The sequence below is a fragment of the Nicotiana tomentosiformis genome, chromosome 12 (assembly GCF_000390325.3).
Source record: "Nicotiana tomentosiformis chromosome 12, ASM39032v3, whole genome shotgun sequence".
In the NCBI taxonomy this organism is placed as follows: domain Eukaryota; kingdom Viridiplantae; phylum Streptophyta; class Magnoliopsida; order Solanales; family Solanaceae; genus Nicotiana; species Nicotiana tomentosiformis.
In genome coordinates, this window is record NC_090823.1 from 26,116,177 (window position 1) to 26,182,827 (window position 66,651).

General features: G+C 35.8%; 4 protein-coding genes across 4 annotated transcripts; 2 read left to right on the plus strand and 2 right to left on the minus strand.

The window, feature by feature from the left end:
- Positions 1-1,459: 1,459 nt before the first annotated feature.
- On the minus strand, positions 1,460-2,809 carry LOC138902380 (uncharacterized). The gene has a single exon (XM_070190240.1). The coding sequence runs from the start codon at positions 2,807-2,809 to the stop codon at positions 1,460-1,462; it is 1,350 nt and encodes a 449-aa protein (XP_070046341.1).
- A 5,190-nt stretch (positions 2,810-7,999) lies between these two features.
- LOC104100007 (BAG family molecular chaperone regulator 2-like) lies at positions 8,000-13,620 on the plus strand. Its single transcript, XM_009607162.4, has 4 exons — positions 8,000-8,330; positions 9,749-10,005; positions 12,410-12,556; positions 13,311-13,620. The coding sequence occupies exons 1-4, from the start codon at positions 8,015-8,017 to the stop codon at positions 13,449-13,451; spliced, it is 861 nt and encodes a 286-aa protein (XP_009605457.1). The 5' UTR covers positions 8,000-8,014; the 3' UTR covers positions 13,452-13,620.
- Positions 13,621-37,842: 24,222 nt separating this feature from the next.
- LOC104100008 (protein BREAST CANCER SUSCEPTIBILITY 1 homolog) lies at positions 37,843-44,498 on the plus strand. Its single transcript, XM_009607164.4, has 14 exons — positions 37,843-38,137; positions 38,246-38,299; positions 38,377-38,447; positions 39,255-39,368; positions 39,848-40,338; positions 40,738-40,848; positions 40,955-41,920; positions 42,038-42,138; positions 42,457-42,643; positions 42,722-42,816; positions 42,909-43,035; positions 43,124-43,289; positions 43,409-43,527; positions 43,986-44,498. The coding sequence occupies exons 1-14, from the start codon at positions 38,082-38,084 to the stop codon at positions 44,307-44,309; spliced, it is 2,982 nt and encodes a 993-aa protein (XP_009605459.1). The 5' UTR covers positions 37,843-38,081; the 3' UTR covers positions 44,310-44,498.
- A 162-nt stretch (positions 44,499-44,660) lies between these two features.
- Positions 44,661-46,705, minus strand: LOC104100009 (uncharacterized). The gene is made up of 2 exons (XM_009607165.4): positions 46,310-46,705; positions 44,661-45,837 (listed from the first exon to the last, which is right to left on the minus strand). Exons 1-2 carry the CDS (start codon positions 46,392-46,394, stop codon positions 44,957-44,959), a joined length of 966 nt encoding a protein of 321 aa, XP_009605460.1. The 5' UTR covers positions 46,395-46,705; the 3' UTR covers positions 44,661-44,956.
- Positions 46,706-66,651: the final 19,946 nt, after the last annotated feature.

Consider the following 66,651-nt stretch of genomic DNA (forward strand, 5'->3'; position numbering starts at 1 on the left):
CAAACAGATAGGTGGTTTATGAGTTCTTTGAGATTGCCTCAGTTGGACAGGTTCTGCATGGGTCTGTTCAGTGTAACAATATTGTGGTGAATTAGGTAATGAATAAAAGGGTACTGTAGGAGGTGATGGGGAAGATACATGTATAGGTGACATAGGATTGGATGTGCTATCAGGACTCTTTTGATCATTGAAATCTTCAGACAGTTGTGTAATATTTGTACTATCGGAGGGTTGTTCACATAGAGACTCAATGAAGGGAATTTGAATGAGGGACAGATGATTGAGGAGATTTGTTCATGTTGACTGCAAAAGGAAAGATGGACTCATTGAAGACTATATCTCTGGAGATATGAATCTTTCCGGTGGCTAGACTCAAGACTTGTACCCCTTTATGTTGAAAGGATAGCCAATAAATACATGCGGTGTTGTTCTGGGTTCAAACTTGTCCCTATGTGGTATTGGTACAGTAGGGTAGCATAAGCAACCAAAACTCTTTAGGTGGGAATACTTTGGCTTTCTTTTATATAATAGTTCATATGGAGTTTGGTTGTTAGTTGAAGTAGAAGGCAACCTGTTTATAATGTATATGGCATAAAGAACGCATTCACCACATTATCTTAAAGGCAATTTGGATTGGAAGAGAAGTGCTCTGGCTGTTTCAAGGAGATATTTGTATTTTCTTTCCACTGCACCATTCTGATGTGGTATGTAGGGACAGGTTCTTTGATGGATGATGCCTTTAGATTGAAACAACATACTTGATTATGTGTTAGTGAACTCTAATCCATTGTCTGACCTTATGGATTTGATAGTTACCCCAAATTGGTTTTCTACTAGATTTATGAATCCTTTGAGTGTTTGAAGGGCATTACTTTTGCTGGATAAAAGGTGAGTCCAAGTAGATCTACTAAAATTATCCATCATAGTTATAAAGTATTTGTATCTACCATGTGTAGGAACATGATATGGACCCTACAAATCAACATATAGAAGTTCAAAAATTCTGTTGGTTGTACTGGTTTTATGAGGGAATGGCAGTCTTTCTTGTCTAGCCATTAGGCAAATGGTGCAGTTGAAGGGTTGTTTGGGAGAGAAATTGACAGGAATAGTAGTAATGTTTCTCATTTTGGTAAAGGGGATATGTCCAAGTCTGTTATGCCATAATACATCCATATTGACTTTAGTACATAAATGAGAAAATATACTAGGAACCTTAGAAGATGGACTTGTAAAAGAAAGTTGTTCTTCAGTATTTTCACATGGATTATTTATAACTAGATAAGAGGAAACATACTTATTGACATGCAATGACCTATTTACAGTAGAATGAGAGGGACAATGTGTGTTACAAGTGCAACAAGTAGAAGTAGTGGACAAGGCATTAGTGGTCTTTACTGCAGGGCTTGCACTGTTGCTCCTCAGGCAGCTTGGGCACAAGATGTACAACCCATCTTTGACTCTACCAATCACCAAGAGGCCTCTTCATTGAAGGGGCCTGCAGTATGCAACAGTGTTTGACAAAAGCAACAAGACAATTAAAATGAGGGGCCAAAGAATGAAAAAAGATCAGATTGTATCTAAACGATGGGACAAACATCACTTTGTCTAGGGTGATCTTAGGAGTGAGCATCACACTACCAATTTTTGTCGCCTTTACCTTGTAGCCATTTGGAAGTACAACTAATAAAGGATGGGGTAAGGTTATTATCTTGGTTAATAGGGATTTGTTAAAGGTCATGTTATTTGATGCCCCTGAATCTATAATCCATGAGTCAGCTTTGTTTTTGAAACATTCACATGACAGTTTACCAAAATCAATAGAGGAAGTACAAGCTATAATACCTGCAAAGTTTGTTGCTCCTGATGCAGTATTAGTACTAGTTGTGCAGTCTCTTCCTCCTCCTGATTGAAACTGCTGTAGTAGACTCACCAACTGGTTGTATTCCTCTTGAGTGAGACTCACATTTTGAGTATTATCATGAGCAACATGTTTCTCAGTTTCAACATGTTGTGTATCAGTGGTTGCTACATATGTATTAGCCACTGTTCTATTTCTTCTATTAAACCTATTATTCTGGTTGTTGTTGGAATTGTGATTGTAGTTGCAACTTTGTCTGGGATTTTGATTGAAGTTGGAGGTCTGATTGTGATTTATATTTGGATTATGATTCTGACTAAAACTTTGAGGATATCCATGAAGCTTATAACATTTCTCTTTGGTGTGCCATGGTCTCTTACAATAATCACAAAAAGGTCTGTTCCTATTGTTGTGATTGTTATTGGGAGAATAATTTTTCTTGAATGAACCATGTCTATTTGTGCTAGAACTTAAAGCTGATGACTCTAGAGCCAAATGATTATTTGGCTTGATTTCTCTCTGTCTTTCCTCTTGAATTAGCAATGAAAAGGCTCGGGCAATTGAAGGAAGAGGATTCATCATGAGTATACTGTCTCGAACTATAGTGTCTGTCTCATTCAATCCCATGAGAAACTGTATCAACCTCCTATCCTGCTCGGCTTTGTGCATGCTTTCCTTAGCTCCACATGTACAATTACAAGTGCAATGAGATTTGACAATCAAAGTGTTGAGTTCCTCCCATAGCTTCTTCATTTTAGTATGGTAACCAGTGATATCAAGGCCTCCTTGGGATAGATCACTGATTTTTTTTTGGATCTGGTAGAGTTTTGTTCCGTTTGTTTGATCATATCGATATTCAAGTTCTCTCCACAATTCAAATGCATCTGTCACATATTCAGTACTATCTGCAATCTCCTTAGTTAAGGAGTTTAGAATCCATGAGGTGACCATGTCATCGCATCTTTCCCATAGTCAAAATTTCGATGAGTCTGGATCTGGTCTCTTGCATTCCCCGTTGATGAATCCCAGCTTATTTTTCACTGATAGGGCTCACATTACACCCCTTCTCCATGATCGATATCCAAAACCATCAAATGGAATAGGAACCAACGCTGCTCCGGGATTATCATATGGATGCATATACAAGGGACTAATGATATCAACACTTGACTGATTAGGCGGTTTAGCCATGGTCGATGTAGATTGATCATCATCTTCGACAATAGTCATCTCGTACAGTATGAAATTTCTAAGTGATTGAGAACTATAAAATAATAATTACAAATCTAGAAGCAATTTCCAAGTGATTACAAAAATAAAGAAGTTTGAAATTGATGAAAAATGAACTTGCATGTGTGCGATCTTATTGAGATCGAGATTGACGTAATTAGAACTAACCGATTCAGAGAGACGAGTCAAAACTTATGCTCCTTGCTCTGATACCATATTAAATTCGTCAGTGTAACAATAGCTTAAGCCTCAGCTAAGCTTTAATGGTGATGAGAACTGGACTTCTACGCCATGGGAGGTTACAATGAAGAGAATGAAGAAGGAGAGAGCGTGAAGCTTCTAGAATTTCATTTTTCTTCAAAATTAAAATGTGAGTGGAGAGTCCACTATATACAAACATGAAAATGTTAAGAAAAATGAAGTCCACTAACTAAAGCTATTACAACTGTCATTTAACTAATACGTTCCACTAACCGACAGCTAACACTAACAACTCTGCTCCAATAATTAAGCTAGTAACTAAGCTAAGCTAAGTGAATAATTAATTCTAACAAGGTAAAACATTATTTTCATCATGTTCCAACTTAGTTTGTTATGAAAAGTCAAAGTTCACACGAACGTATTTGAGAGTCCTTTTCATAACATTAGAGAAGTGCTTAGAGTAAGCAATATCTGAAATAAGAGAGATGGCTTTTTGAAATCTAATTTTCACTTTTAAATCTAACTTATCTTTTTGAAATGGCCCATTAGATGTTTTGTTCACAACAAAAGAATAGAAAAGAATAAGAGACTGTTATACAAATAGCTAGTCATATTCACTGTTTGCTTTTTCTAGCTAGTATACATAAGTTATACATTAATTATACATATTTACATACATATTATATATGAATTATATATATATATATAATACATTCGTCGGCTATTTTTAGTTTAAGAAATTAGGTGGACGCCTAATTGGGTTATTTCATCATGTCCTAAAGATGGTACTAATAATTTTTAAGGAGCGTCCTCTGCTTGACACCCATTTAACTTTCGTTCCTATTTTTAGAAGGTTGAGAAATATACATTATCCACCACAACTTCTCCTCCTCCTTCTTCTTTGTAACATTTTACAAAAAATTACAGACTCGTCGCTTATTTGTGGTTAGGTTGGATTGATTTGTTGAAAATACTTAAAAACTATTGTTGAGTGTTACTTGATTGTTGAAGGAAATAAAGTGGGTTTATTGTTTTTTGAAGTTTTGAATTGAATCTAACAACTGAGAATTCTTGTGATTAGTATCAGATGATTGGATATCAATTTTGGAGTTGATTTAGATCGATTCTGATCAATATTGAAGGAAAAATGTGTTGGTAAACAATTTATTATAAAAGGCACAATTCGTACTGGAGTCGTGCAGATCTATCAGACTTTTGATGATTCGCCATGACTTGCAACCAAATTCTAATTCGCAAGCTAATTTGGCAGAATATATTTAAATAAGGTCAAAACTTAAATAGTGACGCACTAAATAGCCAATTTGTGCAAATCGTCATTTGAAATCTAATTTGCCTATAAGATTTTTTTTTTTTTTCTTGTCGCCCGTAAATAGTTTTTCAGGAGAAGAATTATGTTCAAAAGACGGAACAACATATTGGTGACATGGGGTGTGTTTGGTATAACGAAAAATATTTTCTTGGAAAACAAGTAGTTATCTTATTTATTTTTCGGTGTTTGGTACGCAAATTAAGGAAAATAACTTTTCAAGAGTATTCATAAATAATTTAGATACAATAAACATGAAGTCATAAACTTTCGAACCAACCCACAAATTTCATAAACTTCCGAATCTCTACATTTTTGAAACCGCGAAATTTCGAACCCGTAAACTTTATAATTTCTAAACCCGTAAACTTCCAAACACATAAACCTCTGAAAATATATAAAAAAAATATTATTTTTTTTTCGGGGAGGGGGGAGGGCAGGGGTGTGCAAAAACGAAAAAACAGAAATTTAAAATTACAAAAAAAAGTAAAAAAAAAACTTTTTTTGTGCGGTGGGAGAGGGCAGTGGGGTGGGTGATGGGGTGGTGCAGAAAAATAAAAAAAAAATTACAAAAAAAAAGTAAAAAAAATAAAATAAAAATTGTGCGTGGTGGGGGGCAGTGGGGTGGGGTGGGTAGCGCAGAAAAATAAAAAAAACAGAAATTTGAAATTACAAAAAAAAAAAGTAAAAAAAAGTTTTTTTGCGCGGGGGAGGGGGTGGGTGGTGACGGAAAAAAAAACTAAAATTTGAAAGAAAAAAAAAAACCTTTTTGGAGAGAGGGGTGAAGTTAGGTGGGCAGGTGTGAGGGTGTGGGGTGAGGGTGGGAAAGGTTGAGAAGCAGTTTTAGAAAATGTTTTCCCTTCTCTTGATAAGGAAAATACTTTCCAAAACATTTAAACCAACCAATTTTTCGAAAAATATTTTCCTTCGTACCAAACACACCCTCATGATTTTTTCGAACAGTTAATAGTGGAATGGAAAATGCTGGGGAAAAAATATAATGGAATAGGAAAGATAAATTTGAGTAGTGGTCTTGTAATCTATGCACGTTTATTTGGTAAATAAACTTTCTGAATGTTATTTTGCATTAAAAATTTAATGGTAGAACTTTTACAAAGTTTTGCATCTTTGGCCCTAATCCATTCAGATAGAACAACAAAGTTAAATATAAGAGAAAAAGAAGGTAATGTGTCAATTGCACTTAATTCTTTGTGTTGGTCGTCATTGTTTGTTGAGGAGTACTGGTTGGTTGTGCAACAAATTTAAAAAGGAAAGCGTGAAAGATAATAAGAATAATAATAAAAAAAAGGGGACATCTTAATTAACCTTATCAATTGACAACTTGATTTAATAGTAAAATGACATGCTTATCTCCGAATAAAAGGATTTATGTCGATAAAGCAACTTAAGACAGTTAATACGATCAAACGTTTCTTTAACTTATAGGTAATGACGTCGAACATCTAACTAATCGTTAAACTAATCAATTAGTTTTGCTAACTATTCGGCTGTGTTTAATTCTATTTGTCTTTAACCAAGTACAGAAGACAAAAAGAAAAGCTTAAAAACAGAAGTAATTCTATCTTTATCTCCTCTTTATTTATTTTTTCCTTTTTTGGAAGAGCAAACATCATTTTCTTTGCCTTTAAGCATAATCTCTTGTTTTTGTTAATGTTAATCAACTAATGGCTTATGCTCACCTCCCAATCACGTATATTTTAAATTGCAAACAAAATAAGAAACTTCTAAATTCTAATGAAGGATTACTCCACACAAAGTAAACTTGATAGTCATAATTTCACCTAATCAAGATAAGCCTATCAAAACCAATCTCATAAAAAGGGCACAATCTATTTTCAAGTACATTATTTGTACCCAATAATAAAAAGACAAGTGGCCCATTGATATCAAATCTTCTTCAAAAGTAAACAAACATTATGTTATATGGGTCGTTTGGTTGAAAAAAAGTTAAACTATGAATAATTATTTTAAAATTAGTTATTTTAATTTTTTATAAAAATAAAAAAATATTATAATCTCGAAATAACTAATCACAAAATTAATTATATCATAATTTTTTTCCAAACAAATATGAAATGAACTCTTCTTAAATTTAATGTCGCTATTAATTATTTCTTATAACTCTTGCCAAGCCCTGCGTCATCTTTTGATACTTAGATTGTCGGCAATCTTTTGCTTAGCTGTTATATTGGCTTATTCTTATCAATACATTTGGTTATCTACTATTGGTCAACCTCCTTTTCTCCATTCATTTCTTTCATAATTGCTAGAGAACTTAATAATAGAGTGACTTGTCACTTTCACGTATTATTATTATTATTATTATTATTATTATGTAACTTAATTATGATTTTTTTGTCTACATATTATTACGTTTAGAGGATCATTCGTTGGACTTTGACACGTTTAATGCTTTTAATTAAGGAGTCAACTTTAAAAAAACAATTATACAAGAAGTGTGGGATGATATATAGAGAACGCCATAGTTAAAAACTTCTTGTAATCATACTTGTATGGGAAACTATTATTGATTGATAGCAAATACATTCTCACAAATGAAACACTGAAATTTTTCAGAGAGACATTCACATTTATATAGTTTATTTTTGTGGTTTCCTTCCGCCAAAAAATAAAATGGCAAATAGAAAAGGGCGAAGATTATATATAGATGTTATTTAAGTAGTTAAATAGTTGATTCGTGGTATAGTTAATTGATCAGAAAAATAAAATAAGAGCATATTGGAATCTCTTCTATCGTTGTACATAATTATTATTTTTTTAATCTAAATGCTATTGATCGAAAACAAAGCCAAAAACGAAATACTCATCTTTAAAATATAAAAAAAAGTAGTAGTATATAACTTCAGTGATCCATAAATTAAGATAATCTTATCCAGAGTTATATATAGTAACTTAAATTATTCCGATTAAGTTACTGCATTTTATTGTATAGAAAGAACGTCAAGTTTCATTGAACACATATTTGGCCCCAAAAGAAAAAAGAATAACAAATAGCCATTGCATCTAAAGAAAAAAATAAAAGAAATATAAATTTGAAATAAAATATACAGTGTATGTTAAGAAGCAACAAGAAAAATACAAATTTGTAACAAGTAAATTCTTACAGTTGGAAAATTTCCCACTTAGAAAGCTAATTTTTCGTTTAAGTGTACACTAAATAAAATGTGTCCAAGTTTAGGATAATCCCAAGTACTCTGCCTATATTGGATCTTCTATTACAACTTGAACATATCCCAAAAAAAAAAAAAACATTCAGTAATTCGTATAATTGGTGGGTGTGGGGTTTCTTTTTGGAGGGGTGGGGGCCACAGAGTGATATTATAACTGCTATGCCCTTTTTATAAAACAGTTGGCGCATGTCGGTGGACAGTGGGGGGATAGTTAGTCTTTACAACTTCCCCGTAATATTTTCTCCGGTAACAGTTGCCGGCGAAGGTAAGAAAATGATGAAGAGAAAACTGAAATTCAACGGCAGAAAAGCCGATAGGACGACGTCGACCGCCGCTGCCGCCGTCAAAGAGGAGGTAATAGAGTGGGAGATGAGGCCCGGAGGCATGTTAGTCCAGAGACGGAGTGATAATTCCGACGTTCCAATAACACTGAATTTACGGATTCGTGTGGCTTATGCTGCTGCTCGGTACGAGATCTCCGTCAATCCTCACGCCACTTTTGGTAAGTCTGCGTTTCACTATATAATTTCACACTATTAGATTAATTTTGACCTGTAATATTCCATGGTTGATATAACAATCTAAAAAATAACTTCTTGAACTCAATTCCATTGTACTTATGGTGTAAAATTTACACTATTAATGTATATATAATTTAGAAGCACAAGTTACATTTGACCGGTCGGTCAAACTTAATTACAAACACTAGCCAAATATACAAAAGTTATATATAAAATATGTATTATATTTATATTATATCTTAATATACAAAAAATATATATTTTGCTGACTATTATTTTTTGGAGCATTTATAATATGTAATTTACCCAATTTAAAAACCAAAGATTAATTCGGGCTGCTTTCAACTAATCAGTTTAATAGTATCCCTCGAGACTCCGATAATTTTTTTTCTTAATAATATAGTTCACATCTTAAAATTAAAATTCTATATTCAAAAATCGCTCGAAAATGTAGAAATATTTTGGAAAATAATAGGTTTCTATAGGAAGCTAATGAGTCCTGAGATTATCTACGATTTTTTTTGGCATACTAGGTTTTTCATCGATTATACTTTATTTTTTGCATTATAATAGTTAATTATAATTAGCTTACCGAGAAAAATATCATAGCAATTCCTGTCCAGTGTCCGGCTAGAGATAATACAAGTAACTTAGCGAATGATAAAAAAACTAAGAAGCATAGTATGTTATGTTTTATTTTTTAAATGAAATTGTTGCAACATATTAGCCATGTCTGGGCTTGTTTAGTTTCTAAAAAATATTAGGAAAATACAATGAAATATAAATGGCAATGGCAAATAAAAAAATTCTTATTTGTCGAATTTTTACTTTGTGCTAAATATAATGGTGATTTCCGTGTAGTTTGATTTTCTTCTTGCCCTTTTTTTCTAATTTGCAGTAACTTTATAATCTTTTACAACGCATTACTATAAACAACTTCTTCTAGACATATAGCCTGTCTAGCTAAGTTTCTTTTTGGCCAAAAATACTTTTTATTTTATTTTATAGTTAAGATATTTGGCCAAGTTCTTAGAAGGACAAAAAGTGTTTTTGAGTAGAAGTATAAGTAGTTTTTGAGAATCAGAAAAAAGTAGATTCTTCCTAAAAAGACTTTTAAGAAAAATACACTTAGAAACACTTTTTTAAAGTTTAGTCAAACACTAATTGCTGTTAAATAGTATTTTTTAAATTAATTAACCAAATAAAACTGTTTCTCGCCGAAAGTACTTTTTTAAAAAATACTTATTTTTAATAAGTTGATTTTATATGTTTGGCCAAATAGGCTACAAGCTGCAAAATGCTCTACTATGCTTAATCTTGTGTGTTGATTTATTCTTAGTTCACCATGCTAAAATTAGGTCGTTATAGTGTTGTAAAACCAGTTGGTTGATATTGGCAGGGGAATTAAAGAAGTTATTAACAGAAGAAACAGGATTACAACCTGGAGAACAAAGACTAATAATGAGAGGGAAAGAAAGAGAAAATGGAGAATATTTAGACATGTGTGGAGTCAAAGATCGATCAAAAGTCATCCTAATCGAGGATCCAGAAAGCAAAGAGAAAAGATTCATGCAGATGAGAAAGAACGCCAAAATCCAAGCCGCACATCGCTTGATTAACGATGTGTCAGCGGAGATTGATAAACTGGCTGAGCAGGTAATTAGCACTTCTATTTAAATACTACTCCAATAAAATAATGATCTAAAAAGGTTTGAAGAGAGATAAATAGTAGTAATAATTTGAGGAATAATAAAAGTCATATAACTATGTTTTTTCACACAAAAATCATAAAAGTTTTACTAGCTCACACAAAAATCATAGTGAGTGAAAAATATAATTTTTCAGTAGTATTTTCTTGTTTTATGATTTTTTATTTTCTTATTTCAGTCTAATAAATAGTAATTCAATTAAAATAGGGATGAGTCAACCAGAATTGGCTCACCCAACCCAATACTCATATATAAAAATTAAAATAATACTAAAAGTGAATAGTAAATCCTTCAAAACATGATATTTCTATCTTTTATTTTTCTTTAATAAAAACCGATAGCATTTTTATTTCAAGTGCTCTCTAATTATATCTTTTATTTCCTTGTTTTGTTTGTCAGAATCTCATGCATTCCGAACTAAGTTTCTTATGGGGGAAGAATTCACTTTTAGCATTATTTTAACTTACGTATATGGGTATTAGGTCAAGCTGGGTTGGGTCATTCCTATTTTAAGGGAAAAATATAAAATTAATCGGTTGGTCGAAACTAATTGCATTTGATAGCCAATATATATAATGTGTGTGTGTGTGTGTGTGTGTGTGTGTGTGTGTGTGTGTGTGTGTATATTATTGGCTATTATTTTTGGGAACGGATAAAAATATACTCATATTTCTCCTATTTTAATTGGATAATTATTTATTAGATTGAAAATAAAAAATATAAAATATAAAATAAGAAAATACTACCGGAAAATTTATTTTTCGACCACTATGATTTTTGTATAAGTTAGTGAAAGTTTTATAATTTTTGTGTGAGAAAATAAATTTATATGACTTTGATGAAAAAAAAGTCATAGTTATATGATTTTTGTGTGAGAAAACAAAGTTATATGACTTTAGTGAAAAAAAGTATAGTTATATGACCATTTGTGAAATTACCCCTTGTTTTGCACCCTAGGGAGTAATTTGTAGAGTTTATTTTCTATACATTGACAATTTGAGGAATTTTCCATCAAGTAAATTAATAGGTAATTAATTATTGATAATCATACATAATAATAAAGGTTAGGAACCAGAAAAATGAAAATAAAAAGTAATCTACCGCAATAGCTAACACTAAACTGAATATTGATAGTGTAAAATATGCATTAAACTATATTTTGTTTAATTAGAGACTACTTATATAATTACAATGACAGATTATATAATTAGAGACTACTTAAAATTTCTGAAGTAAAATACGACCTAATCTTATTTGCTGAAATAGTTGGAAAAAATGACTTTAAAGTCAATCAACAGCTGTGAATTACTTAGAATATTATGATGCATAATGTGAGGTTGAAATTATATAAGGTAGTGTTTTTTTTATTTTAATTTATTAAAAATTTGGAATATTTCTCGATTTGTGCGTGGCATCCTTCTGCTCGGACCATGTTGCTAACTTGTTTGGATGGTCGTTACTTGTTACATGATATACTATATCGTATTATTACTTTAAATATAATGTTTGTTTTGATTGTTACTTAAATTTATTGTATCGTATCGTTAAATCCGTCGTTACGTAACGACAAAAAGTGTTACTTTATGGAACAACCGATTTGGTATGGTCACTTCGTTTTCTTATTTATTTCTCTCATCTTTCCCCTTTTTATTATTAAAAAAATCCTCTTTTATCTTTTACCCTACCGTTTTATATAATAATACTACCTCTTGCGTTACTTTTTATTTATAATTTATAATATTGCAAGTTTATTTTTCATATTGTTGGTGCATAACATCATGAAAACGACGGGAAACAATACAATCTAGCCAAACATTATATATATCAAAACGATACAGTACAATATAATACAATACAATACAATACAATATTATACGATTATTATGAAAGGATACATGACAACCATCCAAACAAGCTGTTAATCTTCTCTCTGTCGTCTCAATTTTAACCCCGAAGGAACTATATATATAAGGTAGTTGAAGCCTTGAAGGGGCAATTAGTATCATAATTGTACATAACTGGAGGAGTGGTGGGACACAAATGCACTGATTGTTTCTTTGTGTCCTCAACCGTACAAGAATCCTGAATTCTTTACCAAAATAAAACTAAAACTAAAATTTGTGAATTTAATCTTAGTGAACTAATCTTGGTTGTCAGTTTGGGAACGAACATTACATAATCTTGGTCAAAGCATAAAGAGTTTGAAGACTGACCTTTTGAAATAAATTTAGTATCTTACCGGAATTGGTTTTCATAATATTCATGATTATGCACGTTGAGAGTTTATGCTCTAAATTTATGCAAATGGTCACTAATTAGTGTGCCTTTTATTTTGATAATAATATTTATAGATATCTGCAATTGAAAAGTCAAATGGAAATGGGAAGAAAGTAGCAGAATTACAGATCACTACTTTGATTGAGATGTTAATGAGACAAGCTGTCAAGTTGGATAACATCTCTGTAGAAGGAGATGCATCTGCCCAAAAGAATTTGCAGGTACCTATTCTCATTTTTTTTTCCGAGTCTCATATTCTTCTGAACTTATTTTTATTTATTTCATAAGCTCCTTGTTAAAAGTTCAATGTACTAATAATATCTCATATATTATTAGTACATATATAAAAATATCTATATAAGAACCCAATTGATAAGATGTCCCTTACATATAACCAGATAATGTTAGTTCAAAAGGGTCACCAAGAGATGTGATGGTATAAATTGGACGAGCTTCCTCTCCCACTTAAATAGAGGGTTTAGATCGAGTCTTTAGAATTGATAAATTTCTGATTGGAAGCACTTCGTTTAATAAGTTTTATGTGATGCGATTCTCAATTAATCAGAAAAAGTGAGTCCCGTACCGGATAGGTAAATCGGTAAAAGAAGTCCAAATGTAATTTTAAAAGAAAAGGTCACTCATAGTAAAGTTGATGTAATGTGACAAGGAGGTCACGGGTTCATGCCGTGAAAACAATCTCTTGAAATATAGGGTAAGACTGCGTACAATAGATCCTTGTGGTCCGGTCATTTTCCGGACCGCGCATAGCAGAAGTTTAATACACCAGACAATTACTAAAAAAAAAAATTGTTAGTCTAGAGTTCATGTATTCTACAATGTACATTGTATAATTGAATATTATACTTTTCTTGCGACCTTAATTTTTACCTCACCCCTATGAATTCTGTAATATAAAAAATTTTGTACTACTTTCGTTTATAGAGCTGTTGGTAAGTTAATGACTTATGGTTGCAGGGACAAAGAGTGCAAAAATGTGTGGAAACCCTTGATGTGCTAAAAATAGCCAATGCAAAAATAAAGCCAGTTATAGTCACCACTAAATGGGAAACTTTTGATCCTTCTCCTGCCACGACAAATTGGGAATTATTTGATTGATTTCTTTTAAAAATCTCTTTCACTTTTTATCTTTTACTTTTCCAGTTTTTTTCTCTGTAATTTACTAAGGAGATTTAACAGTTGTTCAAGTCGTGCTTGTAGCTTCTCTTCTACTGATTCACCAATAAATGTTTCTGCAGTATTTGTAAATGGGAAATATAATTCCAAATCCTAGCTCACACAGTGAGAAATCTAGCTATTTCGTGAGCAGAGGCGGCTCAAGGATATGCGGTTTAATATGGGGTCTAAATTTTTAAAAGATAGTTATAACATACGTTTTATTTGAAATATATTTTTCTAACTTTTTGAAATACAAAGTTGTTAATAATTATTTTTATAATCGATTTTCTCTAATTATCTTTATTCAATTGATAATATAGCCAGCTCATTTATTTTTTTCTCGAGATATTGTTGATATTAGATAATATTTTATAGAGCAATAGAATTATAGAATTATTGGAAACTTAAAAGTACTGTTGAACAGTGGAGCTAATGAAATCTTGTAAAAAGAAAGTGAGTAATGAAATATTGGAGAAAGAAGGTGAGTAAGAATATTAAAGAGAAAGACAGAAAATATATAGGGGTTTCTGAAATATAAAGAGATTGGAGAAAAAGAAGATTAACTTGGACATATTAAAAAAGTGAGTGTGAATTTTTGTATGCATTATCTAATGAAGGAGTAAACCTTAAACGTTGCGAAAACTATTCATCTATCCATTTTTAAATATGTCAAATTATTACTTTATTTGCATATCTAAAGAGCTTTATTTCCTTTTTATATTAAAAACTCTAATTTTGTATTAAAAATACTAAATATTTATTTTTTAAATATTTATAAACCTATTCTTTTTAAAAAATGCACCCCCAAATTTGGGGGCCTAAGGCACATACCTTACCCCTCATCACGTTAGAGCCGGCCCGGATCGTGAGAATAAGATGGAAGAAAAATAAAAGTTGGTAGGAAGGGTTTCAGGTAAGAAGAGAGAAGGAACTACATGAAAAATATTTGTAATGAAATAATTCGTCACTAATTAGAGCGAATAAGATGAAAGCTCAGGTAATAAGGGAAGGAGTTACAAGTTGGAAAATAAATCGAATCACCAATAATGTGAAAGCTCGGGTAATCAACCGAGTGAACTAGTAATGACTCGTTTGACCATAGATTTTGGTTTCATTACATTTTTTGTTTATGATATATGATCATGTTTTGAAAAGAAAAAAAAAATTCAAATTCCCAAAAATTAGTTTAGGGCAATTTTTGGGTGAAATATTTTCTTCAACTCACAAAACTTTAACTTTTCTTCAAATAAAATGCATGTCCAAACACAATTTCAACTTTCAAAAATTATTTTTCAACACAATTTCATTTTATTTTTAAGTTTCAATTAAATTTATGTCCAAACGCTAGCTAAGATTTTCCCAATTACAGGTTCCTTCACACTCTAAGTTGGGTGTAAAAATAGCACGGGCTAGCCAGTTTTCGGAGTGGTAATTCAAAAATAGTCATCGTTTGCAAAGTCATTAAAAAATAGTCACTATTTTGCTGCAACACGGACCGGTCCAGCATAATATACTGGAGATTAGTGCACCTGTGTATGAACTTCCAGCATATTATGCTGGAACTCCAACACGCGAAAAGTTCTAGCATAATATACTGGAGATTGGAGCACTTGTGTATGAACTTCCAACATATTATGTTGGACCGATATATTATACTGGAACTTCAATATATTATGTTGGAGTTCAAGTATAATATGCTGGAGTTCCAGTCTATTGTGCATGAATATTTTTCGAATTTTGAACAGTATTTTCGTTCAAATTTATCTTTACATGAAAAGTGACTAAATTTCTATTACTTTTGAAATTATAGCTATTTTTCAATTACTACTTATAAATCTGACTATTTTTAAATTTCTCCCAAGTTGGGGTGGGTGTTGAGCAAGACAAGGCCCAGCACAATCAGCCCAACGGCAGCTCAGGGCGTCCATGTTCACTTCTCAAGCCAATTTATTTTTTGTTCTTTTTCGGGTAAGCTTAGGCTTTTGCAAGTGAAGTGTCACAACTCACATGGTTGCTTAAGTCGGGTTAATTACGTCAGAAAAGTGTGTACGTTTATTATATATGAATTTTCATAAACTATTACAGTTTAGAGCCAAATTACCATCTGCAACTATATTTTGTTTAATTATCATTTATAGTTACTGTTTAATTGTTAACAACTTATATTATTTATATTTAGATGTGCAATGAATACAGCGTGTGTCAATTGTATTTGTTACGCAAATGAATACAACCTGTATGAACTGTATTTGTTTGTGTAATCCTATTCATCAGCGCGGTGAATACAACTAAGGCGAAACACATGGGTGTATACAAATAATACAACCTGTACCGACTGTATTCGTTCGTGCAACGAATACAATCAAGGCGAAATAAAGAAATATAGAAAAATAAAATTCACAGGTATTATACATGGATTTGCTATAAAATTCAAATATAGCTACGAATGATAATTTTTTTAAAGTATAGTTTTATAACACGTTACCAGCACGTGTCTCTTACAAACTGAGATAATGTGCTTCAGCCGGATTCTATCTTCTTCCTAAGGGCTTGTTTGGTATGAGGGATAAGGAATAATTAATACCGAGATTAAATTTAAGAAAAGTTTATCTCATGTTTGATTGGGAGAAAATTACAGTATAATTAATCCCGTAATTAGTTATCCCAAAATTGTAGTATTTTTTTATCTCCATGAAAAGGTGAAATAACTAATCTCAAGATAATTTAATCTTGGGATAATTAATCCTCTAATAACTTCTTTCCAACCAAACGACCCATAAAGTTAACCTTCTGTCCAGTGCAGGTACACTTTCATTTGCTTATAACGTTTTACGGACCTTCTCAAGTTTCTAACCAACAATTTAATTTGAATATATTACTACACGCATGACTTGCTCTGAGAATTATAATAATATTAACTTTGCTATGAAATTGAAAGACTGCGTGCAATATTGCTCCTGAACATTATCATACAAATATGATAGATAATTACATAGATTATGGTGTCACATCATGTTCTGCTTCCTGTTTGCATTAAGGTAACTTTTAGTTTAGAATTATTTGAACTTTCAAATTAGTAACTTTAATGTGCACGCTTACATCTGCTAAAAGAAAAAATAATAATTACATCTTACTTTGATTAATCACTAGGGTAATACTTACATATTCTTCATCTTTTAGTTATAGTATGCTAACATAAAGATGCAGTACCTATTTAATAGTGACTTAAATGTCTATCTAAACTAATTGATGTATTTGTCTCGAACGGTTAGAATATCTCTTTATGTTTTAGTCATTCATAATTGTTTACATGCCTTTATGACTTGTAAAAAAGATAATCATATAAATTAATTCGATTACTTATGATAGTTTTTACTATGTCGAATAGATCAAAAATTAAATTTATGCCTACACAAAATTATGTTGCATTCCTTAAAATAAATGAAACAACTTGCGATATATATTATATAATAGTAAGACAGTGGGTTCAAGTCTCATCTCTCCATGAGGGTGAGACATCGGGTTCAAGTCCTGGTCCACCATAATGATAAGACATTCGTTTTGAATCCCAATATATGATATTGATGGCACAATGATGGTTGAGGCAAAAACAATGTCCTGTTAATGAAAAATCATGAAGCCCGCCCTACTAGATCAACTCCAATTCCCGAAGCGGATGTGATAGCAATAGATTAAAAGTCTTAAAGAAGATAAAATAATTACCGTGATAATATAAATATATGTGGGCGTGTCAAGGGACGAAATAATAATCATCATGGTGGTGGTCGTTATAAATAAAAGAACAATACGGGTTCTTAGAATAATCCTTCAAAAGGCAAAGGTAATATTTGACACCAATGTGGTATGAAAAATTATTAAACACGAATTTGTCATACGCCTGAACATTTTATCAAACTTTATCAAGCCTCTATAAAAGGAAAACAAAATAAAGTTGAGACTCACTTGGCCTTTCAGTTGAGGCGGGCCGTATGAATAATTATGATAAAGTTGAAGTAAACCTTGCCTATAAAGATGATATTTTTGAAGGTCTTGCAAATATTACTCATTTAGAAGCTGGAAACTTCTTTGAACATCATAACTTAAGACTTATTGTCGTGCCCCGTTTTCTCGCGAAATGGGATTTCGACATGTGACAACTCTTTTAAATGGGTATTAAAAGAGAAGAGTCGCCACTGAACGATGTTAAGGTGCGTTAGGGCACCTATTTGTAAATAACTCTGTTTTAACTAGTCCGTATCACTAGAGATCGGGTAAGAGCTCAAATTATCTTGAAGAGAAGTGGTTAGGTACTCTTCGAGATCCACTACTATGGTTCCCAGCCGAATTTTATGCTATGTGAAATTATTGAATTATAATTATCCTATGTGATCATATAAATTAAAGGAAGATAGGGAGTCTAAATACAACTACAATGTGAAACAACCATAAACGAAATTACACATATGAAGGAAGTAGATTATACATTAATAAGTAATTGGTACAATCCCTCGATGATTACAAAGTACAACCTAAATTGTTATAAGTCCAAATAAACAAGGGTCCAAGTAGTAAACGTATATGGGGGGTCCTATATTTTTTACCCTAAAGGATCACCTCGCGCAACATAAATAATACTTCTCAACTCCCTCAAAGATAGGGGTTGCTCATATTATTCAGCGGGTACAGACTATCATCTTCTGCTACCCAATTACTATCTTAAAGTTGTTTACCTAAAGCGTTCTAGTTCAATTCTAAACCGCGTCGTATGCGTGCATTACCCGTCCCATGCCTATAGTATATGAGACTTTGGACCTACTACTTGGGTGATTCTAGACTTTACTTAGGATGCTCAAAATGACAAAACTAGGCATACATTCAAAATAAGTAGGACTGCACACAGTTAATAGTTAAGGGCTCAAGTTGGCCTCCACACGTAGGTACAAATGCACGTAAATAGTCATGAGTTTATACAAACGAGGTTCCAGATTATGCAGTAAGCAGTTGTAGGCAAGGCAGATTTGGAGTCAAAATACATTAAAATTGTTCAAGGCCTATATCTATGGTTTCTATGTGATTGAATGACTTAATAAAATCCCATAGATAGTACTTCTAAGCAAATTATCTTGACAAAGCTGCTGATTATAATCTTTATTAAAGGCCTATAGGCATAATCTCTAAGCGATTTGCGCATGGGCAGTGAGACTATTGAAGGCGCAAAAGTATTTATCTTTGATCCTATATGCATAATTTCTAGGCGAGTAGTAATACTCTATAGGCATGTTCTCTAAATAGATGGTATTTGGGCAATAATTAAGAACACATGCTCGTTTTACTTATTCCTATATGCATGTTTTCTAGGCGGGCAATATGATAAGAATAACAACAACGACAATTCGATTAATTAATTTAAGGTCCTATAGACATGGTATCTAGATGAGTCACGTTACTGGAAGAAATAGCAATTCTTGACTACTCAACGAGATCCTATAGGCATGCTATCTAACAACACATAGCAGCTGAGCATGTTGAGCAAATATCCAATGGCATTTAGATCCTATAGCCACTCTATCTAACAACGTATAGAAATAGGGCATGTTGAGCAAGTGAAACAGTTAGATCCTATAGGCATGCTTTCTAATAGTGTATAGAAATAGAGCATGTCGAGCAAGTGAAGCACTTTGATCCTATATGCACGTTTTTTACCCTTTCATATGAAAATTAAAGTATCCCAGCCCCCTATCACTACTTCCCCATTATTTGTTATTATAGATTATTACAAGCCCAAATAGAATAATAAAATAATTAAAGACTTAATAGGGCAATCACAAGCCCAAATACAACAACTACAGGTCCTGTACAATTACAAAATAACCAGCAATGCCTTCCGGGCCTTTGCCAGCCTTACTCTTCGCATATCCAACATGCCCAACACCCTAGGCTCACAAGGATGACTAAAGCATGTCTAACCAATGCTCATGTCCAACAACACACAAGACCCAATAAACCAGTCCTAAACATGAAGACAATTATCTTGTTAACAATCAGCAGGAGTACAAACAGCCCACACAAACAAATTGCTCAAACAATTTCAGATGCAAGCATGTACACATTGGATGCTTGGTGTTATAGATAATAGAGAAATTGGGATTTTAAACAAAACGATACCCCAAGAGATGATAGAGGCATATGAAATAAGAACATAACTACTTTTGCAAAAAAACTTCTCAAAGAGATTTCAACAAACATGAATTCAAGACGGGCATGGCTCATAACTAATCTCGATTCAATAGAAGCATATACTTAGAAGACAAGAAGATCTAAGGTAAGACATGATTGAAACTAATCCTACAGCCAAACAGAGACCCCTAACACAAAAGTCCACAACAAACTAATCTGATAAACTCAGTTTAATGGGTGTGACAAAGCAATCAGCAAGTACCATCTTGTTCTAGAGTGGCTAGAGATTCTATAGGTTGATCACACATGCCAAGCTCAATTATATACATCCAAGATTTCCCTAAGGCATTAATCTTAAGCAAACCTAACACTAACAGGCAGAGTTATATAGAAAGCATCATGACATGCAACAAATACATTATTGGGTTCACAAATAGCAGAGGAAACATAAGTCATGTTTACCCAATGTTCAAACAGTGTTAGCATGTAGAATTCACATGATCATGGATTAACTCTAAGAAAGTAGTAGGTTGTACATGAAGGATTTTAACAAAAATAAGTACATATTGGGCATGAATTAGTCTCTTACAAGAATCCAAAGCATACATGGAGATAGACTCATAACAAATAACATAAGAACTCAGATACATATAAACATAATAGACTGAGCATGCTTAAGACAGTGAAAAGTCATTCAAGATGAACACACATAATGAGCATATATTGAAGTTTCGAATTTAGGCAAGTTTTGATACTAGAAAATGCATAACTGCAAAATAGCTTCAAGGAAAATAGGATTGCAAATGAAGATAACACAATATCGAAATCATATTGGTTCACAAAATTTCAAACAACACGGACATACAAAGCACTGAACACAAGCAAAATAAGATAGAATTGCAAGAGTCAAGGTACTCACTAGTTTGCAGATTAACAAGGAGGTAAAGGAGAAAATTAAGTACCAATAGTAGTTCAGCTAGCAGTGGTAGAGAAAGAATAGCAGGACTCCCAAAATCTCATTGCGTCAGAGTTTCCAAGGGTTTCAAGTGAACCTCGGGCAGTGCTCTCACTGAGAAAAGAGCAATAATTGAATTTTGGTGGCCTTGACTTTCAGTCGGCCAATGTCTTAAGCTTAGAATAGTAGAATAAGTGAGAGTGAGAGAGTAATAGTAGTAGTTCATGCCTGTTTTAGGGGGATTGGGGAAGGGTTTATATAATAGCAAAATTAAATGAACAAATAAGGAAACGAAGTCAATCAAACATAATAAAGTAAATAAGAGGATGCAAAATTGATTTAGAATCGATTAGGAGAAAAATCAGGCAAACTCTAATTCAAGATGGAGAACCAAAATAGTTAAAGGTCTCACTAAAACTGACCCATATAACCTGGCAGTGAATGTATCAAGTCAATAATATGGTGATAATACAGAATCAGAGTCGAACGAACGTGTATTGATTAACTTCCATAAATAACTCAATACCAAACACACTGTAACATCGAGGAGATGGTAAGAATCACTGTGTGTGCAAAAAAGGAAAGGAAATATGGAAGATTTCCATGTAATCTCAGACTGGGGCTGGGATTCGAGTGAGGCAGCTAGGGTTTCTTTCATAGAAGAGAGGAATGTTCGAGAGGATCTGGGGGCGGTTGTTGGTAGAAAATGGGGTAGGGTTTTCGGCTTGGGGTTAATTAAAAAGGGGGAGATGATTTATGGGTCATTGATCTCTAAGATCAACGACCAAGATTAAAAGGGGCTGGGGTGGGTCATTTGAAGCGGGTTGCGAGCGGATTGTCGTTTGGTTTGGGATGGGACATTATTGGGCTAAGGTGGGGGTGTCTGAGCTGCTTATTTGATCCGAACAAATGACTTGGTTTGGGCTTCTTTTAAAAATAAAGAAATTAAGGAAAATAAAATTAACAAAAAATAGCTAAATAAGTGTACAAAATATTATTTAAAAAATGGTGTAGTTTAAAATAATAGATGAAGGTTGTAAAAATATAAAATATTATTTTGACTCTGAATAAAATAATAAAATGCAACTAATTGCAAAGTATAGGCTATTATTGCAAAAATATGTAAATAGTACAAAAAATGCAAATATAATTATATAAAAATGAAGTAAAATATAATAAAACATGCATGTGTGCATAAATAATAAATTTGGGTGATTAAATTACCCGAAAATAATTTAAACGAATAATTAATAAATATTTGAATAATTTAAATACAAGAAAAATTAATTTTAAAGCTTTAAAATTATAAAAAATACTTATATGACTCTTATAAATTGGGCAATAGTGCAAAGTGATATTTTGAAGTATATGGAATACTTTTATAAAATATGAGGGCAAAATTGGATATAAACACTTTTTACTGGAAAAAATTATAAGAATAGTTATTCTTTTTACTTTATGAAGTTCATATTTTGAATAAAACTTTTTATGTTGTTAGTATTTACTTTCTTGAGTATAGTTTCTTTTGTTCTTAAATTTTTCAATATTACTTATGATGTATTTTTTTTTTTTATGAAAAGATTCTCAGTCTTCAGTAGGCCGTATGAATAATAACGAAGACATGTATCTTCTGGATAGTGCTATGACGCATACCATATTAAAAGATAAGAGATATTTCTCTTGTTTGATTGTGAAAGAAGCCAATACCATAGCAATATCTGGTAGTACAAAATTAATTGAGGGATCTAGAAGAGCAGTTGTATTACTACCCGGAGGAACTATATTGGTTGTTAGTGATGCATTATATTATAGTAGGTCTCAAAGAAACTTGTTAAATTTCAAAAATATTTGCCAAAATGGCTATCATATTGAGACCACCAATGAAGAAAAAGTTGCATACTTTTATATTACTATAATAAAACCGGAAAAGAAGTATGTGCTTGAAAACTTCCCCGCATTTTCCTCCGGATTACACTACACCAGTATTAGTCTAGTCGAATCACATACCATAGTAAACAAGGGGTTACTAATGATTTTATTATTTGGCATGACCAGTTGGGCCATCCCGGTTATAATATGATGCACAAAATAATTGAGAATTCACATGGATATTCATTGAAGACCAAGAAAATTCTTCAAACTAAAGAATTCTCTTGTGCTACATGTTCTCAAGGCAAACTGATTATTAGATCATCAATAATTAAAATTGGAGTTGATCTCCAATATTTATAGAACGTATACAAGGTGGTATATGTGGGATCATACACCCTCTATGTGGACCATTTAGATATTATATGATTTTGATATATGCATATACAAGATAGTCACATGTGTGCTTGTTATCAACTCGCAATTTGGCATTTGCGAGGTTACTGGATCAATTAATAAGATTAAGAGCATAGTTTTCAGATTATGCAATTAAGACACTCCGTCTTAATAATGCTGGTGAATTTACGTTCCAGGCCTTTTATGATTATTGTATATTGATATTTGGCCAAAATTCTATACTTTTAGTATTACTCGCCCTATATTTTATTGGTTTAGTAATTAATTGTGCGACAATTGAGCTAAATTATATTGTTTTGTATCAGAAGATAGAGTCAAATGAAAGTTGTACGAAAAGAGGACGAAAATACAAGAAAAGAGCACAAAGTCACCAAGTACCCAAGCCTAGCTACAAGCCAAGCATAGCGAGCTCTATAGCCAGCTCTACTATGCTACAGGCTAAGCATAGCCAACTTGACCGCGCTACATGCCAGGAGTAGCCAGCTCTGTAGCCAGGTTGCCCACTCTATAAGCCTGTCCTCGTGAGGTCTATAGTTCGGTGATTAAAAGTTGCGGATTAAAAGACTTCAACCCAGATTTGGACTCGAGGACTTCGGCCCTAACAGATAAATACTCCCTAAATGAGTTGAGAAAGCGTAGGACGTTATTTTGGAGAACAAAAAGGCTACAGAGAACTATGGAGCAAGACATAAATGATTTTCCCCCCTGTTTATCACTTTACTTTGTAGTTTAAGGTATTTGAACATCATGATGATTGTTGATACATTTATGAGTAGCTAAACTATCTCATCTAGGGTTTGATGGAACCTATTGAAGGATGATTTTTCACTACATTTAATATAAATTTGTCGTTGATCTTTATCTACATGTTCAACAATATTTTGGTTGTTATTGATTAAAGAACTCCCAATTAACTGTATCTATTTAGTGTGTATTGCTCGAGAGAGATTACGAATTTAGTTAGTTATTGAACAACACCACTCCTAACGTATTTGAGAGATCAATACGAAGAGTTTAAAAGCGGGATTAGAGATAATGAAACCTTGGTGTAATCGTAATGAGCGGTGAATTAGCACTAACTAGCGTAGTTCAGGAGAATACGTCCAGTAAATTGTGATAGTTTCAAGAGAGAGAGAGAGAGAGAGAGAGAGAGAGAGAGAGAGAGAGAGAGAGAGAGAGAGAGAGAGAGAGAGAGAGAGAGAGAGAGAGAGAGAGAGAGAGCTACGACACCTAAAGTACTCACGATTGGTAGAGAATACTTAGGCAAATTTATAGGAAACATAGCGATGGAGATTCCGACAATAAGGGAAATCATAACCCTTGACTTTTTCAAATCTTGTCTACAACATTTGCTTTGTTAGTTATAAATTACTGCATTTTAATTACTGTGCTCTTAGTTAGTAAACACTCAAATCGTTATTTAATATTTCTTAAGGTTGATTGATTAAATTCGTGCGAAACTAGTGATTGTGATTAGTAGGTTAATTCCCTGTGGAATTCGACTCCGAACTTATAAATCAGATTATATTTGTAACGACCACTAGACCTCTTATGAGGAATAGTTGGGTGTGATCATATATCAACTGGGATAACAATTGAGCATCCAGTTGCTCATGTTCATATTCAAAATGGTCTAAAGGAATCATTGATCAAACTCATCTAATTAATTTGCTAAACCAATGCTTATGAGAACAAAACTTTCCATCTCGGCATGGGGTCATGCTATTTTGCATGCATCAGCTCTTCTGTGGATCAAGCCCACAAGTTATCATAAAGTATCCCCATTACAATTAGATTTTGGCCAGGAGCCAAATATTTCTCATGTTAGAATATTTAGATGTGCGATATATGTTCCAATTACTCTACCACAACGCACAATTATGGGTCCCCAAAGAAGATTGGGGATATATGTTGGGTAAGGATCTTATTGTATTATAAAATATTTGGAACCTATGACCGAATATTTATTTACGGCAAGATTTGATGATTGTCATTTTGATGAATCAATATAACCAACATTAGGGGAGAAAATAAGCAATTGGAAAAAGAGATAGATTAGAATGCATTATCACTATGCCATTTAGATTCCCGAACAAATCAATGTGAACACGAGGTTCAAAAGATAATTTATTTATAAAATATTTCAAACCAACTGCCGGATGCATTCACTGACCTACCAAGGGTGACTAAATCACATATTCTAATTGCTAATGCTCCTATTCGAATTGATATCTTGGCTGGACAATATATAAATGCAAATGAGTCTAGGTCACGCTAAAAATATGGTAGACCATTCGGTTCCAAAGATAAAAATCCCCGAAAAAGAAAAATAGCAAATAATCTAGGGAATCATAACATGGAGGTATTTGCACAAAAAGAGACGTGGGATATAACAAATGATAAGACCTCAGAGGAGATCCAAGTACCTGAAAATATTAAGAATAAAAAGATCTTAATAAGTTATGTCTCTACGGGAAAAAAGAAGAACCAAAATAATATTATTGTCAACAACGTTTTTATTTATAATGTTGCTGTGAAATAATTCAACAAGATGAGGATCTTGAACCAAGATCTGTCAATAAATGTATACAAAAAAATGATTGGTCAAAATGGAAAAATGCTATACATGCAGAATTAACTTTACTTGAAAAACGTGAAGTATTCGAATGTATAGTTCGAACACTTGAAGGAATAAAGTTAGTGGGATACAAATAGGTTTTTGTGCGAAAATGAAAAAATAAAGTTGTTAGATATAAACTACGACTTGTGGCATATGGATATTTGCAAAGGTCTGGCATTGATTATCTAGAGACATATTCTCCTATGGTGGATTCTTCACCTTCAGGTATTTTATAAATCTCGCAGTTCTTGAAAAACTTGATATGCGTCTGATGGATATTGTCACAACCTATTTGTATGGCACATTAGACAACAAAATTTATATGAAAATTCCTGAAGGGTTTAAAGTGCCTGAAGCTTATAAATTTTTTCGGGAAACTTGTTCATTAAAGCTTAAAAATCCTTATACGGATTGAAAAAATCAGCGCGACTGTGGTATAATCGCTTAAGTGAGTACTTGTTAAAATAAGGATATAAGAATAATTCAATTTTTCCTTGTGTCTTTATAAGAAGGTATGGATCTGAATTTGTTATAATTGTTGTGTATGTTGATGATCTAAATATCATTGGAACTCCTGAGGAGCTTCCAAAAGGACTAGACTATTTAAAGAAAGAGTTTGAAATGAAAGATTTTTGAAAGACAAATTTTTTCTTGGTCTACAAATTGAGCATATAAAAAATAAAAATTTTGTCCATCAATCAACATATGCCGAAAAGATCCTAAAGCATTTTTATATGGATACAACACATCTATTGAGTACCCCCGATGGTTGTTAGATCATTTAATATAAATAAAAATTTATTCCGACCTCATGAAAATGATGAAGAGCTTATTGGTGATGAAACTCCATATCTTAGTGCAATTGAGGCACTAATGTATCTTGAAAAAAAATACTCGACCAAATATAACTTTTGAAATAAGTTTATTAGCAAGAATTAGTTCCTTTCCAACAACAAGACACTGGAATGGTGTTAAGCATATTTTAAGATACCTCTGAGGGACTATTGATATGTGATTATTTTTTTCTTATGAATTCTATTCACAAATAATTAATTAGGCAGATGCAAGTTATTTGTCTGACCCACATAAAGACCGATATCAAACAGGATCTCTATTTATTTGTGGAGGTACAACTATATCATGGCATTCAACAAAACAAACTTTAGATGCTACATCTTCCATTCATGCAGAGATTATAGCTATTCATAAAGCTAGTTGAGAATGTGTATGGTTGAGTTAAGTAACTCAACACATTCAACAACTGTGTGGTCTTTCTTTAAAGATGAAGATTCCAACGATATTATATAAAGATAATGTTGATTGCATAGCTCAACTAAAATGAGGATATATCAAAGGAGACAGAACAAAACACATTTCACCAAAATTCTTTTTCACGCATGCTCTTCAATAAAATGGTGAGGTAGATGTTCAACAAATCCGTTCAAGTGATAATCTAGCAGATTTATTAACTAAGTCATTGCCAACATCAACAGTTGAGAAGCTGAGACATAAGACGTCACGACCCAAAATCCAAACCGTCGTGATGACACCTAACCCAATTCCTAGGTAAGCCAATATCGATAGAACATAATATAATGATAATGATAAGAGACTAAAATAAAATAACTGATTTTTTATACAACTCCTCAAGGACTAGTAGTACAAGTCATGAGCTACTAAGACTTAGATTTTAAAAACTAAATGAAATAAATATAACATATGTTTGAAATATACATCAAGATAATTCAAATATAAAGCTACCAAGGACAAGTAATAGCCATAACTAGAGCATGTACATCTTCAATGCCAGCCCTCGCTATACACATCAACATCAATATCAAGATCTACACGCAAGGTGCAGAAGTGAAGTATGAGTACAACCGATCCCATGTACTCAATAAGTATCCTAACTAACCTCGGCGAGATAAAAGAAGCAAGAACGATAAATGATACTCACTAACACCTGCGTAGTTCAAAATATCAACAGGTATAGAAAAGATATATGATCAAATCAGGAAACCTCAGGTAAAACCACTTTGATGCTCACAATTCTTTATTTTAAAGTGTTCTGCTCAGTCAACAATCCAGCATATAAGGAAGATATATAAGTAAAATCAGGTAGATAGTCAAGGAAATTGCAAGTAAAGATAAAATATAATAACCAAATATTAGTCTGTTGTGGCGCACAACCCGATCTAATAACAGTGACCAACTATCCCATAGCTCACATAAGCCAGAAACTCGTCGGTTTCTCACAATCCGCATGTACATTATCAAGAAAGAAACATGAGGTGTGACCCTAGTAAATGAATCCTTATCCACATGCAAGCACAACCAATTCAACGTGCTACCAGCCCGGTGTGGTCACATGCATCTAGTCCAATCATATCACACGCGAGCAAATAAACAAGAATACATGTATCTGATGAATGAATAACAAATCCCATGCTACTCGATTAGTAGAAATGACATACTAAAGTGTAGGCATGTACAAATTGTGCTATCATAGCTCAAATCGGCAATTTCATCACAGAATAACATTTATCAAGCTTATTCAATGATTAAACCACTATGTAGCCACATATATGGCTCAAATAGTTCACATAATGTTACAAATATGAGAAACATCATAACTTAAACACAACCAAAGCTTGGATAAATACCCCTTGTTTAAGCACATGGGTATAAACCCCACGCATACTCGCACCCATAGCACGTAGCTATCACAAATAATTCAAGCAACTAGTGCTTTAACCAAGTTTAGATAAGATACTTACTTCAAACAAGCCAAAATAATACCAAGCAAGTCAAATAATACTCTAAAAATGCCATTCCACGCGTATCAACCTCCGATGGACTCAAAGCTAGCCAAAATAAACTAAAAAACATCAAATAATGCCCAAGGAAACAATCTCAAACGATAAAGGTCGAATATTTAATCAATAACTTAAAGTCAACCAAAAAGTTAAATCCGGGCTGGCACCTTGTAACCTGACAAAACATACAAATTCTGACAAACTCACTCAATTACGAGTCTAACCATACTAATTTCATTCAATTCCGACTCTGAATCGGTGTTCAAAACGCAAAAATTTACTTTAGGAAAGTTTAGACAAAAACCCTCAATTCCTCTTTTGAAATCATCAATTAAATACCAAAAACAAAGATGGAATCACGAAATATCATTAAAACCAAGTATAATATACTTACCCCAATCCATGTGGTAAAAATTGAATCCAAAATCGCTAGAATACGAGGTCCTCAACTCAAAATAAGACCAAAGGAGCAAACCCTCGATATTTATGCTTCTGCCCAGAACTCCCGCATTTGCGGACAAAATGCCGCACTTGCGGCCTCGCATTTGCGAGCTAAAATGTCGCATCTGCGACTACAACTTAAAGAACCAAGACCGCACATACGGAACTCTTTCCGCACCTGTGACTCCGCAGAAGCGTATGCACCACCGCCGAAGCAGACACCCAGCTCACGCCCATTCTTGTAGAAGCGATCCATACCCCTCAGAAGTGCTTATGCATCTGTGCTTATTCCTCCCCATAAGCGGAACTCACAAAGACACCTCTTATTCGCAGAAGCGAGAATTCCATCGCATAAGCGCGTCCGCACCTGCGGCCAAATATGCGCAAGTGAGAAGTACCATCACCAGAACTACCAACATGACCGAAATAATCTGAAACTCGTCCGAAACACACCCTAGCCCCCTCTTGACCCCGTCCAAACATGAAAATAAGTCACATAACATAACACATACCTACTCGCATCCTCAAATTACACATAAGAACAACAAAACCACGAATCACACCACAAATCAAACTTAGTGAACTTTTGAACTTTCAACTTCCAAAACTCGTGTCGAACCATATCAAATCAACCCGGGATGACCTCAAATTTTGCGCACAAGTCCCAAATGACATAACAAAGCTATTCCATCCTCGAACCCACAATCTAAACCCGATATTAACAAAGTCAACTCTCGGTCAAACTTATAAACTATCCAAACCTTCAAATTTCCAACTTTCGCCAAATAGTGCTGAAACTTTCTAGAAACATCCAAATGCAAATCCGGGCATATGCCCAAGTTCAAAATCACTATCTGAACTTAACGGAACCATCAAAACTTCGATACGAGGCCAAATACTCAAAAGTCAAACTTGGTCAAATTTCTAACTTAAAGCTTCTTAGTTGAGAGTCATTCTTCCAAATCAATTTTGAATCACCTGAAAACCAAAATCGACAATTCACACAAGTCATAATACATCATACGAAGCTACTCAAGACTTCAAATAACTGAACGGAATGCAAATGCTCAAAATGACCAGTCGAATAGTTACATTCTCCCACACTTAAACATACGTTTGTCCTCGAATGTGCTAAGAGTCATTTCAAGGCCATCAATTTACTGTGTAATCTTGCCATGCACATACCCGAGGGTGATACCACGTCAGCCTAATCCGTATAAGTTCGTCAACTTAACCTAACCGAAGACTCTTCCTTCAACCTTAGCCCATAATCCTTGGAACCCAATCTCCAACATTCGGAATTACTTACAAGATCCAAATCTCGCATCTACATATTGTATAAGTATGAACAAGTTGTATCAAGCCATAGCCATAACCCAAGATGTAATCACATGATATACCACATAACTCGCATACTCGTAGCAATAATTTTCGATCATAATAGCTGCTAAAAAATAGACCTGGTACCGGTAACAAACCTCATATCAATTAAAACCCTGTTATAAACCTTCGTACACTGACAATGATGAATAAAACACGTAGAAACTCATAACCACTCATCAACTCAACAAGTCAAGGAGCTCTCCCTCTTTCAACAAGAACCATAGCCAGTTTCTAAGCTGATCAATGACCTTATCCTTCCAAATATATCGCAATCAAATTCGATAGTACACATATTAGGTCTAATGACCTCATCTTATCAAATACAACCACTCTACTGACATGTCACACCAATACTATCTCAAGCCACAAGCTTTGCAAATCCGTGCACCAATAAGCAACAATTCAAATGCACCCAAGAATGGAAAATGACTCAAATGAAAGAACCGTCCCACAGGTTCAACAGATACTACCACAAAGAACCCATTACATATAATAGAACCAAGACAAATGGATCTAACACAAAGGATCATATCCCAACATAACCCCACTGTAATGCGTGACCCATCCAAATACCGGTCCATATGAAATACCTCAAGCAACAATGCTCAAAATCAACAACCACACACAATTCGACATCAAGTACACGAAGTACATGACCATAACCATGGAGAAGCGAATAACACAATATACCACAGCCTGAAAAGACCGTAACGAAGGTGCAATCAACCTTTCAACACCCCAAACAGAAACGCATCTAGTGTGCAAATAACTAATAGATCACAACCCCTCATAGCATAGAAAAGTAACACATAGAACACATAAGAACACGAACAAGATCTACTCTAACCAAATGACACACCCTTCAACACTAACAATGCTGAATTAACAAATCCGACCCGGTGTAGAATACACATCCTCATTTGGCTTACCAATGGGGCCTTAAATCAACTCCGGTCATCCACAGATAGGTAAATAACTCTCCAAAAGTCCTCAATGGACAAACCATATCATATACTATTAGATATCTGACTTTGGCCATACCTTCATAGTCCGCAACCAAGGAACAATCTACCTCTGAGACTCTCAGTCTCTAAACCACAAGAGTACAAAAGAATCACCAGATTTGATCCCATCTCCACCACTCAAGTGACTGACACATCCTTCATACATAATCATTCTACGAGAAATATTTCCACAATTCTTCCGTTCCATATAGCAAAATCCGAACATCAGTAGTCGATCAATCAAGCGAGTACCGCAATACCAATGAAACATCTTTAAGTGAAAACACAAGGATGCGCAGTATTCTCAGGTGATACCATATAGTGCCAACATTCTTCTAAATATCTGGAATTGTCAATGCCGTTTATAACTCATGACCTCCCTTTTGAAACCGAATCGTATACTTGCACATGCAAATCTCAACCTCACATGACACACTAACTCTATCAGGTCATCATGTGAAAATACGCGAACCTCATTAACAACTCTGAATCACAAGCAAAATACATACTCAAATAGCTAGAAACCTTCCACTTGATCCCATTTAGGAGAAAATCGCAATGCACAACAAAATCCTCATGTTATAAAAAATATCCATCCCAAGTCATGGTAGAAATTATCGAGAACTCTACGAAATCCATTTGCACATAACCAAGCCATCAAAATTGAATCTCTCTAACTTAACCAAGTCACACAGGTCGCCAAACCCAAGAGTATTACCACAAAACACATGAAAAGCCTCGACACATCGTAAGAACCAAAAGAACCGAGCATACCATTACTATATTGATCCAACCTACTACCAAGCCGTCTTATTTCCTCCAAGTTTCTTCTAAATTGCCTTTAAGTTAGCACTTCTCTTTGCTAGCACACTACGACCCTTAACTCAATGCTCACCACGAGAGATCCTAGCATAAAACCATATCACCCTAAGTCCAATAAGCCATTGTATTCCCATTTAAACACTCAAAATACCGCACCTGAGATACCCACTAATAAGAGACCTTACGTGAATCTAAAACCATTTCCTTTACCTCCCTGATACTGAAATGAATCCATAATGATATAAAAAAATCACGAGTCTCGACACCATCCAATGTAAATCTCAGATTCTAGCCATATACAATACCGAAAAATTCTCAATTGCCACATAAGAAGCTTGAACCCATTAGAACTTCTCGAGAGTCATCCACCCTATTCAAATCTCAAATGTACCGCCCAAGTGAGCCGAATGACATGTGCTCCATTAGAACACCAACACCCCAAGAAGTAAACCCACCTTAATGCAACCGAGTGAATCCTTTTTCTTAGTACATTACATCCATCACGAACAACAACCCTAGACAAATTTCCAAGATTTTCATATATCCATAAGGTGTAATACATCAAGCATCCAGAAATTCCTTACTCAAGTCATCCTTAAAACCAACCTCTACAAGTCATAACCGATCCACAAGTATGCCTCAGACCGAAACCAATATAACGCATAACCATGCAATCAAATCACCGATGGTAGACCCCCCCTCCCCACTTGGCTCAAAGACATAGAACAAAATATTCGATAACTTACAATACCCACACTCTATTATTGCCACAATCCCGCAGTGTGATTCAACTAAATCCTTCACAAGATCATGCAACACAAATCATATAATACCTCAAATCATCTGCTAATCTCGCACATCCTCGTGACGGTCAAGTCGACTTTATCAACCGATCCAAACTCAAACTGCAACACATATAACCCAATGATAAAAGAAACTCTCCACACAATATCAAAAAGATCACACATCCGTTAACCACCCCCGCAGGAGATAACCCACATGCTTAGCCTCAAAGTGGCATCTCTCTATACATTTTCATGTCCATGACCACTATGCAAACACTGCATCTTCTCGAGTTTGAACTCGTCAACAAGACATGAGAATCCACTTTGTTCCGCAAATGAACAATATGAAAGAATCCCTCAAAACACTCATAACTCAAGGCTGTATAACACATCCACAAGAATCGAGCATTCACAATCCTTTCACATCCCATGCAAAATCTTCTTGTCATATCAAAAACCATCTGAACATATCTTGCAGTCATAACATAATTATCATATAGTCATCCAACCACTCATTGAGCCACCAGTCCCGCTCATGGGGACACAACCGAACATATAAGTCCAAAAACACACGCTCACACAACTGGAACCAAAGAGCCCAAGCTACGGTCAAAATCCGGTCTCAAGTCCCCCAGACTGACCCGCCATCAAAACACAAAAAAACACATCTTGCACCTCCTCCATGGAAATCATAAGTCGTCAGTGCGCAACTGATATGGAGCGCTCACATATGCATCCGAGTGAGTGGAAGGAATACAAAGCGATACACGCTTCAGGCTGAATCAATGTCGCAAGATAAGGAATGAAATATGGGAAGTTTATACTAGATGCCTTGTAGCCTCTCGAAGATAGGTATGGATGCCATCGTACCGATCCGCAAGACTCTACCAGACACTTGCTCATGACTCGTATAACCTATGAATCTAGAGATTTGATACCAACTTGCCACAACCCAAAATCCAATATGTCGTGATGGCACCTAACCCAACCCGCTAGGTAAGCCAAATATCAATAGAAAATAACATAATGATAATGATAAAAGTCAAAAATGAAATAACTAGATTTTTATACAACTCCCCAATGGCTGGTAGTACAAGTCATAAGCCACTAAGACTTAGATTTACAAAACTGAAATGAAATAAATACAACATATGTTTGAAATGTACATGAACATAATTCGAATCTAAAGCTACCAAGGACAAGTGATAGCCATAACTAGAATGCAGGTACATCTTCAATGTCATCCCTCACCATACACAACAACATCAATACCAAGATCTGCACGCAACGTGCAGAAGTGTAGTATGAGTACAACCGACCCCATGTACTCAATAAATTTCCTAAATAACCTCGGTGAGGTAAAAAAAGCAAGAACTATAAATAATACTCACTATAACCTGTGCAGTTCAAATTTCAACAAGTATAGAACAAATATATGATCAAATCAGGAAATCTCGGGTAAAACCACTTTGATACTCACAATTCTTTATTTTAAAGTGTTCTGCTCAATCAACAATTCAGCATATAAGAAAGATATGCAAGTAAAATCAGGTAGACAGTTAATGAAATTGCAAGTAAAGATGAAATACAATAACCAAATATTAGTCTGTTGTGGCGTGCAACCCGATCCAATAACAATGACCAGCTATCCAGAGTTTACATCAACTAGAAACCCATTGGTTTCTCACAATCCGCGTGTACACCATCAAGAGAGAAATATGATAGGGTGACCATAGTGGGACGGATCCTTAGATACACGCAAGCACGACCAATTCAACGTGCTATCAGCCCGGCGTAGTCACAAGTTCAATATAATAATCTGCTCGGCGTGGTCACAGGCTCATTGTGATGGATCCACCCGGCGTGATCATATGCTATATCACAATCCGCCCGACGTGGTCACGACATAACAACACAATCCACCCGACATGGTCACAGGCATAACAATACAATCCGCTCGGTATGGTCATATATATAACAACACAATTCGCCCGTTATGGTCATGGTCACATGCATAACAATACAATCTGCCCGGCGCGGTCACATACATCCGGTCCAATCAAATCACACAGGAGCAAAGAAATAAGAATACATGTATGTGATGAATGGATAACAAATCTCATACTCCTGGAGTGGTAGAAATGACATGCAAAAGTGTAGGTATGTGCAAATTGTGTTATCATAGCACAAATCAACAATTTCATCATAGAATAGCATTTAACAAGTTCATTCGGGGATTAAACCTCTATGTATCCTCAAACATGGCTCAAATAGTTCACACAATGTTACAAATATGAGAAACATCATATCGTAAATCTTAATAGTCAATTCTAGGATTATCATAGCCTAAACACAACCGGGCATGGATAAATACCCCTCGATGTAAGCACATGGGTTCAAACCACACGCATGCGTGCACCCATAAAATGTAGGCATCACAAATAATCCAGGCAACTAGTGCCTCGATCAAGTTTAGATAAGATACTTACTTCAAACAAGCCAAAACAATACCGAACAAGCCAAAAAATACTCTAAAAATATCATCCCGCGTGTATCAACCTTTGAGCGGCTCGAAATTAGTCAAAAGTAACTCAAAAATATCAAATAATGCAAACGGAAACAATCCCAAATGATAAAGATCGAATCTTTAATCAATAACTCAAAATCAAATAAAAAGTCAAACATCTGACAAAACTTACAAAATCCGACAACCCACTCAATTACGAGTCAAACCATATTAATTTCACTCAATTCCGACTCTGAAACAATGTTCAAAACGCAAAAATTCACTTTAGGAAAGTTTAGACAAAAACCCTCAATTTCTCTTTTGAAATCATCAATTAAATGGCGAAAACGAAGATGGTATCACGAAATATAATCAAAACCAAGTATAAAACACTTACCCCAATCCATGTGGTGAAAGTTACTTCCAAAATAGCTAGAATCCGAGGTTCTCAACTCAAAATATGACCAAATGAACAAACCCTTGATATTTATGCTTATGCTCAGAACTTCAGCATTTGCGGACAAAATGCTGCACTTGCGGCCTCTCATTTGCGAGATAAAATGTTGCATCTGCGACTACAACTTAAAGAACCAAGACCGCACCTACGACTTCGCAGAAGCGTATACACCACCGCCAAAGTGGACACCCAACTCACGCACATTCTCGTAGAAGCGATCTAGTCCCCGCAGAAGTGCTTACGCATCTGTGCTTATTCCTCTGCATAAGAGGAACTCACCAAGACACATCTTATTCGCAGAAGCGAGAATTCCACCGCATAAACGCGTCCGCACCTGCAGCCAAATATGCACAGGTGCGAAGAACCAGCACCAAAATTGCCAACATGGCCGAAATAATCTGAAACTCGTCTGAAACACACTCGAGCCCCCGTCCAAACATGACAACAAGTCACATAACATAACACAGACCTACTCGCATCCTCAAATCACACATAACAACATCAAAACCACGAATCACACCTCCAATCAAACTTAATGAACTTTCAACTTCCAAAACTCGTGTCGAACCATATCAAATCAACTCGGAATGACCTCAAATTTTGCGCACAAGTCCCAAATGACATAACGAAGCTATTCCATCCCCGAAACAACAATCTGAACCTGATATTAACAAAGTCAACTCTCGATCAAACTTATAAACTATCCAAACCTTCAAATTTTCAACTTTCGCCAAATAGTGCCGAAACCTTCTAGAAACATCCAAAATGCAAATCCGGGCATATGCCCAAGTCCAAAATCACTATCCAGACCTAACGAAACCATCAAAACTTTGATCCGAGGTCAAATACTCAAAAGTCAAACTTGGTCAACTTTCCAACTTAAAGCTTCATAGTTGAGAGTCATTCTTCCAAATCAAATCCGAATCACCTGAAAACCAAAACCGACAGTTCACACGAGTCATAATACATCATATAGAGCTACTCAAGATTTCAAATAACTGAACGGAATGTAAAAGCTCAAAGCGACAGGTCTGGTAGTTACATAAGATTGGAATGCATTTGTCTCCGAGATATCAAATAAAGTTTTCATTATGGGGAGTATAATGCGCGCAATACACTTTTTCTCTCAACCAATATTTTGTCCCAATTGGGTTTTCTTGGTAAGGTTTTTAATGAGGCAACACTCAATGCGTATTACAAGAGGTGTGCACTCTTTTTCCTTCACTAGACTTTTTTCCACCAAGTTTTTTATAATAAGGTTTTAACGAGACACATTATATATGGACATCTAAGGGAGAATGTTATAGATCAATGTATATGAATGTCACTTTCAATGTATGTAGATGCTTTGTTTGTAATTGTCTTTGGCAAATTCAATATCAAATGAATGAGTTTATTAATACATGTAATTTGAAAAGAGATTGTAACCTATAGGTAGAATGTTATTCTCCTGTGAAAGATCGACAAGAAACACCTCCCCTCCTTCTCTCTCATCTCTTGTCTACTCTAGTTTAATATTGTTCTATTTTCCTTTTATTTTATAACCCAACTTACATTTTTTCTGAAACATAATTTTTCCTACTCTTGCATCGGTACGATGGAGACTTGTTATTTCATACAAACACTTGCAGTTTTTTTTAATAATATTATATTTGAATTCTATTAATTTATTCACTGAATTGTTAGTTCTGCACTACTCAAGATCGTATTACTTCGTTACTGATTTTTCTTTGTTGGCTTATTCACTATCATCATTAATAAATTAAGGAAGAGGGAGGAAAATTATGCATTTATCATTTATGCTACACAACAAAATAGAAAGCGACAGAAATTATAAAGAACAAGCGACAAATTTGAGATCATATTGTAAGACCAGGCCATAATTATTTTACCACAAAATATCTTTGTAGACATTCTTATTAAAAGAATTGTTTATTTTTTAAATACAATTTTTTTATATATTATAAACTCGATGAGAACACTAAAAAATACAAATATATAGCGTACAACAGGAATTTTCACTTTCCTTCCTCGTAAATGAATAAACAATGGGTAAATGTTAAATGGGCGGTTTAATGGGTCGGATGATCCGAATCCATCTACTCAAATCAGGGCGAAAAATCATAATTCTGTGGCGGGACAGAATAAGCGCGCTCTCAGTAAAAATTCAAAAAATTCGCATTTATTCACACTTCATTGTTTAGCTTCTCTCACAAGTCACAATTTTCTTAGCCCAACCCCCATAAATCATCCATAGCCAAACACAACTCTCGTTTCACAACTACGAAGAACTTCACTAATTATCAGGGCAATAAAAAATGGCAGATATTTCACATCTTGAAAAAATGGGAAGAGAGCTCAAGTGTCCCATCTGGTACAGTTAACTCAGGAACTATTAGGGTTCTTTCTTTTTAATTTTTTCTGGGCATTTTATTAATATTTTATAATCTTAATATTTCCTTTTCGTTTTGCTTGTTCGCAGCTTGAGTCTGTTGAATTCGGCTGTTTCACTTACATGCAATCATGTATTTTGCAAGTATGTAATGTGTATAAAAAATGTTTATATATGCAAATATGCTGTTTTCTAGTCGAAATTGAATTTTTTTTTGGCAGTTTATGTATTCAGACTACTATGAAATCAGGGTCCAATTGTCCAGTGTGCAAAGTTCCTTTTCATCGCAGAGGTTTGTGCCCTTTTGTTATTCTTATACCAAGTTTTATATGTTGCGTTTGTATTTGTTAAAGCATAGGCGGATCTAGGATTTGAACTGAGTGGTTCAGGATCGTAGGACATTGACCTCAAGTGTTAATAATCGAGTTCAAAATTTAATATTTATACATATTTTTGTGAATTCCTTAACACATACATTGTGTCTAGGCCGAAACTATTGGTTTCAGTTGAACCTGTAGCTTACACTGTGGATCCTGCCCTGTGCTAAAGTATTTCCCTTAGGATCAATAATAGAGCTAATAAAATGGTTTGTGGAATTATGGTTTTAATTACTCATATAAACATGATGCTCAAACATTGAAGTCTTTGAATTTTGCTTCAGTCGTTATTGCGGCGACTGTATATGCAATTGGCCTAAAAGTTATACCAGGAATAATTTGATGGCATCGCTAACTTAAGTTTAATGACATGATGAGTGGCTAAAATATGTTTTACCACTTCAAATTATATCAATGTTAAGGTGCTAGCCATGAGGCTCCATCAAGTGCTGCTACTTTTATCCTAAAAACATTTTAATTTAGTGCATAATGTGTGAGTAACAAGCCAGTTTCCCTGTTTTGCATATTCTTTCATGATTCCCCTGTGCTCTTGGAGTCATTATGGCTCTACTTGTTAGAACTAACATGTTTAGTTACACAAAACTTAAGTCAGTTAAAATTCGCTTTAACAAAGTAATGTTCTCATTGCTGCTTTTATTATGTAGGTTATTAATAACTCTGTTATTTCTCTTTATGTAACTTCTAATTTATTGGTGTTATAGAAATCCGACCTGCTCTGCACATGGATAATTTGGTGAACATCTATAAGAACATGGAAGTTGCTTCAGGAGTCAATATATTTGTTACTCAAACCAATTCTACATCCATATTACCAGGTAATATTCCATCAATTCTGCTTTTGCATTGCATGTACAAATGCACCTACCGTTATCATAGCATTTGTTTAACAAGGACTTTTTGGGATGGATAGTTTGGGGCGCTAATGCATGCTTGGACAAATGTCTTACATGTGTTAAACTTGCATGTTTTTGTTTTATCTACCTTGTTTCCAATCAAAACAAGTGACCTTTAATATGTTTAGTTGGTTTTTATCAAGTTAGGTTTAATATTGTTAACACTCAACCTCACCAAAGAAATCATATTTATAAATTTCCTGTAGAGCATTATATGGTATGGATGCCAGTAACTCTTGTTTGCATCTGATATTCATTCTTTAGTCCTGAACGTAATCCAAATAATCCATTTTGATGTGTATTATGGTTCTGAAGAAATTACTTTGATTCGACCAATTTAGAAGTATTTATTATCATTTCAGTAAATAATTTAGGTTTGAGCATCTTTATCTCATATGCAGGTGAAGAAAACCAATCTAATGGCAAACAATCTTGTGGATTCCAAGATGAAGGTAAAATTATAACAGAGGTTCCAGCTACAGATAATCAGAAAAGAAAAAGAGGGAAAGGATCAAAAAAATCTTCAGAGTGCAACAAAAAGAATTCTGGATCAAATCTTATTAGACCCTCCTTTCCAACAAAGAAGAGAGTGCAGGTGCCACAATATCCACCTTCAGAGACTCCGCCACCTACAAAGTTGGTTGGTGGGAATGGTAAATCCGTCACCAATGAAGCTCAGAAACCTTTGCTGATTGAGAAAGACAGGTCCATTCTAAACAAAAAAGGAGAACCAATACTATCTCCATTCTTCTGGCTGAGAGAAGAAGAGGATGTAGAAAGGTCAAGTCAGCAAACAGATGGAGACATTATCATGGATACACCTCCACTTATTCCATGCTTCAGTGATATAAAGGACATGGATGATGAGGTCCACTGTGAAATATCTCCAAAAGTAAGTAACATGATATCCAATTTATACCAAGAAACAACTGCTTCAGCTCCAGAATAAAGTGTACCCTTAAATAGAAAATTGATAAGATTGGATTGTTTGGTCTGATCTAAATGCCAGATAAGCTTTAACATTACACTCTGATTTATCCCGTTGGATGAGAGAGAGGAATGCTTCCTAGTCTACTTTTTTTTTAGGTATTTCTTTTTTCAGCTTCCTTACAGTACATAAAAATGTATATAGAAACCTCAAGTTTTTGGATATCCTCCTTTCTTACCCTTCAACTTAGCTTTTGTGTTTTGTGATCCGGAGTCGAGCTTAATGATGATCTTGTTCATGTTCACACTTTCTGTGTATTTATTGAAGAAGTTTCATTAGTTTTCCCACTTTCTTGCTATGCAGAGTGGAACTCATAATGCAGCAAATGGAGTAGATCTTTTTGACAGTGAGATGTTCGACTGGACACAGAGAGCTTGCTCTCCTGAACTTTGTTCGAGCCCCTACAAGACGAAGGTATTTCTTTGTGGTACATTAATGCCAAGGGAGTCAGAACTGTTTTCCTCTTTCTCATTCTCTAAACTTGTTTAGTTTCTAATTTATTTCTCTTTTGCTGGTTTAGATTAAAGATACTGAGTGTGCTGCAGCTCATGAGAAGACTCGAGCACCCTCACTAAAAAGGCATAGTGTGGAATCAGCAACTCAGGACAGAACAGCTGTGGTAAATGAAGAGGGTACTGATAAAGAACAACTGAAGTCGCACTCTTTATTTCCTCTTGAAAATGAAATCACTGGTACCAAAGGTGTCGTTTGCAAGTCTAGCAAGAATAAGGCACTTAGATGCAATAAGAAGAAACAAGGCAAGAAAATAATTGGTGAAGTATCAGAAGTCCATAATAACTTACAAAAAGCAGCTGAACAAACTATGAAGAACAATCAGGAAGATGCCTATGCACTTAACTCAAAGAAGAAAGATTTGAAAAACAAGAAAAAGGGTAGTTCCGCTACAAATGTCATAGGGTCAACAATAGAAGACAGTTCCACTTCATGTCGTGCTAAAAGACTCCGCAAGAGCAGTCAGTCCAAGTCCTTTGATTTGTCTACTCTTGGGGATCAGGAAAAACACAGTGAAGGAAGCTTTGAGACACTTGACTTGAAGACATGTCATAAATGGAACCAGGGATCTATGGGTGAACAAAATAAAATTCGTTCTAGACCAAAGAGCAGACAGAGAACTGCTAAAGATAACATTACACAAACCCAAGATGAAGTTTTGCATTTGGAATCAGCAAATAGATTGCTTCCCATGGATAATGATGGGGAAGCTACTCCTTCTGGTACACTAATGAAGAAACGTGAGCTTGAGTGTGATGACAAGCTTCATGGTAAGAAAAAGGTGAAGTTTTCTGAAGATGAGCAGCTTGCTGACAAGGAAAATATTACACTTGAAAAGATTCAGAAGAGAGTGCATAAATCATTGGAAACAGAGAAATCTGTTTTGGACGTGAATGGATTGGTTTTGCGGAAGTGTGAGGCAAGCCGCAACAAGATCCAGTGTGCTTTCTGCCGTTCAGCAGAGGAATCTGAGGTATAAGTCATTGATTGTGTTTCTCTTTTCTGGTTCCTCCTATTTATTCTTGGAATTGTTTGCCTCTTGACTTTGTATATTGATTATATACTTCTTTTTTTCATAACCAAATCTCAGGTTTCAGGAGTCATGATAAGCTACCTTAATGGAAAGCCTGTCAAAGAAGATGTCAATGGAGTATCTGGTGTTATACATGTGCATAAGCATTGTGCAGAATGGTAATAGTCCTCTCTTTATAATTCCTTCATATAAAAGTGGTATAGTAACTCATAAATAATCTCTAATGCATCAGAAAATTCTTGGTTTTCTAGATAATTTCATCACCAGTGTCACAAATGTCAAGTTTAAGGAAGTGTATTTTTCTTATTTAAGATAAAACAGAAGTGTATATTTCTTATCTACATCTATTGTGTTCAATGTATATCAATTTATTATCGAAACTTTTCTTCATTTGTGCATTAAATCATTCTAGACTCGTTGAATCTGTTTCAAGTCAAATCGTTTCTAGTGTGAAAAACAGAAATGCACATCTACAGGGCCCCTAATGTATATTTTGAAGAAGATGATGCGGTCAACCTTGAAGCTGAGCTGAAGAGGAGTCGGAGGATTACTTGTTTTTTCTGTGGAGTAAAAGGGGCAGCTCTTGGGTGTTATGAGACGAGTTGTCGTAAAAGCTTTCATGTTCCTTGTGCCAAGCTGACGCCAGAGTGTCGATGGGATTATGTACGTCTTAAATACGTTCCCTCAGACCTATATTTCATAAAAAAATCAGCATCACTTACTTTATTTTCCTTGTTTCAGGATAACTTTGTTATGTTATGCCCTTTGCATGCCAACTCTAAGCTGCCATGCGAGGCCCCTGGAAAACAGTCCAGGATTAAAGAAAGTATCAAAAGGTTGGATCAACAGATTCTTAGAATTGTTAGCTAAAAAATTTAGATTTTGGCTCAAAGTTCTAATTCCCCTTCTCATTGTCTTTAATCTGCAGAAGTTCTAATATCCACCAGTCTAAAGTCTCAGCAACACCTGATAATACTGCTACTTCGCAGTGGAAGTCTCAGAAGAAGAATAAGAGCTTGGTGCTCTGTTCTTCAGCTCTAACTGCTGATGAAAAAGTGAGTAAACAGAATAATATTTGCAGATGATATTTGTTTGAGATAAATGAGGTTCATTAACTGGTTAACTTAAATTTTCTCCTTACAGGGTCTTGTTTCTTCATTAAAGAGGTTGTCTGGAGTGACAGTAGTCAAGAACTGGGACCTAAGTGTCACCCATGTTATTGCTTCTACAGATGAGAAAGGGACATGCCGAAGAACTCTCAAATACTTGATGGGTGTCTTGGTTGGGAAATGGATATTGAGCATTGACTGTCAGTAACCTTGTTTTCATAACTGTAAATGAATATGTTGAGTTACAAATGTGTTTTCTCTACAGCCTGAGTTTAGCTTCTGTTTGGTCCATCTTGATGTTTGGTTTTTATACTTGCAGGGATTACTGCTTGCTTGGAAGCCACAGAATTTGTCGATGAGCAGCAATACGAGATTAAACTAGATGCTCACGGCATTGCGGATGGCCCTAAGCTTGGAAGATTGCGAATATTAAACAAGGTTACATCTTTCTTTCAGATTTATCATTAATAACAAACTAATCTGGTCCATTTCATTTCCTGGGGTATGGTGGCAGTTTAGAGCAATGTTTAAGTCCTTTTGTGGATAAAGCACTCTTTTAGGTTCTATGTATTCCCATTCCAGAAAGAGAATGGAACTTCAACTAGAATGTTTATAGCGTTAAGAATGTCATTTTAATTCCTTGACCCCCCCCTCCCCCCCTCAATTTCTGGACATCATTGATGTCAGATTCTGGAAGGATGAACTTAAATCTCAACCTTCACTTCCCTCTGTTCTACTGGTTGCTTATGGAGTAGGTCTCACTGCATTTTCATCTTCTGCTGGCTGTACTTACAAATTTCCTGCTTTAGCTAAGATAATCTTTAGGATGGACATTTCATCATTTGCATTAAAATCCTCTTATGTATTCTTTAAATGCCAAAATTCCTGTTTTGCAGCAACCTAAGCTTTTCAATGGATACGAGTTTTTTTTTGTGGGCGACTTTTCACCTTCCTACAAGAGCTATCTACATGACCTTGTTATTGCTGCTGGAGGAATTGTCCTCAACAGGAAGCCTGTAACAGTGAATCAGGAAGTTCCTTCACCTGGATGCCTTCCACCTTTTGTAATTTATAGTCACGAGCAACTTGATAAGTCTGAAGTAACAGAAAAAAAGCGATCTGATGCAGAAGCTTTGGCTAGTTCCACCGGAGCTGTAGTGGCCAGCAGCACTTGGATTCTGAACTGCATTGCTGGCTCCAAGTTGCTGGAGCTGGAATAGTATTAAAATTTCTAGCTAAAACTTTAACATCATTCAGCACTGCAGGCAAGACTTAGCCTTTTTATCTCTAGTTTTGTAAAGCATCAGTCTGTAAAGTTTATCTCATCATTCAGTCACTTGGTACTCCAAACATCTTGATGAATAAGTTAAAGATTCAATTAAATTTCAGTTTGGTTTGCCCATTCTATAGTTTGAAAGGTGTGTTCAAATCTGCAGATAAGAGGAACTTAAAATTGCAGAATCTATCATGCTGTCTCCCTGACCCCCTACTCCTTTAAAAAGTAGACTCCTCTCTTCATTATAATTCCATAACATCACTTCAAGGTCTTGTAAGATGAATTATAATGCAAGTTATGACAGTGAGGTCGGATTATTGATGTCATTAGCACTAATATAAAACTGAAAGACATAATAGGTTACCTGTAAATTACATATGAAAAAAGCAACATCACAGTTATTTTCCTATTACATACCATATACTTGACTCATTACATTAACTCCATAGCAGAGAAGAATGTGCTATCTTTTCTCCATTTCAGTACATTTGTGGAACACCATGATTGTGGGCCGTGTTAAAGATAACCTGACTAAGTTGAAGACCATCTTTTCTCCTTTGTGTTTGGCTTGTTTCTAAGTTAGCATATCTTCTATGCAAGAACTATAGGCTTGCAAGCACTAATCTCTGCTTTTGGTTTGACACATTCCCCTTCCTTTTGACCATGTTTTGCAACTTGCATTTCAAAGCATTCAAACATATGCTCTAATTCAACAATTTCTTCTTGGATATCTGCCGATGGCACACTTTCTGAGGCAATTCGTTCTTTAAAGCTGTGGATTCGGGCAAGTCCAGCTCCAACTTTTGCTGTCATTTCCTCCATGGTTGCATGCATCGCCATGTTTTCCGCTTGTGCATCCTTCCATTTCCTCTTAATGGATCTATAACCATCCAACGACTTTAGTAGTTGCTCTGAAAGTGCCTTATTTCTCTCTTGGAGGGCAATGTTTCCTTGCGTTTCTCCTCCACCACTGCTACTATACCTCCTTTCTTTTTGCTCGGTGGCACATCCGTGTAACCTTTCCACTAAACTCTCATTTTGTTCTTTTAGATCATTGATGAGGTCCTCCATTTCATTCAACTCGTGGACCTTTTTCGACAGCTCTGATGCCATAATCTCTTTTTCTTTCCCTAAGCTTGAACACATGGCCTCAAGGCTCTTTCGTGCTACCAAGCTCGCGTTTAGCTGCTTCCGTAGTTTTTCTTTCTCATCAATCATCGGCTCATGGTGTTTCTTATCTATTGGAACATGACTAGTAACCTTAAGATCCGTATTACATCGACTTAATTCAGCTTCTGATGATGACTTGTTACCAAATGATTGACATTTTTGAATTCTTGTCCTAACATTATCAAGAATGGCCATCATGGTTGCCACCCTCAACATTCTCCGGCCATCGTTCTTCTCTTTGTTACAAGCATTTTTGTGCTCTTGAGTCAACTTTAACAATAACTTTATGTTGGCTGCAACCCCTGAAAATACACAAAATCCGAAAAAATTAAATTAAAAAAAAACGACTATCTCATAAAACTTTGATCAATAAATACAATGCTGCAATAGTTGAGTACAAAAAAATTGTAAAAATAAAAAGAAATTGTTGCAGCTTGGTGCACAAAGTATAAAAATTCAAGATAAAAGTCCTAACGTTAAAAAAACCATACTTCCTCTTCACTGAATCTTATGGAAAAAAGGGCAGCCCGGTGACATTCAAGCAGGGAAAGGCCGCACCCAAAGGGGTGTGATATAGACAACCTATTCTAATGCAAATATTAGTTGCTGCTTACACGATTCAAACCCATGGCCTATGGATCATACGGAGACAACTTTATCGTTGATGGGTCATTGAATTGAATCTTATGATCACCCATAAATACTTTTTAAAAGGTCAAGAACAACAAAGAAACCAAACAGGAGCAAGAAAAGAAAAAAAAGGAAAGTCATTACCTTCTAAAGCTGAATCATCATAGAATTGTTCTGATGGTAAATTAGCAACTAAATCAGGAGACGAATTTACGCGAAATCTACTCATGATTAATAACTCAAGAAAATGTAGAGAAAATTCTTCGAGAATGATAGAGGAGGAATGAGGTATATGGAAAATTATAACGAAGGCAATGCTGAATTTAGAAGAAAAGGGTACTTTCTAAACTATTTTTTCTTTCTTTTTGAGGGGTCAGATTGTACTAATTAGATATTAAAAAAAATTGATATGATTTTGAGAGATCCAAAAAAGAGAGTTTGCTTTGCAAACCCTCTTTCTGTTTCTCTTCTTTTCCTTCTATTCTCTCATTATTATCTGAGAAGTTTTATAACTTTATTAAGCACTTTGAGAAAAAAACAAAAAAGGAATTATTTTCAAGTTGTCTTATTCCTCTATTTTTTTTATAATATTCAATGTTTTTGTTGGATGTTAGCTCATCAGATAGATTGGTTGGCTCATGGCAGTTATTTTTGCGCAATTATTGGCAATTAATTGACTTATTGATTGGCTGATAGCTGTTATTGACTTTTTTAGACAGAACAGTTGGCTTCATGTGATGAGTTCATACCTATTCACTTATTAATATGCTCATTTGCCCATAGTTTTTATAATGCATATGTGTGTGATATCGTGTATAGCGTATTTCATAGAAAATAGGACAAATTACAGCAATACTCTATCTAGAATGCAAAACTATGTAAACGTCCTATAACTTGGAATGCACTTTGTTCACACACACACACACACACATATATATATATATAATTTTCCTAAAACCACCCGTGAGTAGAGGCGGATTTAGAATTTCTAAAATGTGGGTGCACCACTAAAAAAACGAGAAGAAAGTACTAAATATGAATAGTTCCATGTTACTTTGGATAAATAAGCCAGCATTCAACCAAGTGCACAATTAAACCTTTTTGGAGCATAAGAACCAACAAATAATATTTTTTTTACGAAATATATACATAAATGACCTAATTTGACAAAAAGATCATATGTTCACGTGCACCGTAAACATGGCCTAAATCCGCCCCTGCTCATGAGTAAATGTCCAGCATTAGAGTGGCTCACATTGGTTGAAAAAATTACTGGGATAAATTATTTGTTCATGAGTTAACTTTTGATGTTAACTTATGTTCAAGATACGCTTTTTCAATATGATATCAAAGCTAGATCCATCATTATTTTTGGTTTACTCAATATTAAGTTCCATGTCACGTTCTCCACACTTTAAATGTTCGCCCTGCATGAGTGTTAAAGTATTTCATGTTAGTGAAATTCTTAATTTTTTTTTTGGTAATAGGGAAAATTTGTAGCCGCTGCAACCTCTGTCACAATCTCTGCCCTTCGGTTGAGCACTTTGTGCGCACTAGGTAAACTTGTAATAACCTGAAAACAAAGAAATTCTTAAACTTAATGGAAGAATTTCTGATGAATTAGTGGCTGAGTCGGTACTGTTCTCTCCGTTTCCATCTAGTCGTCAGGATAAGGTTTTACATACCTATTAAAATTTTTTTGATAAGAAGAGTAGTTTGACTAATCTATCTCTTATTAATTCTTTGATTTTTGTCTACTTACATGCCCCTTAATTCTATAGCGATTAATGTTAAGAGTAAAGTTGGAAAAAACAATTAATTCTTTATTAATTTTATAAATGATAAATATTTGAGAACAATTATTTAGTATATGTGATAACTAAATAGGAGCGAAAGGAGCATAATTAGCTCACTATAAAATATCTATACTGTCCGATCCCTATGCATGGAAGAATTGAATCGAACTATACATAGTATCTGCACACTGCATTAAATGAGCCCATAAAGAAAGGGGTAGATGATCAAAGAGAGGATTTAATTATTTTCTTATCTGAAGATGAAGTCTTACATTTTACAGTTGACGCTTATTAAATTCCTCCTGTTCATAAATCATACATACTCCTATTCGCCTAAAAATTAGTAATAAATAAATTGCAGTACAAGAATCAAATAATCTAATCTTCGTTGCAAATTTGAATGTAGCTAAAACTCGTACATTGTACAAACTACTATAAAGCATAAATCGAGTATTGAAGTTACTTGAAAATTCACAGAGAATAATTACCTTGTTCTTAAATTAATTATTGTGCCATATTCGCCAAATGCGATAGATAGGGAATATGTTTTCTTTTTATTAGTCTAGATGTCTAGAGATGTTGATAATAGGAAATTTTACCACCTATAGCAAAGGTATGCACCCTATTTATTATAAATCAAAATTATTTTAAAATATTATTTTCTATAGCTACCTTTTATATTTTATAGCAAAATAAGTATTTATGGTATATACTACCATTGAGGCATGAAATAAAGCATGTAATACGCTATATGTTTTTTCTATTTCTTAGACAGCTGGACATACCTATTTTTAAGGTGATTGCCGTTACTGTATTCATGAATATATGACGCGAATCAGTGTTTTAAAAGGCGTGGGCGTAAGGCGAGGCGTTTTACATATGCCTCAGCGGGGCGTAAGCCCCATAGGTATTTAATTTTTAATATTTTATAAAATAATATAATGACAGTAAATATTTATAAACATGTAAAATTAAATAAAAATTGAAGAAAACTATATACATGTGTGCTCCATCCCCACAAAAAACTAATCAAAATAATCTATTATACGTTACTTACAAGCACAAGTAATTTGAATCTAAAAGAATAAAGTTTTCTATATGGAGGAACAAAAAGGATGATTAACTTGCAATTTGAACTTTGAATTTGCTGCTATGAAGAGGAATGTAGTTCTCTTTGTATTTGTAAAAAAAATTAAATATTCGTTGCTTTTGGGAGATATTAGCAGACTAGCGGACAAGATAAAAAATTAAAAAAATCATGAATTAGGGCTTAAATCAATAAAAATGGTCTTTACTTTTAAATTTAATACTTTTGAGTTCCCTTTTAAACCTTTTGAGTAATTACCAAATTGACTTTTGAGAATTTGGGTATTATATGAAGGACTAATTCAATAAATTTTGTTTTAATTTGAAAAAGTCTCTCGGGCTTACTCCTTACTAAAAAACGCACCTCGAACGCCCGAGCATACGCCCTGAACGCCCGGGCGTATGCCTCTTGAGACTTTCGCCCCACACCATTGCCCTGGGGCATTTTTTGTACGCCTCGCCCCGGAGCTCGCCCTAGAAACGCCTTTTAAAACAGAGGCGCGAATACATGCGCATACAACTGGACTGCCCTGATTTTAGGTATTTTTTACTGCTGTATTCATGAATATAGCAACGCGAATACATGTGAATACATACGCGTACAGGTGGACTGCCTGATTTTAGGCACTTTTTTCTGTTGTATTCATGAATACATGGCGCGAATACATGTGCGTATAGCTGGACGACCCTGATTTTAGGCGCTTTTTACTGTTGTATTCATGAATACAACAACGCGAATACATGTGAATACATGCGCGTACAACTGGACTGCCTGATTTTAGGCATTTTTTGCTGTTGTATTCATGAATACATGGCGCGAATACATGTGAATACATGCGCGTACATCTGGACTACCCTGATTTTTAGGCCTTTTTTGCTACCGTAACAACTGAATAGTAGCTATAGGAAGTAATTATGTATATGATAGTTATAGGAAGTTAATAGCCACTAAACAATAGTGGTTTCTGAAAATTCCTCTTGATAATATGAGTTTGAGCTTAAATGAAAAGTGAGAATTCCTAATTTATTTGGGACTATAGCGTAATAACTATGGTTATTCTTAGAATTGTTTTAAGGAAACAAATATTTATTAACCATGTCAAAATAGAGTTACATCCGGGAAATATCACTGTTATCTAAATGAGAAGCATCAAAACAAAGAATAAAAGTTAAACATGAAGGATAAGAATCCTAAATTACACGAATTGCATACGATAAAGCTACTCTAGCAAGAGAGTGATCCGCTTTATTAGCATCCCACCCAGTCCGGAAGGACAAATCATGAAATAAATTCTTCAAAGACAAACAATCCCCAATAATGATACTAAATTCAGACAAATTAGTTACAATTCAAAGAGCATTGAGTTGTTTACCCGTAAAACGGTATAATTAAATTTATTACGCGATTTATAGATAAATGAACTGATTTGATCCAAAAATAATAAATAAATAAGATTAGAAATAAGACTTAGCGGTTAAAATCAAAGAAAATGGCAAGCTCGGCTCCGGGAGTGATTCCTCCGAGGACAGAAATAAGAACAATGTAAGACCCCGTAAAATTTCGCCAAGGAATTTAAAATTTCGTGGTGCCGAGGTAGGATTATGTGTTTGAGGATTGTAGAAGCGGTACATACTTTTTGGTTTGAAGAATGCATTGAGGTGTTGGTGGGAAACTTTTGCTGAAGGGCCAATTATATGGTCAGATTCACGACCGCAGATCCATTCTGCGGGCCGTATACCCGTCGCAGAGTTGAGCAGAAAAACGGTTGAATTTTGAGGGTTGTTTCGTGGTCCATTGTGCGATCGCATACCTGTTTCGCGGTCCGCACTTCTGTCGCAGAGTTAGCATAAGGAATTTCATTGGGCGATTCTGCGGTCCACTCTGCGGCCGCATAAGTGGTCTGCGGACCGCAACCTTGTCGCAGACCGGTCCAGACTAGCACAGTTCTTGGCATTAGTTTTGCGGCCCATTTTGCGGACCGCATATCTGTTATGCGGTCCATTCTGTGACTGCAGACCTGAGTTCGGAGGGTCCATTTTTTTATTTTTATAACCCGATCTCATTTTGATAAATAGCCTTAGGGGCTCATTTTGAAGCAAATGTCTGATGATTTTAGAGAGAGGTAAGAGTATTTTAGAGAGAGAAGGAGGAAGCCTAGCATTCTAATCACCCATTCTTGCACCAATCTTCAAGAATCAATAAAGCCAATCACTAGATTATCATCTATCCGGGTAAGTTCTACTCCTAAGCTTTCATGCAAAAAGTTATGAGTTCAAGTATATCGTGGGGGTTGGAAATAGGCCATGCATGTGATAATAGGTTGTAGTATGTGGGATTAATGAACCATTTTGGTTAGTTTCTTGTTGAAATTGGTTGAGGGAGGAAGGTATTACCATTATAGAGCTTTATAGTATATTTTTCATACTAGGTGTTTGACAAAATTCCTAAGAGAGTTACACCATGTGAATCCTTCTAATTATTATCTGATTTTCGCCATCTTCCTGTAGATTGTTATTGCTAGAAGTGTTGGGACGTTGCAGTAACTTAAGGAAAGATCAAACAAGGTATGTTGGCTAAACTACTCTCTTAGAATTGAATTCCATGATGTTGCCATAAGTTTCAAGTATGGTTGGCTCAAGTTCCTTATTTCCATGTTCTGAGTTGTTCCCAATAAATTTGATTGTCCCGAGTAAGTAAAGTATCGAGAATTATGTATTCAAAATGTGTTCCAAATATTCCTATCACATTATGTTATCCTTCGGGAATGTGTTCAAGAATGATATGTGTATTAAAATGTTATGGCTTTGAGTCGTGTTTCAAATAAAAGTCCATTATGCTTAACTAGGAATGAATACCACATGCGTATAAAACTCCTATTGCTCATATGTGTACCTAAAGTCTTGATTTGAAATGCCTTATTGTTGATAATCTATAAGGATGCTTGAAAGTGAAAGAAATGGGTTAGAGATGTAAAGCGTGGCCACCGTGCCAATAATAAAAGTTATACTTGTGGCCAATAGTGCAAAGAAAATGAAATGATGTGAGAAAGGTTATGAAATGAGCCTTGATTCAACTGTTCCAAATTGACTTCGAAAATAGATTTACCTAAAAGCTTATGTACCCAAGTCATGCCCAAATATGGATGTTTTAACTAATGCTATGCTTTGTAAGTATTTCTAATGTGTTCTGAGCTCTTATATCTTCATGAGTTGAAATTGTGTATTGCCCTTTTTGGGGAAAAGTATTTCAAGAACAAATAATGTTTTACTCATTTATGATTTTAACTTGTGCCTCGATTGAAGGCTAAACTCTTCTTGTAGTATCGAAATTCCAGGATCCTTGCAAAACTCTATCATATGTAGTCGAACTTGAAACACTGTTGAGGTGGGATGTTCAAGCTTGTAAATTGATTCTCAAATTGCATAACGTGTCCGAACCCTCATGTGTTAAAGATTTTCTATTGTGACTTAAGTATGTTATACCCCTTTTTAGGAAGAAAACCTTGTATGATATTAATGTGATCAGATACTTATTTCTCATATGATGAAACCTTATGAACTCACCCTTACTAAGGCCAAAGGTACCAAATGGTTGATTGGAAGAGAACTCTTTGTACAAACTATTATCGTTTTGGGAATCTAAATAATGGTATTGTGATTACATCTCCACTCGCATACATTGGGGTGAGGCGGCAGAGCCGCTTTGTGTAGAATTATGATATTGTAATTACACCTCCACCCGCATATATTGGGGTGAGACGGTAATGCCGCTTTGTGTAGAATTGTGGTTTTGTGATTATACCTCCACCCAAATACATTGGGGTGAGGCGGTAGGGACGCTTTGTGTAGAGTCGTGGTATTGTGGTTACACCTCCACCCGCATACATTGGGGTGAGGCGGTAGGGCCGCTTTGTGTAAAGGTGGTTACAGAGGATCCCCGACTTAAAATTTATAAATGTTATTGGACGTTCTTAATAAATTTGCTTTGACTTTAACGGCTATCTAAGCCCTTTTATTGTTACCATGATTCATCATATTCATGTTGTATTTTCAAGTCCTTGAATAGGTGTTTTGGTTTTCATACTAGTACTCTTCGATATGTACTAACGTCTCTTTTGCTAGGGGAGCTGCACCTTTAATGGATGTAGGTGGTTCTACAGCGGGAGCCATTGACCAGTGATAGCGGTACCCTCTCTTCCCAGTTGACTTGGTGAGCCCCACTTCATTTCGGGGTCATGCATCTTTTGCTCTGTATGTATTATGTTTTGAGGTATAGTCGGAGCCTTATTGCCAGTACTATCATTGTACTCTTTTGTTTCTATTAGAGGCTCCGTAGACATAGTGTGGGTTGTGTATTGGTGTTGGGAAAGTCTAGTAATGTCGTATGTGTATTACATGTTCCACTTCAAACTATGAAAGTTTTTGTATTTTGAGACTTAAAAGAAAAATAGAGTAACTAATGGTAATGTAGTTGGGGTTATTTATGAAATCCTCTCAGTATTTAATTAATAGAATATATCTCCTTTTTATTCACGGGTGAGTTTGGATAGAAGAAAATCTAACAGGCTTGCTCGGACAAGTTATCTCAGTTGAGCGCCAGTCGTGCTCCCCGAGGTCGGGGCATGACAAACAATATAAAAGAACAAATAAAACTATCTTATCGAGCTTGAGAGTGGAATATAACATAAGTTTTACCAAGAATTGCGTGACTTACAATGGTTGTTAAGCCTACTATTTATACCTAGACCTAGGAAAATAAGATCCTAGGATCAAGCCCTTCTGAAATGATAATAAAGGCGGCCATTGATGAATATATAACTGCGGGCTATGAATGTAAATATTCTCTGCAACGGCTTCCCATTTAATGCCAGGAAATACTCTTCATTAAATGCTATCCGATAGCAAACATTTGATCTGCTCACGTTGATCGTGCTCCATTCAGGGAGATCTTTCTACCTGTCTCCGGTTCCACATGTCACGCTACCATTCGATCATTTAATATAAGCCAATTTTATCCTATACAGATAGTCCCCCTACTTTCTAGTGGCACATCTACGTGTTATTGGAAAGTTGGTGAAGATTCCTTTCTTGGCGGGAGATCTTCTAAAACCCTTCTGAACAGTCTCTGACACTTGAAAGGACGCATGTCTTCTCGCATTTAATATCCTGAACACATGTTGCCCCATGATTCAGCAATATTTTCGCCGATTCTCGAGGTAATCATGACCAAAATTTTGGCCGTGTACATCTTTACTTATACTCATCATTTTACCTCTTTCACTTCCAAAACTTTCATAAGTTTATCATCTTCCTTGCACTTGACCTCCTTCTGCTTTCATCCTTTTCCGATTCTCTTCAAAAAACTTCACCATTTTTTTACTATCATGGCTTTTTTACTGACTTTTTTGGAAATTCTGGTCTTTTCTTCGGTGGAGACCCGAAGAGAAACAAAGACGAAGAGGTTGATGTTGATGTTTATCCTCCCACAGTAAGCACCATCATACCCAAACATCTAAGCATCGTCAAAGACTTCCAAGAGAAGTTCCCCTACGCGTCTCCACGGACTTGGGCCGTTAGTAGGTATCCTTCCTCTATTCGCCCTTCCAATATTCCTGCTGTGAAGGAGGACTGAAACTGTCCAGACCTTAACATCATCTCTCCTGACTTGATAGAGCTAGTTACCTTCACAAAGGAAGGTTTTACGTATGTCTATACGTAACCCTTCACCTTGGGTCCATTTTCTTTGAGCGAGGAGATTGACCCTGTGATCTTGGAGTTCTGCCATAGGTGCCAGGTCTACTTGGCACAAGTGGGACCTTCTGTATGGGGAATGGTGGCTTGTCTACGCCAGTTGTGCATGAAAACTAGGAAAACACTAACCCTGACACATATGATGAATCACTACTCCCCCAAAATCTTTCATGGGAGAGTAATAAATTTCAGCAAACGTGGCCACCACGCCCTTCTCACCAGCGTGGATGATGACATTGACCGTGGATGGATGAAGCAGTTTGTCATCATTGCTACCAAGGATATCATCCCGACCAAAACTCCCTCGTTCCCTGAATCATGGAATCGTTCACGTTAGCTTGTAATTTATTCATCTCTTTCCTTCGTAAAAAGACCGCTTCCAATCATTGTCGATCTCTTTATTTTCGTTGTTTCAGCTGCTCGGTAGACATTGCCGAGGGTTCAAGGCTTGGACCAATGGGTTCAGAAGGTTTTGAATATTACCACGCCATAGACCCATCGGTGGAAGGATATGGCCCCCAAATACAGGTGGAAGGACAAGAACCACGGTAAACTGATCCTCTTTCCCTTCTGCCTTTATACGAACAAGTAAATTTTCTAACTATATCTTTTTCTTGATTCAGGACTCACGCAAGGCTCTGTTACCTACCTCGAAGTGGATGTTTTGGCTGATCCTACGGAGGCTGCAAGATTGCTGCAAAGTGATCTCGCTCGACGTGGTGCCCTCGGATCTGCAACCAAAAAGGCGGCATTATTCTTCGGCTGGGGATAAAAATAAGAAAATAAAGAAGGCCATGACCGAGCCAGCCACGGTCACAGTGGTCATTGAAGATGATGGGGAAGCCAGTGATGAAGAGGCTTCCCTTCAAAATAGGCAACGATCTTCATTAGCTCAACCGAATGCTCAATCGGGAAAGCTTAGAACCCCAACCGAAGGCGAAGTCCAAGCACTTTGGGACGAAATGGAGATAGTATAGGATGCCAATTCTCGCTTTCCGACCCCTGTTGCTATTTGTGGTCTCAAGAGCATGTACGCCAGGCCTCTTTTGCCTTTGGTTGATGAGCAACCAACAATCAACACTGCTCCCGTCGCGGCTGCTTCTCAATCTTTCACGCTAACAACTTCACGCCCCTCTACACTAGCTGTACGTTTGCCACCGGCACCTACCACATCTCCTCCACCGATAACAGACGCTTGAGAGGATGGTGCTTCTCCTCCCCGATCCCCTGATCATGGGAATTTGGGGCATAATTACTCACCCCCTCCCCAGATACCCGAGGGAGGAGGAGTTCCACTTTTTCGGTTTCGAAGGGGTGACACTTACTATCCAAGACGGTGGAGCTTGCCAACTACCTGAAGCCATTGGCTTCGAACAAGGATAAGAAGAAAATATACTCTCTTTCAGGGGAGTGTTTGTTGAATAATGCAATGCATAATGCGGCAGCGGTACGATATTTGCTTTCTTGTCAATTTTTTTTTTATCTTTATGCTATAACAGGATTTCAAATCCTGATATTCTTTCCACAGGGCAACTTCCTTGCTTCCGAGGGCCTGTAGAGACTGATCCTCGATAAGCAAGGACTCGCCTCCGAGCGGGATCAATTGTTGGCCGAAAGGGACCAACTTGCTGCTCGCCTCCCAATGTTGGAGGCAAAAGGTGCCGAGGCAAGTGAGCTTGAGGCCCAGTTGCAGCTAAGCAAACATGAAGTGATGGCCCTTAGCCAAGAAGCCACTCAATTAAATGTACAAGTTTAAGCGGTTAAGTTAAGTGGGATGAGGTTCAAAATATCGTTCTTGCTGTTGCCGAGTGCGAGTTTGCCTCCATTGAACGAGTGAATAATTTGGAAGCAGCCTTGAGCTCTAAAACCGAAGAGGCTACTGCCTCAGAGGAGAAGAAGGTCAGGATGGAGGAGAGGTTTAAGAAGAGCATGGAGCGAAACCGACTTCACATATCCACAATCCGTGATCTTGATTCTAGCCCCAGTGCCATAAGATCCAAGAGGAATGACCTTCAGGCTGAGCTTGACAAGCTTAAGTCAAAGCTCCAGTTCCAAGAGGATTCCCTCGTATTTGAAAGGACATATGCTGTGTACCATATGAGGAGAAAAAACTTGGAAGAGGCCAAAACAGACATTGTTGATATCGATGATTGCATCGCCAAGGTCCGAGCGCTGGAGTTAACTACTCGAGAATGCCTCCCCGCTCAACTTGCCGCAATTGACTCTTCGAGCACTGGTTCTGAATATTCGGAAATTGAGGATGAAGCTGAAGAGAATGAAGATGAAGGCCTAGGACTTGAACCAGTGGATGATCTGCCCACTTCCCCCCCGGGGGAGGGGGGGATAGATACTTCTCTCCCCCAAGTTCTGGCGGCGATAATGTTTAGATTTCTTCTTCTTTTCTTTTGTTGTTTTCTTTTGTATTTTTGTACTTATGACATTTGACATTTTGATAAATGAAGAAGTATTTTGCTTAAGTATTGCGCAAAATGTATTCTTTTTGCGTCGAATTTAGATCAGGCTTCAGGTGTATTTTCGTCCAATAGCTTTTTATTTCGGGCATAAATTTTTCTGGAATCAACCCTTTACTATGAGGGTTTTATAAGAGCGGGCCCTTTTATGTTTACGGTGCTGTTGAACAGGACGTCTCCTGTTCATTTCGGCACAAGCATTTAAAGTTTTTTGTTAACTCTCAAATGATAAAATCAACTCATCGTTTGGACAAGAAACAAGATAAAAATAAAAGGACTTTATTTTATTCCTTCTACCTTCAAAAGAACATAAGTATTCGTTTGCTAAAAAAAAGAAAATGCCAATACATGTGGCTAACTTGTACAACTTATTTCTTCGAGGCTGGCCGTGCAGTCCTCGGTCTCGATGAGACATTATTGTTCCCGATTCTCGTAGTCCGCAGTTCTCATGGTAATCTTGTTACCGTATATTATACTATCCCCCTAGTGTTCGAATGCGAAGTATGCGAATTGAAACGATGGAAGTCTTGCTTCGTTGAGTGAAATACTTGTGAATGGTTGAATAGTCTTTGGTTCGATGGTAAGCTTAGCTTCCCATTAGGAACTTGACATCGAGTCAAAGATTATTTAACCATCCCATAGTGGTTTATTATTTCAATGCCTTTTCATTTAAAGGTCTTTGCCGATGCCGCTCCTCTCGTAGTTTGTTTTCCATTTTTTTCTCATTAAAAACCTTGCTAGAAAAAACTGATTGGGACAAAAACTGGTCGAAGGAAAAAAGAATGCAACACATACTTTCAGTATTGATAGCATCCATCAGCAGTAATATCTTTTGAGGTTAGTCACGTTCTAATTGCCAGAAAATTTGACTCCATCTTTATTTTTCAGCTCATACGATCCTTTACCGGTGATAGCCGAAACCCGGTAGGAACCTTCCCGCGTGAGACCCAGCTTTCCAGTGTTGATTTTTCGTGTGTTCTGAGTCACTTTCCTCAAAACCAGATCCCCGACTTTGAAGTAACGAAGATTGGCTCTCCGATTATAGTATCTTTCCGTCCTTTATTTTTTTCAGGTTTGCAAGTATTTGCAAGTATTTCAACAAGTATATTAAAATATCAAAAAATTATTTCGATATTAAGTTTTCAACTTCTTGGATCTGATTCTATAACCTAAGATCAACAATATCTTAGAATAAATTAAATAATTTATAAAAAAAATTAATAACAAATTTAATTACATCTCAAAAAGCTAGAAAAATAAACTTCAAATAAAAATGTAATGAATTTTTTTTATTCTAAAAGACCCTACACTAAAAATTGGCTTTAGGCTACCAATCTTCTTGAGCCGCCGTGTTGACCGCTGAGCCAAAGTGCTCACTTGAGCCCGATTTCACACATGCTTATTTAAGAATAAAATTAGAAAAATATAAGTACTATACATAATCTAGGGAGGGAAGCATGGGTTCACGTGAACCCACCCCTCCCATGTAGATTCGCCCCTGGTGTGACAACATAATTCAACTAATTATACAACATAAGAAACTTCATTTACAAGTGATTTACATTTACTATTGAAATGAGACCAATTCGAGGGCCAAAATTCGAAATCATAATGAAAAAATTAACTTATCTTATTAAAGCTCACTAAACAATATAGACATCACACAAATTTCAACTAAACCAAGCATAGTCAACGATACTAATAAAAAAAGAATACACAACGTAAAGGGGTCGTTGGATTTGAAGTATAAGAAAATTTATTTACACATAACTTTTTTTAGTAGATATACAACGTTCGATTTCTGGTGTAAGATCCAACATAACTATATAATCTTTGAATGACTAATGCATAATTTGATTTATGATATTAAACTCCCCATAAACTAGGTAGAGTTTACCACCAGAAAACCAAAACCCTATATTACTAATTTCTATAAAACTTATATATGAATCTACATATTATTTTATATGGGATATAATTTGGGTTAATATAGTAAATATGTATTAGAAATTGGTCACGCCCAACTCTAGTCTTAAAAAGGATAAGCGCTCGCTGCAAATATAATCCGGTCTAAGAGTCCGGAGTCGAATCCCATATGGAACTAAAGTTTAGCTACAGATATTCACTATCACTAAGAAGACAAGTTTCGAACAATTCTTAAGTTATAAATATTAACATTCTTATGTATAACTAATTAACTAACAAATTAAAGTAGTAAATTAACAACTAAAGATACTAAGGGTTGGAGACAAGATTGGAAAAGCCTAATGTTATGATTTTTCCAATTATCGGAATCCTTCCTGCTACGTCTCCTACAATTTTGCCTAAGTATTCTCTACTTATCATGAGAACTCGACTTATCGTAATTCTCTCTCGAGCAACTACAATAATGTACTAGTCATATTCTCTCGAGTTACGCTAGCTCACACTTTTTCACCGTTCACTATGATCACGTCAAAGCTTCGTTATCTTTAATCCTGCTTTTAAACCTGCCATATTGATTTATCTCGTATACCTTGGGAGTGACGTTGTTCGGCAACAACCTAAATATGTAAATTTTCTCAAGCAATACATAAGAAATAGGCACAGTCAATTGCGAGCTCTTTAATTAACTAAAATAAGCACGTAGTTGAACAAGTAGGGATATAAAGGCAAAATTATATTACAACGTAACAAGATATCATCCTCCAAAAGGTTCCCTCAAAACTCTAGATAATAAATTAGCTACTCATAATAGTATGTAAATTTACAATACTAAAAATCATAACCAACAATGAAAAATAGGAAGAAGAAGGGTCAAAACTCGTGGTCGAATCTTCCTCCTTGTTCCTAGTGTGTTCTCGCCTCCTTAGATGTTGTCTAACCCTAAAGTAATGTCTTCCCCTTCAAAAGGATGTTTTATGATGCATTTATATCAATTAGGGTTTGTATGGGACAACTTTGAGCACTCCTATCTCGAAAAGGAGAAGTTGAGTCGAATGCTAGGGGTTGGTGCAACGCGTGACCCCTAGGCACGCTCCCAGTTTTTTTTACTTCTTTGTTTCTTTCGCGTGTTGGGGATTGGTGCCAAAGTGCCATACTTCAGTAGTTTTGATTCACTTCCTAGGCCATTTCGCGCCCACCTTTCATACAATGCACCAATTGTGGCACGCTCCCAGCTCTTGCGTCTCAACTTCTTTTTACATCAAATCGTCCGATTTTCATCAACTTACATCTAAACTCATTCCTACACATAATAAACACGTAATGAGCATATTTTATGTTTATAAGCATGTGATCTCCCACAACTCACATAAAAAATAATATGCAAACATACTAAAAAAATCCACTTTTCATCATTTATCACTATCCTACACTTAACCTCTTGCTCGTCCTCGAGCAACTTGAAATTAAGCACATCAGCAAGCAAGACAATTCCAAAACATAGTCAAGCATCATATCAATGACAATGATTTATATCAGAGCTTAGAACCTAACATATGCACTATTCATACTTTCCTCATTTTTTGACCAATGCTGTCAGGACCCAATTTTATCTATAGGTCGTGATGGCGCCCGACACTACGGCTAGGTAAGCCAACTTAATAAATTAATCATTCATTAGCAAAATTTAAAACCAAGAGAAATAACAAAATCCAAATTCTACCAATATGTGTGCCAAGACCTATTGTCACAAGTGTATAAGCATCTAGTAGATTATACAAAACCTCAAATACTGTCTGAAATAAAAATAGACAGAATGAAAAATACAAAGAGAGACACTAGTAGCTGCATAACGGATCAGAGAAACAACTCACCACTAAATTTCTGGATAACGTGGGTGTAAGATGATAGGTCCCCCACTAGTACTTGCCTCAGTTTCTGCACAAAAAGTGCAGCAAGTGTAGTATGATTACGTAAACAACGTGTATCCAGTAAGTATCAACCCTAATATCGAAGTGGTAGAGACGAGATGACCGACTTTGACACTCACTATGGGTCAATAATAATAATTGAATTACAATTAGGATATTTAAATCAGCATAATTTACAGAATTTAAAATAATTTATTAAATCAGCGAAAATAATCAAATTCCTTCAATTCAAATAATTTTCAATTTATCAATTAAATATCATTTATAGGAATAACAATAAATTCTTTAACAAGCAAGAATAATAATTCATTAAATTTCAAGGATTTTTTCAATTTATCAATTAGCTTCGCAAGCTGAAATAAATTATTAAAGTATCGTGTAATTATTATTATTAAGCATGATTTCTGCCGATGATGTACGACCCGATCCAGAGTGTCGTGTACACTGCCGAGGGACGTGCGACGCAATCCATAGATGCATCTATCCTGCCGAGGCGTTCGACCCGCTCCACAAGAAAGGAGGACATTTTCTTATGTACCTCCGGAAGGAGAGTATATTTATTATAAGATAAATTCGGGAGGAAGAACAATTTCTCTTAATAATTAATTAATTTAAACAGAAACTCAAGTATATGCGATTTTCATCCTTTAATATTTTTATCTAACAATTCACAATATATGTATATATCAAATAATATTAATTAAAAAAAGAATATAATTTGCACAAGTAATTCACGCTTTGAGTCCTAAACTACCCGGACTTTAGTATTAATAGTAGCTACGCACGGACTCTCGTCACCTCGTGCGTACGTAGCCCCCACAATTAGCAACAATTATTTAATTTAAATCACCTATGAGGTAATTTCCCCCTCACAAGATTAGACAAGAGACTTACCTCGTCTTGCTCCAATTTAATCTACTATAAGGCCTTTTCCACGATTATCCAACTATGTCTGGCTCGAATCTAGCCAAAAATAATCGATACAGTCACTAAAAATTATAGGAATCAATTCTATAAGAAAATACTACATTTTCAATAAAAATTCTGAAATTAATTAAAAATTTGTCTGTGGGACCCACGTCCCGGAATCCGGCGAAAGTTATGAAATATGAACACCCACTCAATCACGAGTCTACCTATACCAAAATCACTAAATTCTGACAATAATTCGCCCCTCAAATCCTCAAATCTATCCAAGAGGGTTTTCAAACTTTTCCAATTCAATTCACCAATTAAATGATAAAAATAGTGATGGATTCGGATAATTTAACCAATATTGAGTTAAGAATACTTACCCCGTTGTTTTCTCTGAAAATCTCCCAAAAATCGCCTAAATCCGAGCTCCAAATCGTTAAAAATGGCATTTCAGAACTTAAACTCTCTGCCTAGTGATTTCTTCTACGCGATCACGTAGCACTAATTTTCTGCCCAAACATTAACCCTACGCGATCGTATCAAGTCCCACGCGATCGCGATGCACCAGGTTCTGACTCTACGCGATCGCATCCCTCTTCACGCGATCGCGTAGCACAAACGCGTGGCCCAGCTTCCTCTCAAATTTCCCCTACGCGGTCGCAAACAATGACATGCGATCGCGATACACACACTGGCCAATCCTACGCGATCGCGGGCGTATCCACGCGATCGCAGTGAACAAATTTCCAGCTGCCTAAATTAACCTTACGCGATCACAAACCCATTCGCGTGATCACGTAGAACAAATCCACCTCTGCCTAAATTACTCTACGCGATCGCAGACCAACTTACGCGATCACGTATAAGGATACCAGAAGAAAATACCAGCAGCTATCAGCAGTGTTCCAAAGGCCAAAAGTGATCCGCTAGTCGTCCAAAATTCACCCGAGCCCCTCGGGACCTCAACCAATTATACCAACAAGTCCCAAAACATCATACGAACTTAGTCGAACCCTAAAATCACACCAAACAATGCTAAAACCACGAATCATCCCTCAATTCAAGCTTAATGAAACTTAAGATTTCCAACTTTTACATTATGTACCGAAACCTACCAATTCATGTCTGATTGACCTCAAAATTTGCACACAAGTCATAAATCACATAACGGAGCTATGAAAATTTTTAGAACTGGATTTCGACTTCGATATCAAAAAGTCAACTCCCTCGGTCAAACTTCCAAACTTAAATTCCTATTTTAGCCATTTCAAGCCTAATTTAACTACGGACTTCCAAATAAAATTTCGAACACGCTACTAAGTCCAAAATCACCATACGGAGCTGTTGGAATTGTCAAAATTCTATTCTGGGGTCATTTTCTCAAAATGTTGACCGAAGTCAAATTTAGCACTTTAAGGCCAACTTAAGGAACCAAGTGTTCCGGTTTCAACCCAAACACTTCCAAATCCCGAACCAACCATCCCCGCAAGTCATAAATCATTAAAAGCACATAGGGGAAATTTTATTTTAAGGAACGGGATTCTAAAAGTTAAAATGACCGGTTGGGTCATTATATTCTCCACCTCTTAAACAAACGTTCGTCCTCGAACGGGTTTAGAATTGTACCTGGAGTGCTGAATAAGGGTGGATATCTGCTCCGCATGTATTCCTCGGTCTCCCAAGTCGCTTCCTCGACTGGTTGGACCCTCCACTGGACCTTTACTGCAGAAATCCTCTTGGACCTCGACTGGCGAACTTGTTTATCAACAATGGCAAATGGCTCTTCTTCATAACCCAAACTCTGATCTAGCTGAACTGTGCTGAAGTCCAACACATGTGATAGGTCAGCATGATACTTGCGGAGCATAGATACATGGAAAACCGAATGAACTCCCGATAGACTGGGAGGCAATGCAAGCTCATAAGCAACCTCTCTAACTCGTCTCAACGCCTCAAATGGGCCTATAAACCTTGGGCTCAACTTTCCCTTCTTTCCGAATCTCATAATCCCCTTCATCGGTGAAACCTTCAAGAAAACTTTTTCACCTACCATAAAGAATAAATCACGCGCTTTCTGATCCGCGTAACTCTTCTGTCCGGACTGTGCTGTACGAAGTAGCTCCTGAATCAACTTTACCTTTTCCAAGGCATCCTTTACCAAATCAGTACCATATAACTTAGCCTCACCGGGCTCAAACCACCCGATGGGCGAACGACATCGCCGACCATACAAAGCCTCAAATGGAGCCATCTCGATGCTAGATTGGTAACTGTTATTATAAGCAAACTCGGCCAAAGGCAAGAAACGATCCCACTGACCTCCAAAGTCAATCACACATGCCCTGAGCATATCCTCCAAAATCTGAACTGTCCGCTCTGACTGCCCATCGGTCTGCGGATGAAAGGCTGTGCTGAGCTCTACACGGGTCCCCCAACTCACTCTGTACTGCTCTCCAGAAATGTGAAGTAAACTGAGGGCCTCTATCTGATATAATAGTCCTGAATATAAATTTGGGCCAACCTCTCTGAAGTATACGTAGTCACAACAAGAATAAAGTGTGCCGACTTAGTCAACCTGTCAACAATCACCCAAACTGCATCAAACTTCCTCAAGGTCCGCGACAACCTAACTACAAAGTCCATGGTAATTCGTTCCCATTTCCACTCTGGTATAGTCATCTGCTGAAGTAGGCCATCTGGCCTCTGATGCTCATATTTAACTTGCTGGCAATTTAGATACTTAGCTACATATTCAACTATGTCCTTTTTCATTCGTCTCCACCAATAATGCTGCCTCAAGTCACGATACATCTTCGTAGCACCTGGATGAATAGAATACCGAGAACTGTGTGCCTCCTCCAGGATCTTTTTCCTCAGTTCATCTACATTAAGAACACACAGACGATCCCAGAGTCGTAAAATACCATCCGCACCAACAGTAACTTCCTTGGCACCACCTCGTAGTACCGTTTCTCGAAGAACCATTAAGTGTGGATCGTCATACTGACGAGCCTTGATCTGCTCAAATAGTGAAGACTGAGCTACAACACATGCAAGAACTCGGCTGGCTCTGAAATGTCCAACCTCACAAGTCGGTTAGCCAACGATTGAATATCCAAAGCTAATGGCCTCTCCTATGCTAAAATGAAAGCCAAACTACCCATACTCTCCGCCTTCCTACTCAAGGCGTCTGCGACCACATTTGCTTTGCCCGGATGATATAGGATAGTAATATCATAATCTTTTCGTAATTCAAGACATCTACGCTGCCTTAAATTTAGGTCCCTCTGCTTGAACAAATGCTGCAAACCGTGATGGTCAGTATAAACTTCACAGGACACCCCATAAAGATAATGCCTCCAAATCTTAAGGGCGTGAACAATCGCAGCTAACTCCAAATCATGTACCGGATAATTCTGCTCGTGGGGCTTCAACTGACGTGAAGCATATGCAATAACTCGCCCTTCCTGCATTAATACATAACCCAAACCAACACGTAAAGTGTTGTAATACACTGTATACATTCCCGAACCGGAAGGTAACACTAACACTGGTACTGTAGTCAATGCTGTCTTGAGCTTCTGAAAGCTTGCCTCACAATCATCGGACCATCAGAACTGAACACCCTTCTGGGTTAATTTGGTCAAAGGTGCTGCAATAGATGAAAAACCTTTCACAAACCGACGATAATAACCTGCTAAACCCAGAAAACTCCTGATCTCAGTTACCGAAGTGGGACGATGCCAATTCTGAACTGCCTCAATCTTTTTGGGATTAACTTTAATACCTTCGCCCGATACAATATGTCCCAAAAATGCTACAGACTCTAGCCAAAACTCACATTTAGAGAACTTAGCATATAGCTTTTGTTCCCGCAATGTTTGAAGCACTACTCTCATATGCTGATCATGTTCTTCCTTGCTACGTGAGTAGATCAAAATGTCATCAATGAAGACAATGACAAACGAATCAATATATGGCCTGAATACCCTGTTCATCAAATTCATAAATGCTGCCGGGGAATTAGTTAAACCAAAAGACATTACTAGAAACTCATAATGACCATATCTAGTACGGAAAGCAGTTTTCGGAACATCCGAATCTCGAATATTCAACTGATGATACCCCGACCTCAAATCGATCTTAGAGAACACCCTAGAACCCTGCAACTAGTCAAATATGTCATCAATATGCGACAACGGGTACTTGTTCTTAATAGTGACTTTGTTCAATTGGCGATAATCAATACACATCCACATTATTCCATTCTTCTTTTTCACAAATAATACCAGTGCACCTAAAGGCGATACACTCGGTCTGACGAATCCTTTGGCTAGTAATTCTTCAAGCTATTCTTTCAACTCTTTCAATTCTTTCGGAGCCATGCGATATGGTGGGATAGATATAGGCTGAGTATCTGGAGCCAGGTCAATACAGAAATCAATATCACGATCAGGTGGCATACCTGGAAGATCTGAAGGAAATACATCGGAGAACTCTCGAACTACAGGCACTGAATCAATAGCCGGAGTCTCTGCAATAGTATCCCTAACATAGGCTAGATAAGTCAAACAACCCTTCTCAACCATGTGTTGAGCCTTTATAAAAGAAAT

Bases quoted from the DNA above. Each gene is read 5' to 3' on its own strand.
- LOC138902380 (XM_070190240.1), bottom strand. From the start codon at position 2,809: ATGGTCACCTCATGGATTCTAAACTCCTTAACTAAGGAGATTGCAGAT.
- LOC104100007 (XM_009607162.4), top strand. From the start codon at position 8,015: ATGTCGGTGGACAGTGGGGGGATAGTTAGTCTTTACAACTTCCCCGTA. The intron at 10,006-12,409 runs GTAATTAGCACT...TAATATTTATAG, and splicing joins TTGATAAACTGGCTGAGCAG to ATATCTGCAATTGAAAAGTC. The intron at 12,557-13,310 runs GTACCTATTCTC...TTATGGTTGCAG, and splicing joins CTGCCCAAAAGAATTTGCAG to GGACAAAGAGTGCAAAAATG.
- LOC104100008 (XM_009607164.4), top strand. From the start codon at position 38,082: ATGGCAGATATTTCACATCTTGAAAAAATGGGAAGAGAGCTCAAGTGT. The intron at 39,369-39,847 runs GTAATATTCCAT...TCTCATATGCAG, and splicing joins TTCTACATCCATATTACCAG to GTGAAGAAAACCAATCTAAT. The intron at 41,921-42,037 runs GTATAAGTCATT...ACCAAATCTCAG, and splicing joins GTTCAGCAGAGGAATCTGAG to GTTTCAGGAGTCATGATAAG.
- LOC104100009 (XM_009607165.4), bottom strand. From the start codon at position 46,394: ATGAGTAGATTTCGCGTAAATTCGTCTCCTGATTTAGTTGCTAATTTA. The intron at 45,838-46,309 runs GTAATGACTTTC...GTGTATTTTCAG, and splicing joins TGATGATTCAGCTTTAGAAG to GGGTTGCAGCCAACATAAAG.